We start from the raw sequence: 68,174 nt of genomic DNA on the forward strand, positions 1-68,174 counted from the left end.
AAAACCTTGCTGGAATCTGCAAACTGCCTCTACCACTGGGAACGGATTGCTGGATTGTCCCTGTGTAAGACAGGAAGATGCTGAACATTATCCTTGATGCCAGTGATGCGTTGTCCTGATCACTGCAAAAAAATTTCCACCAAAAAAAAGTGGTAAAAAAGTTTATCAGGGACAGGAATCACATGCTCTGTGAGTGGCCATTGCCTTACCCTGCACCCCAGTGCTGCTGCCTGCATCCTCCTGCCTGCTGCAGGGGGCTGACTGATACTTGCTAGTGTTTTCTGTTTACTTTAATTGTTGTCTGGTTTTAATATTGCATGAATCTACGCCCAATTCATCTGTTTTTCATTGTCTGCTGCTGTTTGTTTTGGGGCAGTGCCTGGAATACTGCTGGCAGATGAGAGCTGGACAAGTAGAAGGTATTTTTTCTTGCTCAGCAAAAGCTGAGAAGTGACCGAGCTGTGCCTCTGTCTGAGAACCTGAGCATCCATCTCCCTCCAGTTTCCAGGGTCCTGGTGCAGCACCCCCCAGGTTCTTACCCATGGGGAGGACTGTGCTGCCTTGGATCCACCAGGCAGATGGATTTGTGCTGTGCTCCCAGAGCTACCGAAGGCAAAGCTGTGTCAGGGCTGCTCCAGATGAATCCTCCTTCCCTGGGCAGAGTCCTGGGTGCCTCTCAGACAAGCCAAGGGGGTTAGATGGCACCAGACACTGGTCCAGAACCAGAGCCATGGTCCAGAGCCAGCCTGGAAGGATGTTCTGCTCTCACCATCACCATCCTCACAGAGCAGGGGATTAAGGGCAGGACAGCATCTGCCTGCCTGTCTTGTGAGTATTGTTTCACCTGGCTCCTCCAGCCCCATCCTGCCCTGATGGGTCTCAGAGGGACACCCCAACAGGGCTGTATTTGGAGCTCCATCCAAGTGCACTGGTGGCATTTCTGCTTTCTTCTGTGCCTCGTTTCTTCCATGAGGATGAGGAGCTGGAGGGAGCCAGAGCACAGCCCAGCAGAGGTGGACATGGCACATGGGGACACCACAGCAAAGGGCAGCTGGGCTTTGGAGCAGGACCTGTGCGGGGACCCTGCCTTTCCCAGAGGGTCCGGGGCAGCCCCAGCACTGCTTTGTGTGCCACAGCTGCATTACAAGCCAAATCTCCACCAACTTACTGCATGAGCCCAGCTGCAGACTGGAGAAGCCATTTCTCCCTGTGCAGCTCCGACGCTCTGGAGAGAAGCTCAGTATCTCCCTCTAACGATGCGCAGACAGCCGGCAGCCCTCCAGCTCTCGGGGGTGCTCGACACCCCAGACACACCGCAGCCCCCCCTCCACTCCCACTGCCCCCCCAGCACCCACTGCCAGGGCAAAAACAAACCCCGCGGGGGTGGAGATAGGCTTTGTCCTGTCTTTTCTTTCCTATTCGTAAAATTCAATAAATTCTTCCAGCTCTGTTGCTCATGAGTCTCTAGTGAGGTGAGAAGAGCCAATTTTGCTGCATATTTGAAAAGGTCAGTACGGGCAGAGTAGAAGATTCCAATTTCTGTGTCCTGGGGTGCTGTGGGCTGCACAGGAAAGCCCTGGAGCTGGGTCCCTGCAGATGGAGCCAGGGGGTCACAGACCCCGACCCCCAGGCAGAGAGGGGAGATGTCGGTCCTGTGGTCTGGATTGCTTTGCTGTGGGCACCAACCAGATTATGCCTTTCAGGAGAAAATTTGGATTTTTGGTACCTGGAGGCTTTGCCTTCAGACCAGCACCAAACCTCTGCTCTGAGGGTGACAGATGTGCGTGAGAAATTTCACTGGCAATGCTGGTGCTGTTGGGACCACTCAGGTGTGGGAGACAGAACCCCCCTGCTTGGATCTGAGTACCATTTGGAGAATCTGTTATCCAAACCGAAATGGTTTGAGAACCAGATTTTGTTTCTGAGACATTTACGTTACCTGAACCTTGTACAACCCCTCTGAGGACTCACCACAGCCAGAGCCTGGGGATGCTCCATGCATCCTGCATCCTGCACTGCCCCACCATATCCCTCCCTCATAGCAGAATCTATGACCCCAAATCTCCCCACTGTCCCCATTTATCCACAAGCCAGCAAAGATGAGAAGTTGCTTACTTCTCAATCGTTCTGTGGAGCTGGGGGGGAATTAAATGCTGGCAAACCCCCAGGCTGAGGCTCATTCCCACATGACTGTCATCAGGACCCCTGTCCCGCACTGAGGTGCTTTTCCCAGGGGACTGAGGGCTGCAGACATTTCCTGAGCATCCCTAGGAAGGGCTGGAGGGACCAAACTCATGGTGCAAGTTCAGACGTGGGAAGAGTTGGAAGAACAGTGAGTTAAAATAACAGTCTGTAATTTATTACCAGCAGTGGAGCAGGTGGGTGGGTGCCTGGCTGGGGGGCACTGTGACCTGCCTCCACATCTCAGTGCCCCAGGGACTTTGGGGGTGCTGGTGTTTTTGAACCCCCATGATCCACAGCCCTGCCCTCATCACTGCAGGTGGAACGTGGGGAGATGACAGCATCCACCCCACCCCCAAATCCTATTTTACACATGGGTGTTCCTTACCTGCCCACATGAGCAGTCTGTGGCTCTGGACAGGGCGGTTTAGTGGGTGGAGGGGTGTAACAGCAAGCACCTTCACCTTATTGATGGTGAAGGTCATCAGGAAGGCGCCTGGGTTTGGTGGCACCACCGCCAGACCCTGGGCAGGAGGTCAGGATGAGCACCTGGTGGAGCAGAGCTCTTCAGAGCTGCTGGGAGCACGGAGAGGAGCAGGGCTGGGTGTTGGGGCTGAGGGGGACCTGGCACCCAGTAATCCCCCAGCCTCACCCCAGGGCAGCACCCAGCACCACCTGGCAGCATCCACGTCTGCTCCCGCTGGCCCCTGCACGGGCTCCCCGCTCTGCCCGTGGATGAGGGACCAGCTCCTGGCACAGCTCCCTCCAGGCCACGGCACCCTCCCGGCGCATCCACCCTGCCTTTACTTCCAGATTTTCCAGCTCCGATGACTCAGCTCCATTTTTAACTCACCAAGTGGAGCCGGATGCTGGGGTCTTGGCCCCGCTTTGAATTTTTTTGGCTGGTTGGATCGTCTTATTTGCTACTGATAACGTCACCTCCTCGGACGCTGGAAGACAGCCCAGTCTGATGAGAAAACTAAAGCTCCCTAAATAAGCTCCGAGGCACGGATACAAGTTGCCGAGCGCTGGGATATTGCCCATGTGCAAATGCTTCAGTGTCCTGCACGTGGCTCTGAGCTGTCCCAGGAATCACTGCGTTCCATTTCTCCACAGTACTGAGCCGTGCCTGCTGCCATCTCCTTTTTTCCATCTCTTTCCCTGTGAACCATCAGGCTCAGGTGGGGGAAAGTTCATCATCTGTCCCAGCAGCTGCTTTGCTAATTTTCCTTCAGCCAGGAACCATGTCTGCTGGAAGAAACATTCCATCCCTGCACAGGAATGTATTCCTCTGAAAGAAAGAGAAGGAAGAAGCAGGAGAGGAGCCCTGGAGTGCCTGGGAAGCTGTCTCTTCGTATTCCAAGCGTGTGGCTCAGGTCTCGTCTCTGCGGGGCACAGCCCATCCCAGCGGAGCTCGGTTCACAGTGTTGGTGCAATCTGCCAAACAGATGGATCAGCTAGGAGACATTTCCAAAAGAAGCTGGAACAAGGTGGGAGAGGAAGGAATAAACAGCCTGCAGGGTGGCGCATCCCAGCTCACCCACCGCCAGCCCCGCAGAACCTCGTCCCTTCCACGCAAAACGGCGCCAACAGATTTTTTGGCCCTGCTCACCACAACTCATCCCTTCGCACCCACAGCCCAGCCCTGGAGCCTCCCCTGCCCGGCATCCCCTGCCCGCCCTACCTTGGCTGAGCAGCTGCAGGTTCCGGACCTCCTCGCGCACCTGGAGCTGCAGGACCTGCTGCAGGACCTCCTGCCGCTGCGCCTCCAGCGCGATCCCCATGCGCTGCAGCTTCTCCCCGTTCAGCCGCAGCAGCGCCCGGCCTGCAAACACCGAACGGCTCTGTGGGGGACCCCAGGGAAGGGCCACGCAAAGGGGAGCCCGTCAGCATGCAGGGATGGAAGGAATCCTGAAGTGCTCTTCCACTGCCTGGGCTCACGGGGATGGGGAAGGGCAGGGAGAGACAGGACAAGGGAGAAATGGCTTTGCACTGACAGAGGGCGGGGTTGGATGGGATATTGGTAAGAAATTCTTCCCTGTGAGGGTGGTGAGGCACTGGCACAGGTTGCCCAGAGAAACTGTGGCTGCCCCATCCCTGAAAGTGCCCAAGGCCAGGTTGGACGGGGCTTGGAGCGACGAAGGTGTCCCTGCCCACGGCAGGGGGTTTTGGAACAAAATGAGTTTTAAGGTCCCTTTCAACTCAAACCATTCTGTGGGGCTGTGATTCGTGGCCTCACTTTCAGAGAGTGCTGGGTGACAGCTCCATGTCCCCAGCCTCTGACAGGTACCGCCACCGCAGTCGTGTAACCCACCCTGCGGGCAGCAGCTTTCCATTTCTCCGCTCCACCTCCCACACGAGGAGATGCTTTTGCGAGCGCTGGGTCCCAACATGGGCTGGCCATCCCGGGGGAATGGGGGTGCCCATCACAACGCATTAGCACTCCAGTCCCCACCAAGCCACTCTCCTCCAGTCTGGGGGCTATTGGACAAGAGATTTAAAACCAGCTTTTGTCCTTGCTTCCCAGCGTACACTCACTAATGCTGCCTTTGTTGCCCGGGCAAGGGCTGGCTGAGCTCTTGCATTAGGGCTGTGCATCCCTCCCGGGCAGCTCTGGTGCTCCCCTCCCTGCCGCCGTCCCCTGGACCTGGCAGAGCTCTGCCCTCTTACACAGAGGTCAAAGCCACTGTCCCCAGGGAGCAAGGGGGGAGCAGGTCCGAGAAGTGGGTCACCTCCAAGGACTTGGTTGGGAGTTGGATTCAGAGCTGGACAAAGACATCTGCAGCTTGGACTCTTGCTGGGCAGAGCTTTTACTCTTCTGCAAAAATTTTCAGTATTTAAAAAACCAATAAAAATATTATTATAGTAATGTAGGTGAGAAGAAGAGACTTCCCTAACCTATAAATCAATTTATCCTCCTTTACAACAACTTCCAGCCCATCCTGGAGGTCACCCCAGTGGCAGATGCCTCCTGCCCAGCCCGGATCAGTGTCCCTGTGTCCCCTGCTCTCACACTGGCTGCATCTCATGGGCAGAAGGGACAGAAATGGGGAGTATATCCATCTTCTGAACCATGAACCTCCAAGCAGCCCTTTCCCAGGAGCACACTCTAAAGGCAATTAGTCCAGCTGAGAAGTGGAGGGCACACCATACCTGTGATGGCGTGGTGGGAGAAAGCCTCGACGTAGATGAGATAGTTGTGTGGGCAGTGTTTCTTCAGCCATTTGCACACATCCTGCTGGGTCCAGAGCACCACCGGCTTGACCAGGCTGCCCAGCGTGGGGCTGGTGTGGTAGATGCCATAGTGGTCACAGCCACGGCCCTGAGGGGAGTGTGAGGGAAGGGGGTTAGTGGGATTCAATCCTGTGAGGAGGAAAACGGAGGTCAGTCCACGGGGAGGGGGGAGAGGCTGGTTGGCTGCACAGGATTGGGGTGACACTGGCAGACTTTGGCTCTGCACCCTCTAGAGTCTCTGGGATCACCCTGAAATAGCAGCATCAGAGGAACCAGTCAGGGAGGTGATGGGAGGGAGGATGGGAGCTTGAGCTGAGGGTCCTACCCTCTACAGACTCCACACCTCACATTCCCCAACCCTCCTGCTGCAGACAAGAGACCCAGTCCAGCTCCCCTATGCATCTCCCAGCCCAACAGAGCATTGCACAGGCTCAGGAGATGTCCTGGGGGGTCCTCAGGGTCCCCTCCTCACCAGGCAGAGAATGGCTCTTGCTGGCAGCTCTCAGTGGGGATGGAGCCAGTGAGGTCCTGTGGGACAGCAGGAAATAATGCAAAGCCATGCTCAGCAGATGTTGATACCAGTGCAAATCCATCCCCACCAGAAATCCCCAGGAAAGCAGCCAGCAGCCAGCTGGTGCCCTGGAGCAGGAGGGACTCTCCCTTTCTCTCCATCTCAACCCCCTCCAGTCCTGAGCTGACTGGTCACAATGAGGTCCTGAAGCCTCTCAGGTGCTAAAGCCACTTCTGAACCCCACAGCCCATTCTTGGGGTGCTGCCCTGCCTGGAGACACCAGGGATAAAGCAGGGTCACAGTCCTCAGCACCCCAGCATGGCCATGCTCCACCTCACATAGACCTATGCCATGCACAGTAATGAGTGATACCCACAGGGAGACAAGGCTTGTCCGACAGCATCCCTAAATCCCACCTTCCCTCCCTTCCTCCAGCTGCCTGCTGCACTGGCCAATCTCCCTGTGAGTCACTCAGTCTCACCCTGAGCCACACAGTAGCTCCCTTTCCTCTCCCATGTCACAGCTACTCTGGCCTCGCGAGGTCATTGCAGCCTGGATTTGTCTTGTACGGAGCAACCCAATCGTCTTGAGCTGTAACTGCACGGCAAAACAGGCTTGATTCTCCCAGGCAATCCTCAAGGTTGCTGGAGAAATGGGGCTGGAGGATGCAGGAATCTCCTCTTCCCTGGTTTTAGCACCCAGGAAAGACTGGTGAGCTCTCTGCTGCTGGTGATGCTGAGGCTTCATCCTGGAGCAGCACCAGCAAACATCACTGTTCCAAAACATCTCCTTGTGCCCAGCTGTTGTGTCTATCCTGGGCTGGATCCTGGGCAAATGGGTGTGGAAAAGGGGTCTCTGCTACCCACTCATGCCCAGGACATAGCAGGGGCAGGGCAGGAGCAGCAGTGGATGCAGGGACACACCGGCACAGGAAAGGTTGACAGTGCGTATGCCAACATCGACCTCTGAGTGAGAACACTGGCTAATTAAGCATGTCTAATAGAGGAGCAGGGATAATTAGTGTAACAGGGACTCCAGACATCCCGCGGTTACTGAAGCTAATGACACGTTCCTGAGAGATGCTGGAGATGAGGCAGTGGAGGGCAGTGGAGGGCAGTGGAGGGTCTGGGATGTGTTCCCTGCCACTATGCCCAGGGATGCGTTTGGGCTTGGAAGGGGCTTTTCCTCAAGCAGAGCTCGCTGGGAACGTTCAAGCAAGAGGGAAGGAAGAAGGCAAAGTTGGGAGGCTGTACATTAATAACCAAGGAGTCCACCTCCAAAGCAGATGGAAAAATGCGATAGAAAAGGCACACGATTCGGTTTCCTAACCAAACCCTCACCTTTGGGGGAGACCCCGGCAGCTGCCCGGCTCTCCCAGACGCATCCCGGGAGTCTCCTGCCTGCGGGAGCAGCCCCAGCCCGCGCCGGCTGCGCGGCTCCTTCACACTCGGCTGAGCGCGCCGGAGAGCGTGCCGTGGGGAGGAGGAGGAGGAGGAGGAGGAGGCGATTTGCTCTGGATTCACTAACGAGTAATGATGAGAAGCGGAGGGGCTGGGGGGAATAACAACCAGCTTCCCGGGAGCTTACTGCGAGCTTCCCACAGCTATTATCCAACTAACCCTCTGAGGCATGGGGGGGAAGAGGTGACAAACAACTGGCAATTTCCCTGGGCACGCACACGGTTGCACGTGCTTCGCTCATCAGGCACAGCCCTGCGCCGGGGACCATCCCGGCATCCCTAAATCCTGCTCTGCCTGCTCGGGTTGCATCCTCCCCTCCCCATGGAGGGTCCCCAAGGGAGGCCCTGAACTCCCCAGAGAGGCAGGGAAGGTGTAAAGGATCATGGGTTCGTTTTCCAGCCGGTTGAGCTGCGCTGTCTCTCTGATAAACTCTCAGCCATGAATATCGAGCGCCGGTGTGGAGGAGAGCAGGCAGGAGGGCTGGGAGGCTGCTCTGGCGGGGAAGCAGGAGGTGGCTGAGGAAGCAGGGGAGGGGGGTTGGAAGCCATCCCTGGGATCTGCAAGGAGCAACTTGCATCACCTCCTCTCGCTCGGGCATTTTTCCTTGCTTATAGTAAATTTAAAACCTTTCTCTCCCTAAATCCTTCCGGTCGGCACACAGAGGTGGAGGAGGGAGAGCCATGATGAGCACAGATGGCAGCTGGAGTGCCCTGGTGCATCTGTGGGTGATGGGGACAGTGCCACCAGCACATGGGACACTGTGTCCACTGCAGGATCCCTGCTCCCCTCTGACCCCAAACCCACTGGGCCCATGCAATGAAAAAGCATCTCCATGCTGGGGGCTGGAAGCCGGGCAGTTGGATTTTCCCCATTTTCTGTTTAGCAGTCACTGGCTGGACGTGCTGCCTCTAAACAACACTCCCAGGGTGTTATGGAGGGGCTGGGAAGCACCAGGAGCCACATGCAGGGAAGATGCTCCTTCCGTGGCTGTGCAGCAGTGAATGGATGGAAACCTTTGGCTCACAGCCTCCTTAATACAATAAAGTTCCAAATTTTAGGAGGATAATGGCCCAAACATGGCTGGGAGACGTACACAAACACTCAGGCATTTTAAGGCATTATAAAGAATTGGGTTCTGGCACATTTACTGCAAAATTAAGTCCCAGCTACAGCTGTGGGGGGGAGGTGATGCACAGAGGAGAGGTGACACACAGAGGGGAGGTGACACACAGAGCTCACCCCAGCACAGCCCTCAGCCTGATGACCATGCTTAAATGATTACGTTTATATGTATTATTATAATCAAATGCCCTATAACCACAAGGGCTTTCAGCAAAAAGAGATCTGAAGGCCTGATCCTGCAGGGAAAGAGGAGATGCTCCTGCAGGGAGTCGCTGGGCCGGTGCACGTGAGGAGCTGAGCTGCCCTTGGCATGCCCGGGGCGGGATCCTGGCGGTACCTGCGAGCCCTCGGTGCCCGGCTGGCGCAGGAGTTTGACGGTGCGGCCGCCGTCGGGGCGCTGGCTCCGGCCGTCGTGCCAGGTGAGGCTGCTGCCCGGGTTCCGCTGCAGGCGGTAGCTGAGGTTTTCGGCCGACACCGTGTGCTCCAGGAGGCTGCGGCAGAAGCTGAAGTGGGCGGTGGCGGCGGCGGCGGCTGCGGAGGAAAGGGGGCTGAGACATGGCCATGGTGACCGTCCACCCCACGCTTAGGCACCCAAAAATGCCTCTTCTGCCCTGCAGGACCTTCTAAACTCAGGCTGTGGTCCTCTCCTCCAAAATCCCCCCGTTCCCGCCTTCTTTTCCCATTGCCAGGGACAAAACCCACCCACCCAGGAACCTGCCAGCTGGCACCAGGATCCAGCAGGCGCCCGACAAGATGTTTGCCCACACAAACCCCTCACAAGCCACGTTTGTTTTGACACCCGCCAGCCGAGCAGACGTGGGGCCTGCAGCTGATCCCAACACGTGGTTAGAACCTCCTGCTCATCACTGCCACTCTGTCGGGACAGGCACTGGGAGGGGGCTGCTTTCTGTGGACAGGCTGAGAGCAAACTGCCACCACTGAGGGAAGGGGAGCAGAGAAACCCACCCTGAGCAGCCCCATGGGGAAGGGGATGCAGGCTGGTCCCCCCAGCACAGAGCATGGGTGCTTGGGGAGCACCCGTGGGACTCCAGGGATGGTCAAAAACGTGCCAGCCCATCAATGATGACCACGAAGAGCCATTTACACACAACAAGTACTTTCTGTCCCTTATTCATGGAATATCCTGACTCAGAAGGGGTGCACAAGGATCCTCGAAGTCCAATTCCTTGTGTTTGAACAAGCTGGGGGGATTGGGGTTGCGATGAGGATGCAAAGCTTTCCTTTGGAGGGGGGTGAAGGGACCTGGCTGCTGTGGGAGGAGGGGTTAGTGGGTATTAGGGGCTCACGCTCAGTCTGCTCCGGATAAAAGCCAGACGGCTTGACATAAGCAGCTCTGATCCGCGGAAGCAAAGACCAGAGCATCCCCCAGCTCACCTGCTGCCACCACGGGGAGCTGGGCAAGTCACAAACCCCCTGCAAGAGCAGAGCAGCACCGGAAGGAGACCCACCCTCAGGATAACCCACCCTGGGAGAGCAAAAGGGCTGGAGAAACCCCGATGCAGCTCATTTCCCTAATTAGTGGGTTTTAAGAGGGAAGAGGTTTCAAAAGGACACACTTTCGAGCACACTTTCATGCAGGAGGAGAACAACCGGCCAAAAGAAGTCAAAATACAGCAAAAAAGAACTGTCCATGTGTCCCAGCATACCCAGACCACATCACACAATGTTGCTTCTCAAACACACCGGGTGACAGTTGTTGCCATGGGGAAACTGAGGCAGGGCTCCTGTCTGATGGCTGGGGAAGCGACTGCATGGAAAACACCCTGAAGCAAGATGCACAGAGAGGCTCGGTGGGGAACAGAGGCAGGACTGGTCTCTGTGTCTGTCCCAGGGGATGGGGATGTCTCTGATGGCTTCCAAAACCCCAGACACCCTGAACCTGGTGGGCAAGGTCTACACCAGGCTGTGCTCCCTCCAGCCAAGGGTGCCCAATTCTCCCTCCATGCCACTGGCTGTCCTGTCCCCAGCACCCTGAGCACCCAGACCTGACACAGCCATGCTGGGATACCCCCAAGCTGGAAACTGTCCCTCCCACCGGCTGTTGTGGCAAATATGGACACAGCGGGTCTGGAGGGACTGGTGCCAGAGCTTCTTTTGGCTATGCCGGGGCTTCCCCAGGACTCTCTGCAGGGAGCAGAGGAAAGGGGGCTCTGGCCATCAGCAGGACCCATATCCAAAGGGATCTATGGAGCATCTGCCTCCAGCAGCAGGACATGGACATCTCTGGTCCTCCAGCAAACACAGTTGGAGGTGAGAGAGAAGGAGTGGGAGCAGATGGGAGAGAGGGGTGAAAGACAAAGGGAACACAACAAGCCAAGCAAGAAGAAAGGCAGGGCTGGGAGCACTGCTGGCAGAGCTCCCCATTGGGGCAGGCAGTTGCTGTCCTGGAGCCCAGAGGCTCTGGCAGCTCCTCTGGGAGCTCCTCCACAGCCTCGTCCCCCCAGCCCAGCCCTCGAGTCCCAACTTTCCCATCGCCAGGCAGCATTTGGCATGGGTGAGGGTAAGGTGATGCCAAGCAGCGAGTGTTTTGGAGCACGAGAAGGAAGGGCACAGAGGAGCCCCTCAGCAGGGCAGCCCTGGGCTGGCTTTACACGGGGACATGCGAGGTGACATCCAACACAGGCTTTCCTCCCCTTCCCATGCCCTGCACAGGGAGTACCCACAGCATCCCCAAGAGCACTCAGCCACCCTCCATCCCCTCTGCTCCTCTGCCAAGCCGGAGGCTGTGCCCGCCGGCCAGGGATGCACATGCAACATCTCCCACCACACTCGTTGGCCCTGCAGCCCCCCCATCCATGCCCTGCATCCCCCCAGCCGTGCCCTGGAGACCCCTCACCTGGCTCGGGTGGTCCCTGCGAGCTGCGGATGGTGGAGACGCAGCAGAGGGATGGCCGGCCCTGCTGCATCTCGGCGGGAGGAGGGATGCGCGTGAGCGCTCGGCACCGCTGTCACGAGTGCGGCTCCATCCCTGCCTCCCCTCATACCTCGTCCACACCTGACTGACTCCCCCGATCGCCTCCCTCCCACTGCCACTGAGCGCTGGCTGCAGGCTCATCCCAGCTCTGGGCAGCCCCGAGCCGGTCTCGCGTGTGTGTGTGGGGGATGAATGACGCCCCCTCCCCACTGCCCCGTGGGCGTTTGATCCGGAGAGATGTTCAGTGCTTTCCTCGCGTGCTCCCGCCTAATCCCGCCGCAGGGCCAGCTGGCACTGGGATGGAGAGGAGGCCTGGGGGGCTGCTGCAAGAGACGCTTAACCCACCGGGCATCACAGTGCCCTGGGGCTGAGTGGAGTCGTAGCATGAGTATGGTAGCACTGGGGTCACCGGTGGCTTGGGGCATTCGGGGTGCAGGAGGGAAAGAAAAGGAGTAAAGTGAAGAGCAGCCTTCCGGGAAGGGGTTGCAGGGCTCAGCGTGGGCTGCACCTGCTCAGAGCCAAAGCCATCATGGTTATGGCCATGTTGGGGTCCAGGCAGAAGGGAGGTGCCCACAGAGGCAGTGTGGGTCAGAGAGCAAAGGCTGTGCTGAACCCTGAAATGGAGATGCAGGAGTCTCCAGCCTGGTTGGGTCCAAGCCAGAGTGGGGAGGGGACTGATCATCTCTAGTTCCCAAAGAGCCACTATGACCCCACTGTTCCAAGTCCCCACGAGCTGGTCCATGGTCCCTGCGCCACGTTTGCCAGCCCCTTGCAACAGACACCCCACTGCCTGTTTGCCGCCAGGGAATCACTGCCGGCTCGTTTCCATGGCTCTCTGATCCATTTTGGGCATCCCTCCAGCCTCGCAGAGAAGGATAGGGGAGGTTAGGTCCGGGTCACCACAAGGGGACCAGCAGCAGTGGGACAGGGTCAGCAGCAGTGGCAGGGACAGACGCTGCTCCCTCCCCTCGCCAGGCTGCTCCCGCTCCCATTCCCTCTCCAGACACTTTCATGGTTAGTGAAACGTGAGCGCTGGAGAGGCTCAGAGCAGCAGCCGCCGCTGCTGGGGAGAGGGAAGGGAAACCTCCTGGGGATGGAGACACCTCGGGGCAGGATTTGGCAGCAGGCACCGACAAAAGCATCTCCTGGTGACTTACACGGATGCTTCCTGCTCGCAGGTGGCCAGGAGCTGCCCAGGTGACAAGGTAGCAGGCAGCCAGGCTGCAGGAGCAGCAGGCAGGGGCACAGCGAGGGGAGTCCTGTGCCTGGACAGGCAGAGACTGCCTGAATCCTGCTCCCTCCCCTGCCACTGCTTCTCAGCGTGGCCTCAGGAACACGCCAGTGTCTTTGACACCACCACACCTGTGGGTGTCCCAGAGACCTGCCCTCCAGCTGGGGACATGTCTGCAGGCAGCTGTGGTGGGGGCAGCCAGGCTTGCTGGGGTCAGACAGGCTTCCCAGGATTAATGGGAGAAGCTTGAAACGAGCTTCATAAGGAATGAAATCCCTTCGTGGGTTTTCCTGGTTCCCCGTGTGTGTCAAACCCTAAGGGTGGGTCGTCACATTGTGTTTGGAGAGGAAGGGAGACACTTAGCACCAAATGCAGCCAGGGGTTTGCCAGGAGGGGGATTCTGGGAGCTGGTCATCACTCTTGTGTTCCTGCAGGCAGGGGAGGGGTGAATGGGACCAGAAATCCCTGAAAACTGCTAGGACGGGGAACCCACTCTGCTCACAGGGCAGCTTTGTGAAGGACTCATCTCGCTTTTAGAGGCATCTGCCCGAGCTATGAGCCTGGCTGGCATTGGCATTGCCCTTGCCCCCTCCGTCCCTTCCATGTGGCTTCACCTGGGTGCAGGGCAGAGCTGCTGCTTGCACTGGCAGAGTCCCCAGGGATGATCATCCCAGTGACACTCTGTGGAATCTCCCAAAACATCCCATCTTTGAAGCCATGCCTACAGGATGTCCTTATGGACCAGATCCTGCCCTGGGCCATTCCCTAAGAGCTGCTGGCCCAGAAGACTATGAAACCAGATTCAGAGAGGACTGAGACACCCTCCCACCCTTCCAGGTTCCCCTGCAGTGTATTTGGCTCAGGGCCTGGCTGGGAAGAGCATCACCCCAGTGCTTCCCTCTGAAGGTGAGAGGTGGTGAGAAGGGAGCCTGGTACAGGGACAGAGTTCAGGCTGGTGGCTGCTCAATGCTGGTGCCTCCTGAGGATGGAGGAGGAAGGGAACAAAAGGCAGGTGTCCTTTCCATCTTCCCAGTGCAGCACAGTGGGTGCCCTGGGCACACACTGGGGGAGTGGACAGGGTGTCTGGGGTGACTGTGCATGTCTTGGGAGATGTCTGTGCTCCTGAGCCCTACATGGGTACTGCCAGGAGGTCCCTGAGCACCCCAGAACAGAGGATCTCTGTAGGGTTGGGCATCCAGGAGAGTGTGGGGTGTGGGCAACAGGCAGGACCTCGGGTTGGCTCTGGGCAGGTTCTCCTGGCAGGAAGATGGTGTGGGAGCCCACAGGCACAGACAGCCCTGCCTGCAGTGAGCTCCCTTCCACCCTGACACGCTCTTCCCAGGGGTCTTGTCCGGCTCCAGCACCCCCAGGCCCACCTGCCCTGCCCTCACACCTGCATCCCTTCTCTTTAGCCAATTTTCCCAGCCCATTTCGCTGGTACCCACAATACGGGGGCTAGGGCATTGGTCCAGACCCTCCGGGAATGTTGAGGGCAGCGAAGGGGGATGTGGAGGGACTGACTGAGCCCCGGGATGGAGAGAGCAGCACTGGGGGGTTTGAGAGTGGGCAGACCCGCGGCACGGAGGGGGCAGCACAGGGGGCAGGGATGAAGAGCAGACCTCCCGGGATGATGGAGAGGGCAGCATCAGGGGATGGAGGGCGGGCAGCCCCCCGGATGGAGCGGGTAGCCCTCCAGCTCCGTGCCCGCCGCGTTCGGGGCTGGGGGAAGCTCGTCCCGCCGCACACCTGAGCCCCCTTCCCCCCCGCTTCCCGCACCCGGTACCTTCCATGTCCTTGGGCCGGCCGCAGCTCATCCTCCGGCAGCGGGGCCGCGCTCGGGCGGGGACGGAGCCCCGCGCCCCCCGCGCCGCCGCCGGCACCGGGCGCTCTCGCCCGCCCCGCCCCGCCCCGGTGTCCGCGCCGGGGGCGGCGCCGCGATCCGCCACCCCCGGGGGCTCCGCCCGCCGCCAGCCCCGCGATGCCGCCCTCCCCGAGCACCCCCGAGCATCCCCCGACCCCTGCCCGGGGCTGCGAGCATCACTCCCCCCCCCTCTCTCCAGCTAGGGAACGGGTCCCTGGGGACACCAAGGTGCAGCGGGCACCATGCACAGGTTTTTGGTCATGTTTGCGGTGGGCACAGAGCGGAAAACACCTGGTTGTTCCCTCTCTCCCGAATTTCTCTTCTCCCCCCGACCCTCAGCTCCCCGGGTGGGTGCCAGCGGGGCAGGCAGGGGAGGGTGCTCATCCCTGTGTACGCAGCGTGGGCTCTGGTGGGTGGCCTCAGCATGAGTGGGCACCCACTCAGCCTCCCTGGCGCTCGGCTTGCCAGCAAGGAGTAGAACAGCCTTGCCAGAACCCATCACTCCCCCAGGGTGACAACCCCACAGGTATTTTTGGAGGCGCCTGCCTTTAGCTGTCACAAATGACTCCCAGCCAGGGACCATCACCGCCAGCACTTGCAGCCACCAAGGCTCCGGGGTCTGGCTGTGCACCCTGGGGTTATCCCACACCGGGTGGGACACAGGCACTGCTGGGTGCCCAGGGCAGGGACAAGAAGATGCCTGTGCTGTGATGCTCCACCTTTGCAAGGGGTTCCCTGTCACAGACCCACTGCAGCACAGGGCAGCAACCTCAGCCTTGCTTAAAGATGAGGTTTAAGCACCTTGTGTGATGATCAGCTGCCGTGGACTGGGGCTGTGAGGATGCAGTGGGTGGCAGTGACCTTGCACGTGGCCTCCTGTGGCTGTTCATCACCCTGCTTGGATCCGGGCTGTGCAGCTGTGTGTGTGTGGGTGTGAAGCGCTTGCCAGAGTTAAATTCAGCTCCCCAAATCAATAGGAGCTTTCCAAAATTTTGGATGCTCAATCAGGAGCTGCTCTGGATGAGGCTCGATGCTGGCTCAGCTCCACACCGGGAGCCAGCCAGGGCTGCCACATTCAGAGAGCCAACTGTGCTGCCACTCACAGAGTGGGGACATTGAGTCACAAACCATTTGTGTAGTGGGGACACCAGGCCACAAACCCTCTGTGTAGCCTGCAATGAGTCTACTACTAAAATACCCCCTCAAGAATTCCCTGGGGGGAGTCGGCATTTCTCCTCCTCCTGCTGCAAGAGGGCAGGCAGGGCAGTACTGCTTGTTGCAGGACAGATAAGGAAAGAACATATTCCCTATCCCCCTGAAATTCCCATTTCTCCCTCAGTCTCTGTCCACACATGGAGCTTTTGAGCCATGGCAGAAATTTTCCAAGAGAAATATGGTTAAAGAGGGGCCTTGGCAGGAAAAGGCTGGTGCTGCTTGAAAAATGTGTGCAGATTACGCCAAGCTGTTATTAAAAATAAGTGCTGTGCTGTTCCCAGCCTTTGCTTTCACTGATTTTTCTGGTAGTAATTGCACTTCTCCAGGAAAGGTTTCATGTGTCCAGGGTAAGGAATTTGCTTCCTCCTCATCTGCAAATGGGTTCAGCGCCAGCCCAGCATCCCAAAGGTGCCTGGGGAAACTCAGGCTGCTCATCCCTCTGAAATTCCTAAGGATTTTCAGAAAAACCTTGAGCCTCGGGATGCATGGGGAGGGCTGGGGAGATGGTGTGGTCCCACACATCCCCATGCCTGCTCTGTGCTCCAGCTACCATCAGCTTTACAGCCTCCAGCATCACTCCTGGGTTATCATTCAACCTCTCCCATGGTGGAACATCTCTTAACCAGCCCCAGAAACTCTGTCTTGGGTTTCGGTCTGACTTTGGCTCTTTTAAAGCCTGACTGAGGAGTTTCCACCGTTAAACAGGAGTTAGTTAGCAGGGTGGGAAAGCCCTAAACCCAGGCCATAGCTTGGGAAGTTCAAAGCACGGGAGAGGAGTTCGTTTTCTCAACGCATTGATGGGGTGGGAAGGAGACAAGCTGGGGACAGTGGCACCAGCGAGCCCTGGACCAGCAGGCTGCCCCTCCACATGTGCATGGATCTGGGAGAGCACCAGTGTCGCCGTGGGTCCCTTCCCTCCCCACCGCCAGCCTCCGGAGAGGGTGCGAGGCTGGGATGATTCAGCACGTTCGTTTTCCAGAGAATAAAGGAAGTAATTAAACATCAGCTTTCCTCCCGCTGCGCCCCGCGAGGATGAGAGGGAGGAGATGAAAAGCCTTCAGACGGAAGTTATTTGTCCAAGGAGAAAAGTGGCTAATTTCTCTGGTGCTTTGCTCGTCTGCTCGCTAATGAAAACCGCTCGTCAGCAGGAAAAGGGAGCACCCGGCAAGGGGGGAGGAACCGGAATCTCGCACCCATCGGGGGCCACGCAGGTGGCCTCGGGACATCCTGCCTTGTCGGGGTGTCACCTCCACAAAGCCCCCACAGCACCCACCCACGTGCCTGGAATCTGTTAATTCCAGGGGGGTGTTGGGGACCACCCCCCTCTCCTCACAGCCCCACAGGAACTGACAATCCCAAGCCAAACACCACAGAACGGTTTTCCCAAATCCCCCCCTGTCCCCAAATTTTTTTTGTGCAAAGAAGTTAAAATGGGTTCATCAAGGCGCTTGCAGGGAGACAGAATCGAAAACAGCTTCGTGCTGAAGCCTCCTGCCTGGTGTGGGGTGATGGATGGCACTTATCTCAACTAGGCATGGAAACATTTAGTGTTCTGAAAATCTCTCCCTGAAAGGAATTTATTTTCTTGTTGATAATAAAGCACCAAACCTCAGTGCTGCAGGGTGGAGGGTGGTGCAGGTCACACCAGAGCTCTGGCTTATCGGGCCCAGGGAGTCCCTGTGCTCTCCTCTGGTCCCTGGACTGGCAGGGGACGCTCCTGCCGCTCATCTGCGCCTTCCCAAGGATGCTGATTTACTGGCAGAGGACATCCAAAGTATTGCTCCCTGTTTGCTGCTCCCTGGGACACAGAGGGGGGTTGAAACGATGGAAGCTCATCCATTTGGAGGTTTATACAGATATATTTCTAATTGGATTTTGGCACGTCATGGTTATTTTCAAGGCAGCCTGTAATTATTTGAGAGCGCAGCCTGATCACCTCCTTTCTCTCAGCACAGAGGGTTGTTTTTTTTTCACTTTAATATTGTTTCCCAAAATGAAATTGTGAATTTGCAGCTTAATCCAATGAGAGGACACACACACAATGGCACCGTCCTCAAGGACACGGCGGGATGCCCGGATCCACCTCTCCCAGGTTCCTAATCAATTCCCACCAAGGGTAGAAGATGTAAAAATAGTGTTTTAATTCTTTTTGGTAAAAAAGATTAAAAAATGTATTTTAAGAAGGTGTTCATGGGCACTGGATGAGGTGGAGAGGTTTTGCTGGTCCTGCAGGGATGCTGAGACGATGCTGCCCCGTGTCCAACAGCATCTCTGCAGGGCTTGGGGTGGTCAAATGCTGCTTTCTGACATTTTCTCTCCCAACTGAAACCTGATGAAATTCCCATTAATTTGAGGTTTTTATTTTAACATGTGTTGCAATTTTTTTTGGGGGGGGAGGGGGGGCCCAAAATAATTTCATCCAGCTCCATCTGCTCTCCATCAGGAAACTGAAGCTCAAGCAGGTTGGATCCTGCCATCCTCACCAGGGTTCCCCCCCCCAAGGCCGGGCATCGCCACCACCCCAGCGCTGTGGTTGTTATTCCATGCCCAGAACGGGCACAAATGAAAACCATTATCCCAGCAGAGTTTGCCAGCATCTCCCAGCTAATGACCGTACCACGGCCCTGCTGCATCTGAGCACCCTCAAGCTCTTATTTCCTCCAAGCCCGATTTCAGGGCTCGGGGCTGCATTCAGTCGCCAACGAATCCGATTTATTATTTACATTGCAAGGTACAGCCTGGCGTGAATTGATTTGCCGTGCTCTGATTGCCACTGCACGCTGCTCTGGGATCTGGGAGCTGGTTGCTCGTTCAGGCAGGATGCAAAACCAGGGATTCAGAAGTTCGGGAGTGCCAGGGTTCAAACTGCCTGGGTGTCCCAGTGGTCTGTGTTGTGCTCCCACCTTTGGTTGCGTCTCTCAGGGGGTGCTGGTCCTGTTGGGGGTGATGGGATGGGTTAGCTCGTGTCCCCCCCACCAAGGGGTGTCACCCTGGTGCTGTGGTGATCGGGTGGTTGCAACATCTCACCTCTCATTTAAGCAGCTGGGTCTGGGGAATAAGAGAGGGCAAAGTGACACGGGCAGCACAGAGCAAATAGTGAGAGCAGAAATGATGGGGAGTAACAGAATTAGGAAACAATTGGGAGCCCTGGTGTTTCGAGGGATGTTTAGCAGGCCATCACCTGCACCTTCACCTTCATTATCAGCTTCACCTTCACCTTTGTCTTTATCTTCACCTTTGCCATTACCCTCATGCTTCACTCTTCACTCTGCTCATGTTTGGAGCTTGCAATGCCTTGGATGGCAGAAATGACCGAAAATCCCCCAAACCTGAGCCCGTTGCTCCAAGGCCATGGAGATCAGAGGCAGCAGGGGCTCAGGCAGCTTTGTCAACAGTTTATCATTGGAGATGGACCCAGACCAGCAGGCTGGAGGACAGGACCATGGACATGTTGCCCTGGGCCTGGGGAAGCTCCACACATGCCTCATCCAGCTGCCCAAATCACTGGCTGCTCTGGGAGACGTTGATCCATCTCCCAGAGTTCTAGACACTTTGGACTTTCCTGGATGAAAAGACAATTTTAAGGAATACCATTTGGGCAGCATCATTAGCATGCCACTGGCAAGACACCCGTGCCCTTGAGCTCTCTCCCACATTCTTCCCAGCAAGCCCCGGCTGGAGCCAGCTCCTCTCCCTCAGTTGCCGAGGCTGTGAGCTCAGCAGTGAAGCCCTTTAGGAGCCTCTGTTAATTGTCTCTGGGATCTCAGGTGGCTCTGGGGGGAGATGCTCAGAGGCACCTCGCTCCCTCCCAGCTGCCGTGGGAGCTCAGCACCTGCTGCCACCGGCTCTGGTGCAGATCCTGCCGTGCACCGGAGCTCGTCTTGGGGTGTGGAGGGGAGCAGACGCTGCAGATGCATCCTCGGGGTGCCTCTGTATCGTGCCATGGGACTAATTAAAATTTCAGGATATATATTTACCTAATACGGAGTTGATTTGTAAAGTAGGACATCCTGCCTTCAGAGGATTTCACGGCATCGGGTGATAATCAAGTGAGAACAGACTCCAGAAGTGTTAATTTAGGAGCTGAGACGGTAGGGATTGAAAAACGAGCCCCTGTTTTAGTCTTCTCTCGCACTTCCATGTCTGAAATCCAAGTAATCATCCCATTTGGGAGTGCAAAGCAGCAGCATCAGCCCCCATCAAGCACCATGCTGGCTGGGGGTGCAAGTGTGACTGGGGCTGTGGTGGCTCAGTTTGGGCTCTTTAACCTCCCAGGGCTCAGCAGAGCAGCTCACACTGCTCCTGGTGCCTCTGGGATGTCCTGCCTCTGTGCGTGGCACTGGCACACAGGCAGGGGCTGGGTTTCTGCTCAGGGCTTGCAGGCAGGAGTTTTACCACAGAGATATTCATAGAATCCTGGCATAGATTGGGCTGGAAGTGACTTTTACAATCTATTCCATCTCATTCCAACCTCCCTGTTATGAACAGGGACATCTTCCACCAGACCAGGTTGCTCGAAGCCCCATCCAGCCTGACCCTGAACACTTGCAAGGATGGGGCAGGGCCCATCTCCCTGGGCAACCTGTGCTGGTGTTTTACCACCCTCATGGTGAAAAAGCCTTCCTTATATTTGATCTAAATCTCCCCTCTTTTATCTTAAAGCCGTTTTCCCCTCTCCTATCCTGACAGGCAGGCACTGGGAAACAGTGCCTGGGATGAGCCCCGCCGCTGATCCCGCCCTGCGGGTGCATTCTTGCTGCGCTATGTGATGTTTAAAAGCATGAATTCCCAGCCTCGGGAGAGCCCAGGGGTTTGTTTTCCCGTAGTCCCGGGAGAAGCCGCTGCCGCCTCCACTTTCCCCGGGGACACAGAGGGGGCTTTGTGCGAGCGCGGGGCCGCGGTGACCCCTCCACGGCCACGGGCTGGGCAGCTCCTGGCTGGGCTTCGGGCTGGATCCTGAGCTGCCCGTCCCCGGCAGGATCCGCCTCGGTGAGCTCGTCCTTGCGCTCCATCCAAGTGATTATTTTTCACTCTCAAGCCTTTGTGAGCGATTACCCGCGTGGCCGTGCCGACGTGCCCAGCATCCCCTCCCACCCCGCTGTTCTTAGAGAGACAGACAGAAACCGAGCTTGGGAAGTCCCAGGCCAGAATTGGGATGACTCTGCATCCAGGAGAGGGGACCGACCTGCTGTCGGTGGTCCCATCCTTCTGGGGTTTTATTCCCCATCCCAAAAATGCTGTTGAGGGTGGTAGGAAGTGCTGTGCTGACGTGCAGACTCGGCAGCAGATCCCTGAAGGTGGTGCAGCATATTCGCACTATTAACAAGCGCTGTTACCCCCTTCACCTCCCCGATTTTGTTGTACTAGGGAAAAAAACATCTCCTCCCCGCTTCCCATGCCATTTTAAGGTGTTTTGGGAGGGCAGAGCAATGCCAACGTTGGCAGCAGGCACACTGCTCACACCCCACTCCTTCCCACCAGGAATGGCCACCTCCTGATCCTGATGGTCCAAGAGGAGCTCAGGGCATTCTCCCCACCTCGCTTCCCTCCCCACCACCCCACAGTTGCATTAATCAGAATAATTACTGATTAAGAACCTCGCTGTGCTTTTGCCCCTGTTCCTGCAGCAGCCCCGTGCCAGGGCTTGGGGAGCAAAGGGAAACCCCAGGAGAAACCCATGGGGCGCCCAAAGAGCAGAGCTGGGCTGGTGAGGATGCTCAAGGGCCAGATCCCGAGCTGCTCATCCCTCCCATGCTCCAACACAGTGGGAAGATCCACCCACTGATGGTGGAAGAGCTCCCAGTGCCTCCAGTGCAGAGGCTCAGTGGGATGTGCAGCCAGTGCTCTCCCCTGCACTCACCATACCAAACACGGGAGGACCCATGCCCAGAGATGATTAAATTATGGTTGATTTTACTCAACCTGGAAGTTATTCTGAGTTTTCTCCTCGGTTAGAGAGTGCGTGTGCTGTGAATGCTGGTCACCCGTGGGACAGAGGAAACCTCCCTGCGTCTGGGAAGGCTAGTTGTCATTGTGTGGAGAGATTTACAGCCCTAAATCCAGCCCCACGCTGGGCTCACCCTGCTGCCAATCCCTCACCTCAGCTCTGCCTTGCAGGAGACAGCCCCAAAAGTGAAATTCCTGATTCCAGGAGATTGGGCACTTCCCTGCTCTCCCCATCCTCCCATGGGTCGGGGAGGTCCCTGGTGGGCTCCCATTTGTCCTCCATCCTCTGGAAAGATGGGATGACCCAATTTGCCCTGACAACCTCCCAAATTTCCCCCATCCAGCCCACAGGGAAGACCTGCTGGTGCTCCATAGCACAGGATGTGCTGGAGCAGGGATGCAGCTCCTCAGGGTATGGAGAGGAGGCTGGGCTTGCTGGGACAGGCTGGGGGGTCGAGGGGCCCCAAACCTCTCCCTGGTGCTGAGGATGTTCCCGTGGGCTCTGCCCTCACTCCAGGGTGCCCATCCAGGACTGCTGGGATGCTGCAGCCTCCCTCCCGCTCTGCCAGCCCAAGTGTTTGGCAAAAGGGATTTTGTATTTATTTATTTATTTATTTATTCCCTCTCCAGCAAAACCCAAAAATAGATTGATGGGAAGCGGCTGGGGGCTGGGATGCCATTAGCATGCAAAATGGGGCTATTTATCTTCCCCGCAGCTGGTTTCTGCTCCCAGACCTGGCAGGGATTGGCAGTGGGAGGAAGGGCTGGTGCTGGGAGGGGTTGTGGGACACTTCCCAAAACAGCCCCTTTGCAGCTTCTCACTGCCCTTGCCCCTGTGATCTGTGACCCTGAGCCTCTCCTGAGCCTTCTGGCTCTCTGTCATGGGCATGGTTTCAGGGTCACCTGGAGACTTTCTGGGTGGCAGGTAATTAATCCTGGCACCGGCTGTGGGTGGGCAGGAGAAACCTGCCCAATGATCCAGCTGGAGAAACCGAGGCAGGAGCTCCTGGGACAGGCTCAGGTTCCTTGGGAAGATGGATGAGCAGAGGTGGCCAATCCATGCACCCCAAGGGTGCATCCATGCTCCCTGTCCCCTTGGGACGCCCTGCTCCCTTGGCACTGCCAACCCTGCTGTCACCACACAGCAAAGATGGGGGTGAGATACCCCAGGCTGGTGAAGGAATGAGCAGAAAACCTGCTCCTGCTCCCAGAGATAATTTGTCTTGGGAATTGTTGGTGGGAGGGAAGCAGAAGGAGGGGGGAAGCGAAGCTCACAAGTTCCATGATAGAAGAGCTTTAGCACCCCCACCCTCAGCCCCATCACACCCATCACCTTCATCACCTTCATCCACACCGTCCTCATGCCCACCTTGCCCCACCATCCCCATCATTCCCATCCCGCAGCACTCCCGTTATTCCCACCGTCCTCACCCAGGCTCGGGACCTCCAGGGCGCCAGGGGGCGCGCTGCTCCCCGGTGGGAGCCCCGCCCTCTCCCTCCGCCGCTGCCGCTTCCGCCTCCGCCGCCGCCTCCCGGTCGCTTCTCCCGGCCCCGCTCCGCTCTCTCCTCGCCACTCCCGGCACCGGCACCGGCACCATGAACAAGAAGAAGAAGCCGTTTCTGGGCATGCCCGCGCCCCTGGGCTATGTGCCGGGGCTGGGCCGCGGGTGAGGCGCCGCTCGGGCCCGATCTGGGCCTTCCCCGACGCGTTCCCTCCCCGCCCGCCTGGGTGTCCCTCTCCCGTCCCCGTCCCCTCTTTAGCCGGGCGGGTTTGTGTTTAGAAGCGAGCCAGGCCCCGGCTGCTCCAGGCACCGCTGCGGGAAGGGTTTGTGCCCTTCCCCACTCTGTGCCCGTGGGACCTTCTGGCACACCGTCAAACTGGGGGCATCCGTGCAGGGGGCAGTGAGGGGGTTCGATGGGGGCCGGGGCGTCCTTTGGTGGGGGTGAGTTGTGTTTGTTCCCCCCGACTTTGTTTGTGCCTTCACCCGGGGAGATCCTGCCGGCTGTGCCCGGGAGCTGCTGCCAGGCGAGGTGTGGGGTTTCAGAGGAGCCCCAGTGGGCCCATCCCTGCGCCCAGACCCCCGGGCCGGGTGCCTGGCAGCCTGCAGGGCCAGCTGCTCGCTGTGTCTCACGCACCTCGGCTGGGCGCGGGATGGCAGAGCAGTGAGCCGGGTGGTTGCAGTGCCCTCGTGGATCAAGTTGTCCCTATAAAAGGTTGCCCAGAGAAGCTGTGCCTGCCCCATCCCTGGAAGTGTGCAAGGCTGGGTTGAACGGTGCTGGGAGCAACCTGCTCTAGTGGAAAGTGTCCCTGCCCATGGCAGGGGGTGAGCTTTGAGGTCCTTTCCCACCCGAGCCACTCCATGATCCTCAGGACATTTTCCTCCCCCAGACTTTACACTGTGGCCGATGCCCTTCTCACGAAAGCTCCGTGTTGTCCCTCGCCTGTTCCGAGCCGGGGCTGGGACAGGCTGGGGTCGCAGTGAGCTGAGCAGCCGCTGGTTTGTGTCCCCCTCCCAGAGCCACGGGATTCACCACCCGCTCCGACATCGGCCCTGCCCGCGATGCCAACGACCCCGTGGACGACCGGCACGCCCCGCCCGGCAAGAGGACGGTGGGGGACCAGATGAAGAAGAACCAGACGGCCGATGACGACGACGAGGACCTGAACGACACCAACTACGACGAGGTGACGAGCTCTGCACTGCCCTGCCCGTGTTTTTTCCCCTGAGCTCCAAGGCCAGAATTTCCTGTGGTTTGCAGGAAGCATTTCCTTTTTTCCTTATGGATTTATTGAGGCCTCAGTGTGCACAGTGGTGTGGGGCTTACAGGGTTTTGTTATGGCCTTGGTCCACATATTGTGGTCTAATTATCTATACAGAGAGATAATTTTCTATATAATTTATAGAATTAGATATATATATAAAATACATAACATATAATATATAAATATGTAATATAAAATATATAACATATGTAAATATATAATACATAATACTTAATATATAATATGAAATATCTATAGTATACTATATATTATATTTTCTATATAATTTATATTTATTTAATCTATACAGACTTTAGTTATCTGTACAGATAGATAATTTCCTGTATAATTTATAGAATTATATATACTATATATGTAAAATATATAACATAATATATAAATATGTATATAAAAATATATAAAATATATAACATAATAAATATATAATATGTAATGCTTAATATATAATATAAAATATCTATAAATAGAATATATAAATATATGCTATATCATAATAGATTAGAATATATGCAATATCTATAATATATGCAATATCTATAATATAATATATATTGTGTTTTCTATATAATTTATATTTATTTAATTGATTTAATCTAAACAGATTTTAATTATACAGGTAAATAATTTCCTATATAATTTATAGAATTATATATTTTATCTATAAAATATATATAGATATATAAAATATTATCTATAAAGTATATGTAATATTTTCTATATAATTTATGTTTTTATAATCTAATCTATAGATATTTTAATTATCTATACAGATATGTAATTTTCTATATAATTGATAGAATTATGTATTTTAATAGGAAAAATATATAAATATGTATTGTACCTATTATATATTACATTAAATTTCTGTATAATTTACATTTATTTTATTAACCTAATTACATTGACAGATTTTAATTAGCTATACAGAGCCCTGAGAATCTTGGGAAAAGACCCATAAATAAAAATTAGTTTAGGTATTTCAGGTGATGTATTTTTTCTTTTTATTCTCCACAAATGAAATCTAAGCTTTTATGCCTTGACAATGTTGGACTTTGCTAATCTTGGAGGTCCATTTCAACCTAAATGGTTCTGTGACTTGTGTTTGTCCTTATGTGGCCTGTGTAGCCTTCTTATGTTTAGATCCCTCTGTGGTTAGTTGAGTGTTGTGGTATTCTTTCTGTTTGCTTCTGCTGGTTGAAAAAGAAAAAGTGGTTAATGGAAGAAAATGGCTTTTCTATCCTGGGATCTCATTTATTGCTTAATAGAAACAATTTTGAAAGAGAAGCTGTTTTGAAAGAGTAGCGATTTTGAAAGAGAAGCAATTTTGAAGCAGTTTTGCTTCAAATGGTGTGGGAGAATAAACACTTGGGGTGGTAGAAGAAAGCTGCTTTTATTTAGGGCTGTGTTAGTCTGATGCAATGCTGTCAGAAATAGCCTGCTTGTGCAGTCTCAGTGCTCTGGATGACTGGTGGGCAGTAGCAGGAACAGAACAGGAGCTTTAAACTGCTTTTTTTTCCTGCTTTTTTTCTCTGTCTCTCTCCAAATTCACAGTTCAATGGCTACGCTGGGAGCCTGTTCTCAAGTGGTCCCTATGAAAAAGATGATGAGGAAGCAGATGCTATTTATGCAGCTTTGGATAAGAGGATGGATGAACGCAGGAAAGAGAGAAGGTAGGATAAGCTGCAGCACTGGGATGGGGTGTTTTCTGGTTAATTAAGGCTACTTTGCACCAGTTGCTTTGAGAGTTGAGGATGTGGTTGAGTGACTTCACTGTAGTTAATTAAGAGTTCTCTATAGTTCATTAAGGTGGTGTGGGGAGATGCTGAGTGACTGGTTTTGGCACGTCACAAGCTGCACAATGCACTGGAAATTGTTAAAAGAGGCAGGTAATGCCTTGTAAACCGTGGGTGTTATGTGTAAAACTCACTGCCTGGTCTATAGGTAAGAAGAGATGAAAGACTGAAGGTCTCTTGATTGGAGATGTCTGTTTTTACACTTTATTATTGTCTTATTTGATAAGGCATCTGTCCTCATGTTGATAATCACAACTTGGAAGAAATGCCCTTTTTAATACTCTAACTCTGATCAAACACATTTTTCTGTATAAGCAACACTGATTAAAGACTTGCCAAGTGTCACTTTGAGCATAACCTCAGCTCTCCTTTCCCTAAGGGAACAACGAGAAAAAGAGGAAATAGAGAAATACCGTATGGAGCGACCCAAAATTCAGCAGCAATTCTCAGACTTGAAAGTAAGGACAAAAAATGTCTGAAATGTGACTTTTTGTGAGATATGAGAGGTGCCTGTGTGTTCTTTTGTGTGGGTGTTTCTGTGCTCAGATCCTGTGTGTTGGCTAACAAGCACTTTGTTATTCTCCAGAGTAGAATTAATTTGTGTTGGAATTCATCCTGTTCTTGTGGATACACAGGGTGGTGAAATTCCTACATATTTTGATACTGGACTTTTGTTTTGTGCTTTATTGAAGGTGTTACACTTCTGTTTTTGGGGGACTAATAACTTATTGGCATTGGAGGAGTCACTGAGCAGGATCTCCTGCCTCTAAATCTTCTTTTAAATAAAATGTATTGTTTAAGCTGTTGTCTGATGATTAGTAATAAACCATTCAGTGCTGCAGGCATTAGGATTAATCTGAGTGCTTGCAGCACTGAATTTAATAACAAAATTGATTTGGAATCTCGGTCTGGACTAAACCCAAATTCTAATTAAAGGCATCTAATTCTTTTGTACATTGGATTAGAAAAAAAATCTGACCTTTAAGTCTTTAATTGATCTTGAATTATTTCAAGAAAATAAATCTATTAAGGAGTTAGAACAGTCAAAAAGAAAATTTCTGCAGCAAATACTGACGACAACTCCTGTTTGAACAGAGGAAATTAGCAGAGGTTACAGAAGAGGAGTGGCTGAGTATTCCAGAGGTTGGAGACGCCAGGAACAAGCGTCAGAGGAATCCCCGTTATGAGAAGCTGACTCCTGTCCCCGACAGCTTCTTTGCAAAGCATTTACAGTCAGGGGAGAATCACACTACTGTGGACCCACGTCAGACAGTGAGTACACAGCAAACCTGGGGGAGCCATGGTCAAATTTAAAGTTAGAAATGAGGGTTAAATGGGGATTTTGAAAAAAAAAAAGGTACTTGACCAAAAAAACTTGGTGTGGTTTGTGAGTCTGTCAAAGGAACTCTGGATGTTAAACTCCTGTGCTTGCTGGAGCCTTTCAGTGCACACTCATTGCTAGAGAAAATGTGAGGATAGGCAGGGAGAGCCTGGTTTTTGGGCTAAAAATGAAATGTTTAAAAGAAAGTGTTCATTGTCTTTTCCTCTGGCTGTAGAATGGTGATAGGGAGTTTTGGTGAGCATAACCAGCATCCATTTCTGTTACATCAACATCTTGCAAAAATGGAACACAAAATAAAAGTTTGGGATATTCTTGTTTAAATGTGCCAGGTTTAGATGCCTGTGCTTGAATTTTTCAATTTCTTGCTGCTTATTTCACTGACTTGACTGAACTTGAGTAATTACCTACAGATTTGCAAATTCTGTATGAGAAATGTTTTGTGATCCAGGGAAGCCATTTCAGAAGTTCATGTGGGAGTTTGGCATCTGTGTCCTGCAGCTGGCTGGGGAAGAACAGATCAGCCAATAACCTGAATTATTTCTGAAATCTAAAGGATGTTTTAGGAGTGAATTTCTCACTCTTGTTTTTAGCAATTTGGAGGGTTGAATACTCCATATCCAGGGGGTCTGAATACTCCATACCCAGGAGGAATGACACCAGGCTTAATGACACCTGGCACAGGCGAACTGGATATGAGGAAGATTGGCCAAGCCAGAAACACCTTGATGGACATGAGGCTAAGCCAGGTAAGGATGGGGGGAAGGTAGGATCTGGTATAGCTGGGATTGATGTTGTGCTGCTATTTAAACCCTGGTTTTAGACAAATCTTTAATTCTCTTGGGTTTTAGAAGACCCAAGAACACCTGAAATAACCTTGTATGCCTCCTCCCCAAATCTCGTGCAATCAACACGAGTAGAATTTCCTTAGAAATAACAATTTGTCCCTGGAATTCTTGGTCATTATGGGAGAACAGACTGCCTGGTTATACCAGAGGTGGACTTAAGGCAAACACCACAGGTGGTGTTACCAAGGAAGCATCTCCTCCATCCCATATAGGGATGCAGGACAAGCTCCTGAAAAATATTACTCTTAAATTGCTGACTTCTGCTCTTTTTCATTGATTTCCCCATCTAAATGTGGTTTATACTTAAAAAAAAAGGGCTTTCCAGTGGTTAGTGTTGTGGGGCTGTGAGTGGTCATTTCGGCAGCTCTGACTTGACTTTCCCAGGTGTCGGACTCTGTGAGTGGCCAGACTGTAGTGGATCCAAAAGGATATTTGACAGACTTGAATTCGATGATTCCCACGCACGGAGGAGATATCAAGTAAGTTTAAGAAGGATTAACAGATTTATCCTCTTAGTGGTGGCAGTGATCCTACTTGTAGATGGGAATCCATCTGAGCGGGCGCTTTCAGCTGGCATTTCATTTGTAAGAGATGCCAGGTGAGTTTTTGAGGATGAATTCTTTTAACGTGAGATCTGGTATAGTCTCTCGGCTGAGGTGTTTGCTGTCTGACCTGGATGCATCAATTGTGGGGATCGTTTCCATTCTATCCCTATTTCCATGCCAGAGTGATGGCAGTGTGTGGCTGCCTGCCAGCCAGGAAATAACCTGGTTAATTGTACCTGTGTGCTGCTAATTTAGGCTTGATTGACAACCTGTGAAAACCTCCTTAACCTGAAGTTTGACACTTGTTCCATAAAGAATTGCCATTTAAGTTGCAAGTGATATGTGCAGACATTGATACTAATTCTTGACTTACATCAACACTTGGGCTCATCAGCTTCCGACTGCAAGTGCCCAGCTGTAATTCCCAAAAATCTTGCTTAAGTCCTTAACCGGTTTTCACTGATCTCTCTGTGTTAATGTGTGCCTGTAAGCTTGTTTTGGTAGAAGGCAATTTGTGTCACCAGTGTGGAAACATTTGAGGTCACAGTTGCTGTGCATTATGAGCGTGGCTGTGAAGAACTGGCTGGAAAGCCACTTACTGGTTCAGGAGAACTGTTTGATATTGTGCTGAAGGTTTTCCTGCCTGTCTTTCCTCCTCCTTTAGTGATATCAAGAAAGCCCGTTTGCTGCTGAAATCTGTCCGAGAGACCAATCCTCACCACCCACCAGCCTGGATAGCATCAGCCCGGCTGGAGGAGGTCACTGGCAAACTCCAGGTGGCTCGAAACCTCATCATGAAAGGAACAGAGATGTGCCCCAAGGTCAGAATCGCTTCGCTTCCCTGCTGTTCCTGGCAGGATAGTAGGAAAAGGTTGTGGTTAATGAGCAGCAGACCCTCTGTTAAGCTCGATTCAGGCTGTGTCTGATACAGCTTTGCTGTCTGCAGTATTACAAAACACCTCTTTAGCCAGAAGCTCTGATTTTATGTTCTTGTTTTGATGTAAAGGAAGGTTGGTTGTTTTTCCTGACAGAGTGAAGATGTTTGGTTAGAAGCTGCTCGGCTTCAGCCCGGGGATACGGCCAAGGCTGTTGTGGCCCAGGCTGTCCGCCACCTTCCCCAGTCTGTCCGGATCTACATCAGAGCAGCAGAGCTGGAGACGGATATCCGTGCCAAGAAACGTGTCCTTAGGAAAGGTGAGAGCTCCTGCGGGGTCAGGGAATGAAGCCTGAACACTGCACTGTGTGTATTGCAGTATAAGTTGTTCAAGATGTGTCCATAAGTTTAAGTGCTTTGCTTGCTTCCTTGGGGGAAATACAGTTGCTGATGTGTGCCCTAATGGTGGAACTTGCTGCTATTGGGTTGGAGTAGAGGATTGTAAAACATCCTTCAGCAGAAAGCTGTTGTTACTGAACAGTTCCAAAATGACGTTTCACGCGCCAAAACCAGTTCCAGCTTGATTCAAAGTTAGACAAGTAGATGAAAGCAATTAAAAAACGATGCTCTAGGGAATAAAAGGGTGTTTTAGCTGTCACCTTGTGATACTGTTTGGAAAAGATTCTGGACTTTGAGTTCCATCTTGCTTGTCGCCTGTTAGAGACCACAGTGGTTCGTGGTGGAGGAACTTTGGAGTCCTTGGGGTTCTTGCATCACCGAGCCTGGTGGGCTGGGGGCTTTGTTCTGTGTTCCTGACTAACAGCCTTTCTCTGTGGTGCTTACCTAAAACCTTACATCTTCTCTTGCATTGCACTGGGAGGTTTTCCACTTTCATGGAATTCTTTAACAGCAGTTTGTGTTGTCCTGAACCCGCATCTTCCTCATGGGTTTATAGCATGGATTCTTCAATTACTTAAAGTAGCTGTGCCTGTATCAATAGGGATTAGATCCTTCATGACTATTGAATTGTATCAATTGCATTTAATCTAGACAGGGAAAAGGGTCTGGATTTAGTGCATTTATGAAATCATTGTGAAGCAGTCTACAGTGTTGAATGACTTAATTTCAAAGGAATCAGTTGCCTCCTACCTCTTAGTATTGCATATAAAATTGGACACCTCTGGTGAAATGACATCTTACTACCATGTGGACTAAAGGCACTTCAAGGTTCCTGGGTTTGAAGTTGTAAGAGTTCAGATATTGAGAGTTCAGTATCGTCTTGAATTTCCATTGGCTCAGCAGTGCAACGTGCTGTGAAGTGCCACTCCTCTGACACTGTGTGTCCTTCTCAGGAACAGTCATAGGTCCTGAACAGAAAAACACTTTTACAGGAGCAGAAATAGACCTGTGAGTCCAGCTGAGGTATGGGAGAATCTTGTGTGAGAGCAGTGACTTGCCCACTGAGTACCAAGCTTTGCTTCAGACATGGTATTTGCAAGGAGAAAAACATCTTGCTTCAGTTTTTGGAGCCACCTACTTAATCTCTGCTAAAAGCTGTTAGTGGAATAGAACAGGATTTATCATTCTCTTCCCTGTTTCTGCCTATTAACAGCTTCACAGTGCTCCTCTGCTGCCTAGGGAACATCAGTAACACGGTGCTTGGAGCTGTTTGTATATCCAGCCTTAAATAAGTGGCAGTATAACCCATTATTTCTTCTAAAATAAAAAAGCCTGACTGCCAGATAATGTCACTGAAGTGTGACCTTTCATAACATGTTTCTCCTTTCTACTGGCTGTGTGCATTCCTACCATCCAGCAGAACCTCTGGAGTTTTTAAAGCCTCAAATCTGACTGGGGAGCCCACAAGCTGAGTGGGTAAAATGCATCTGGAGGTCTAAAAATCGAATGCTGTATTTATGAAAACATGTTCTGTCCTGCAGAGTGATGCTTTCAGCTCTTGGAAGCCGACATTATTCACTTAACTTCTTCAGGAAAATCTCCTGCTGCTGCAGACTCTGAGACAAATGGTTAATGCCCGAATCCTCGGTGCACACTGCCTGTAAATCTGTTTGTGTAGAGCTGGGATGTGCTCTGAGCTGAGGCTCAGCACTGTTCCTCTGCTTTTGCAGCAATGCTTCAAGGAACAGCCTGGCCTAGAAGCCCAGCTAGTTTCAAAGTAGGTTTAGATGCCTTTTCCCACCCGTTTTTGTGTCCCTGTGCTCGTGCTTTACTGAAGACGGATGTGCTCAGTGCTCTGTTGCTATGGCACGCTTGTGTACAGTCACCATGGAAGCAGGGAAACTAATGCTGCAATGCAGCTGATACCAGTGGTCTGGGGTGCAAATTGTGATATGACAAAAGGCTAAAAAACATTTGGTTTCTCAATTTCTCTTTAAAAGATGAGGGTGGAAAGGGATGGGCTGAGTGAAGTTGTTGTTTGAAGTTTAATGTCTCAGACAGCACGTGCAGGACAGGCTGCAGAGAATGCAGTTCCACCAGCAGTAGCTAACTCTTGGACAAGATTAAGGAAGCCTCAAAGAATCCTAATTAGATGGAGTCAATATTGGATTACCACTCTGTACTCATGGCTTAGGGTGTTAGAGTCAGCGATACCTCTAAGTTTTTGTGCATCCCTGTTTTATTTTTGCAGCAGGACAACTTTTTGGGAACCTGAGCTGGGGTCCATTAAGCTGCCAGGAGATGCTTACAGAAAAACTAAATTGTGAAGGGACAATTTCGACATCTAAGAAATGAGGCTGTGTTGTTACTTAGTGTTGAAGATGCTCCTTTTTTATAAAGGCAGACCCAGCATATTAAGCTGCCTGATTTTGAAGATCCTCATATGCTCATTTGCTGGGGCTGGAGGCTTTGTTCAGCCAGGTGTTTTACTGAGGAGGATGCAATTACAGCTTGTGCAGCGAAAAAGCCCTTGGCTTTCCAAAACCTGTTCCCAATTAAAATGATTAAGTGTTTTATTTTCTGATTTTTAAATTCTCATTGTGGAAGCGAGAGCCAATATAAGCAAAGTTCCTTCCCTTCTCTCTTTCAGGAAATCTCATCTGTAATAGGACAAATCCTTTAGTATATCATCTTTAAAAAACACAGCTCTCTGTGATAAACTGCTTTATCATGACTGACATAATTGTTTTGCCTCTCTAGCCCTTGAGCATGTTCCAAATTCGGTGCGTTTGTGGAAAGCAGCCGTGGAGCTGGAGGAGCCTGAGGATGCCAGGATCATGCTGAGCCGGGCTGTGGAGTGCTGTCCAACCAGTGTTGAAGTGAGTTTAAAAAAAAGTGAAATAAAGAACCCCCTGCACACCACTTGGGGCTGGCAGTAGAGCTTTGCAAACAAAAGGCAGGGTGAGGTGCAGTGCTTCTCCACACGCACAAGGTTTTCTACCGCACGCTTCATGCCACAGCAGGAAGGATGTGATGAGTAGTGGACTGTGCTTTTTTCCCCAGAGTTAATTGTCTGGTGGTCATTACATGCCTCATTTTCCTGTGTAATTGTTAGGTTAGTCATGGCAGTGCACAGCTGTGCCTGCTGTAGGCACTGAGCCACTTTCTCAGTCGTGTGTGGTGCCTCGACAGTTGCGAAAACACGCGAACACGTAGCCTGGGGAATCCAAGAGTTGCTCGTTTCTGAAACGCTGAACCAGGGTGTTAAATTCATCTGTTTGAGAGGTGATGTGAACAGAAAATAGGAGTGCAGCAGCCCAGCAGATGGAGATGATATCTAGAGGTGATCAGGACCTGAGCTTCAAGAGCAGCAGCAGCCTGTTTCTCTTATCCCCCCTTGGTATTCCGCAGCCTGCTTGTAGCACTTGAGGACTGTTGCCAACCAGTAGCAAACAGCGTGAAGCCGCTTATCTCTGTGGGCTGACGCTGCCATACGGCAGCCTTGTCATCTCCTTGTTCTCCTCTCAAGTGCATCTTTTGTTGCTCTGCAGCTGTGGCTCGCGCTGGCAAGGCTGGAGACATATGAGAACGCTCGTAAAGTCCTTAACAAAGCCCGGGAGAATATTCCGACGGATCGTCACATCTGGATTACTGCTGCCAAACTGGAGGAAGCCAATGGAAACACCCAGATGGTGGAGAAAATCATTGACAGAGCCATCACGTCTCTCAGGGCTAATGGTGTGGAAATCAACAGAGAGCAGTGGATACAGGTACGTGCTTGGTCTCGAAGACCCCAGGTGAACTCTTCAGTTCTGTTTTGGAGGCTGCTGGTGGTGGGTATTGTGAGGCAGAGTAATTTTGCACCTGGCTTATCAGTGGAGTTCCCTGTGAAGGTACAAGAGATGAGACCAAGAAGCTGTGTAGGGTCAAGGCCATAAGTGATACCCTGGAGTAACACCATATGTGTTTTGTTGAGAAATATCTGGTTTACTTCTGTCTTGGAAGATAAGCAGCTCCAAGTTGAAGCAGCTGCTGCCTTAAGTAGGACAGAGGCTTAAAGCCTCCAGTAAAGGATTTAGGTATCTTTTGCATATGTCTCTTTTGGCTTAAAAGGTATTTGTTTGCCTCAGAAGTCTTTGTCACATAGTACTGTGAGAAGTCAATACAAATACTGCATTTGCAGCGTGTAGGAAATACTCTCCTAGTCCTGTACTGAACCTCTTTTCTCCTGAATATGTCCTTAAGTCTTTAAAGCAGTTTTCTACTAAGATCACTTACAATGGGTCAAGGCAGCAAAATCTTCTTGGCACACTACTTAAGAGCATTGATATTAATATTAAATGGATATCCTTGTTAACACCTAAAAGAATTCTGGCTTTCTTTGCAGCAGTAAAACAAAGGTTAATTTCAATTTCTCTTTAAAAAACCCACCAGCACATGGTCTTCTCGAGTTCCTTCCCAGTACTACAACTGTTCCATTTCTGTTATCTGATCAGAGATCTTTCCAACAAGTTTAAGCAAGACATGCTTGGCTTTCTGAAAGCTTTGTGTGTCAGGAAACTTCACTTTCTCATACATGCTCTGTTGAGAGAGCCTTTGCACCTTTGAATTAACACTGGTTGGGGGGTATTCATTTAAATTCACTTACTGCTTAGCCCATACTGAAACTTAACAATTATCTCAAAGCTGCAAGAAGGTCGGTAGTTTTGATGTTAAAATACTTCCTTGTGAAGTTTTTGCACTTTTTTTATTGGCCAGGTCCCTGCCTGGCTCAGCCCAGGGTAGTGGAGCTGTAAGAAGAGACTTTTTGGGCTGGAAGGGTCACACATTATCCCACTTACTCCTTTTCAGTGGATGCGGTTGATGTGCTCTGTTCCTTAACCAACTTCTGAGTGACTCTGTGTGCAACTCCAGCACCTTCCTCGTGGGTGCAGGTTCTTACCTAATGTCCAGATGTGTTTGAGTAATAAGATGTTTGTGCTGTGGCCCCAACCCGTGATGTCTCCGTGTTTGCGCATGATGAGTCGCCCCTGCAAAGTTTAACTTCTTGTGCTGAGCTCTCAAAACCAGCAGGGGTTTTACTCTTGTTTCTAGGATGCTGAGGAGTGTGATAAAGCTGGAAGTGTGGCCACGTGCCAGGCGATCATGCGAGCTGTGATCGGGATTGGGATTGAGGAAGAAGATCGGAAGCACACCTGGATGGAAGATGCAGACAGTGTATGTCCAGCTGTGATGCTGGGTTTTGTTGGGTTTGTCTGCTTTGTTGTGGGGTTTGTGTTTTTTAATCAGAGGAAATTGAACTGGAGCCTGGGAAATGGCTTTGTCAGTGAAAGTGGTTGTGATTCCTACACCACCTACCTGCCTTTGGCCACTTGGTACCTCAAGAAGTTATTAAACTATAGAGCTTTATGCAGATTTGAATTTTTACTAACCAAAAAGCTGACATTGGGATAGATTGTTTACTGGTTTTGGTGTGGGTTTCTTTTGTGTGTGTCTGACGTCAGCAGAGATTGAGGTCTGACTAAAGGAGCTGGGAGTTGAGTTTTAGGCCTAAACATTGTAGCTCAAGAGTTAATGTAAGACTGGGAGTGGGTAAAACTTTTACCAGGCTTTCTTTGCTTTAGGGGAATAGTTTGAACATGTGCTAAAAACTAAAGCATATTTCAGCATGAGAAATGTCCAACTTCACTGGCCTTGAATTGGGCTCTGAGCAGTGGGGGGCACATTCTGTGGTGCTTAGGGCTTTGCCTGTGAAATAACAAAATGAAGTGCAAACATGAGAGCCTTTCCAATGCCTTACTAATGTTTCAAGCTGGCCTGTGTGTGTCAGTCCCACTGAAAGGCCAGGGATACTTTTTCTGTGTAGAGGGATGCTTGGAAATTCCTTCTCTGCTTCCTTTTAAAAAGCTGATAGTAAGTGTTCTCCATAATGCCCCAATTCATGGATTACACCGAGTTAGTGAGTTCTGTGTTGAATTATGCATGTGTAATTCCTTCTTGCTCTCGATTCCACTGCACCCCTAAGCTGACTTGGTTCTGACTTAGTTCTGATACGTTTTCCCTTAGTGTGTTGCTCATAATGCCCTGGAGTGTGCCCGAGCAATTTATGCTTATGCCTTGCAAGTTTTCCCGAGCAAGAAGAGCGTGTGGCTGCGAGCAGCTTACTTTGAGAAGAACCATGGAACCAGGTACGTGTGCTGCGTAATCCCTGCGTGGAGGGGTTCATCCCTGTGACAGGGAGAGAGGCTGGGGAGGAAGGGAGGCGACAAGATGATCCCTGAAGTGCTTTCTTGCACGAATTAGTGCAGCTGGTGGAAACTTGCTGATGTTGTTTGCAGGTCTGACCTTCTTTGTTATTGTTGTGCTCGGAACATCATTAGGTTTTATGAAGTCATAAAATGGTTTTTGGCAATAGGGATTACTTGGTAAAAATAACTCTGAATAGGCTAGGTAGGAACAGTCATCTCTGAGAAGGCTTTTCTAGAAAAGTATGGGGATACAAATCACCTAAAATGTGTTTTATTTAATTTTCATAGATAAACTACTTCATTGCTGAAGTTGTCCAAGCATCTCTGGCATTTTCTGTTAAACATACTGTGAATGTGTATCACATCCTGAATTAAGATTGGTGTTGTACTGTCACAGCTCAGGCTCTTTTCAAAGTTTATTCATAAAGCTTTACGTGTCAGAAGCTTTCTGCCCAAAGTTTAGAACAAAGCAAACAATCTCTGCAGTAGGCCATATATATATATACCTGTGGAATCATCCTTATTAAAGCCAACAAGGCTGTAGTGTGGAAGTGACTGCAGATGCTGAATTCTGCCTGTTCAAGCCTTTTTTTAATTGGGAACAAACACACCTTTGCTTTTGATGTTGTTCTCCCGTGTTTCCCAGTGGTGGCTGGCTTTTAAGCCCCGTGTTCTACCTGGAAAGTATATTTTTCCAGAAGAGAAAAAAATAAATTCAGTAAGATCAGGCCAGCTTCATCTAATAATTCTGGAAAACTTCCTGTCTCGGTTTCTGCTAAGGTTTGTTAAACAAAAAGAGAAAGGAGCAGTTCGTGTGCGGGCTCTTTCCACAGGGTCTGTCTGACAAAGGTGCCTGGACAATGAGCTGTTTGTGGAGTGCTGATTTCAGAACCCTTGTGAAAAAAGACCCCACCCTTTCCTTGTTATGAAACAACTTATCAAGGTTTACAGCGCTGGACTTTGCAACAATATTTATAGCATTGAGTGATAGTGAAATTGGTGTGCGAGATCTCGCCTTTGGCAGTACCTCGAGGGATTGTAACTTGCTCTTTCTTGTCCCAGGGAATCCTTGGAGGCTCTTTTGCAGAGAGCTGTTGCTCACTGTCCCAAAGCAGAAGTGCTGTGGCTCATGGGAGCCAAATCCAAGTGGCTGGCGGGAGATGTGCCAGCAGCCAGAAGCATTTTGGCCCTGGCTTTCCAGGTGGGTCTGTTAGATGTGTCAGCTGGTGTTAAGTGTGACAGGTAAAGAACACAGAGGAGGCTTTTTCTGTCAACACCTGATTTCTGCTGCCTTTCAAAATGGTGGAGACTTCCACTGTTCTTTGTTTATGTGACAAAATGTTCTCCTGTAAAATAACAGCAAGCTGGAAGACTGTGTTCTTCCTCTTTTAGTAGTACCACACCAGGTTCTGAGCTGGAACAGGTTGCCCAGAGAAGTTGTGGCTGCTCCACTCCTGGAGATGTTGGAGGCCAGGTTGGATGGGGGGTCTGAGCAGCCTGACCTGGTGAGTGGCATCCCTGCCCATGGCAGAGGGGTTGGAATGAGATGATCTTCAAGGTCTCTTTCAACCCACACCATTCTATGATTATATGAGTTTGCAAACCATCAGTTTTACTGCCATGGCTCCACTATGGTAGTAAAACTGACTTCTGTGCTGGTCACAGATCAGAATCCCCTTGTCTTGGGTCACTTCAGGGAAAGGGTTGGGGTCTGCCCTAATTAATGAGGTCACTGTATTACTTATGGTTTAGACCAAACCCACTAATCCAATGCAAAATGAAGGGAATTGTCTGCTCAGTGCTGTAAGAAAGATGGGCAGAGCAGTTCTAATACTGGGAATTAGGCTTAGAAACTGTGATAGCAAAAAAAAAAATGACAGGTCCTGAGATGGAAGGTAAAAGATATTTAGTTCCTGAATTTGTTCTTGGTGCTCTTTGTTACCATCCTGAAAAGTTCTTGACATGGATGCCACTGAAGTGACTTTTATTGGAGGAGCTTTCACAGACCTCAGTGGGGAATTCATGCTGCATTTTTTTTGCTCGGGGTAATAAACTGAGGGTCTCATTGTGGCAGACCCTGTGATGTTTTCAGTATTTTAACTGGAAGTTCAGAAGATCAAGCATTAATTCTTTTCAACAACTGAGAAACATCCAGCTTCCAAACTGGCATATATCTTTGTGTTGCCCATCTGTTTTGGAGAATTTCTATAAACTTCAAAGGTCAAAGAAGACTGGGAGGAGCTTGAACTGAAAACAAAACCAAAAAAAAAAAAAATCCTACTGCGGATTGACAAAGCTCTGATTTCAATTTTAATCTGGATCAAACGAAGGATTAAATCTGCTGTTGATTCACTGTGTGCATTTGTCTGTCATTTTGTGTTCTTGCAGGCCAACCCCAACAGCGAGGAGATCTGGCTCGCTGCCGTCAAGCTCGAGTCGGAGAACAATGAGTATGAAAGAGCGAGGAGGCTGCTGGCAAAAGCTCGCAGCAGTGCCCCCACAGCAAGGGTGAGGACATGGGGAGGGTGGAGAGGCTCAGGCCACTTGGCCACGGGGGATTTGGGACGGAAGGAGGAGTTCCTTCAGCTCCGTGGCCTTAGGGATTGACCATGTGGCTCCCTGCCGGTGCCTTTCGGGCCCTGTGGCCACTTCACTGAGGGCTTCTCCAGTGGATTGCAACACACGGTCGTGGCATGATGGGGGGGAAAAAAGCCTAGGATAAAGTGAAGGGTTTCAATTTGTTTTTTACACAAATGGCAAAAGTCAGGAAATTCCCAGTTTACAGCTGTTTGTATAATGATTGTGTTGCATAAAAGCACTCTTGGGGAGAAAAAAGAGAGAGAAAATACTTTCACAGAAGACTCACTTATGCTGTACTAAAGACAGCTCTGGGGTGGTTTGGTGTTTAAACCTACACTGTTGTGTTTATCTCCAGTTACCTCTGGTATGATAAACTTTGTCGATTTTCAGCTCTTCATACAAAAGCATTTTAACTTGTCAGAGTAAAAGAAAAATTAGTTTGATCACTGTACTCTGTTCCTCTCCCTCAGTTAGTGCTTCATCCTAGATTTTTTCAACTGTCCTCTTTCTCTCTTGTCACTGTTATTTCACCCTGATATTTTTATTTTACTTCAAACTGTAGCTAATCAATGACATTCTAATGGATGTATGAAAGTGGGAACCCGCTGCTTTGACAGACTAATGGTTTTTCAGTAGCTGCTGGTGGTAAACAGCTCTGGTTTGCTCCCAGGTCTTCATGAAGTCTGTGAAGTTGGAATGGGTGCTTGGGAACATTGCTGCAGCCCAGGAGCTGTGTGAGGAAGCCCTGAAGCACTATGAGGACTTCCCCAAACTGTGGATGATGAAAGGACAAATTGAGGAACAAAAAGAGCTGGTAGAGAAAGCACGGGAGGCTTATAATCAAGGGGTAAGATGGATGTTACTGCAGGTTTGCTTTGTGCTTCTGGTGTGGAGAGATGTCTGTCTTTGAATCAAAATGGAGAGCCAAAGAGATGATTTTTTTCTGTCACTGGTTCAAAAATTTAAAAAAATAAATACAAATTAGGACCCTGAATTAAACAGCAAGAATTTCTCTTATCCATTATCCACGTGCAAAATTCACTTTCTTGCTTGAGAGAGTTTGCTGTATGCCTGAGTCCTCGTAGGTAGGAAAAAAGGCATTGCACAGTAATTCTCTAAGACCTGTAAAGGCTAAAAGCAGAACTCCTAAAAGAAAATCCTCCTCACCTGCTCTTTGATACACACAGTGAAAGGAGGTGACCTACAGAGCACTCCTGTCTCTTTTAAATGGTAATTGGTGTCCTTGGGTATGAATGCTCAAAGTCAGACAACCATCAAAGTAATTTGGACACAGGTTTCTGCCAGAGTCGGTATTTTAATGACTTCCTGCACACTCTGCTGTGGTTTGGGGATGTGTGAGAGCCCTCTGTCTCCAGAAAGAGCACAGATTTAAGGGAGATGTGTTCTTTCTCTTGCTGCTGGAATAGCTCGGTCAGGCTTAATGTTGACCCAATTCTTTTGGGCACAGGATAAACTTGACTTCTGTGCTGTAAGACTAATTGGAGAAATTTGAGTGACAACTTTGTCTCTCTTCTTCTAAACTCTCCAGGAGGATGTAGGGAGGGAATTTCTTTGCTATAAGGGTGATAATATTCTTTTCACATCTACCTATTGCTGTACTATTTTTTTTTTAACAGTTGAAGAAATGCCCCCATTCCATACCCCTGTGGCTCCTGCTGTCCAGGCTGGAGGAGAAAGTTGGGCAGTTGACAAGAGCAAGAGCCATCTTGGAAAAGTCTCGCCTGAAGAATCCAAAAAATCCAGATCTCTGGTGAGTTGTGTGGAGATTAACTGAATTTGGGCTAAAAATTTAATGCATTCTCCAGGCCAGCTATTTCACATCTGCTCAGCCATTTGAGCCTGGAACTTGTGACCATGCCCATCCCAGAGTTTCTTCTGGACTAACAACTTCCCTGAGCGGACATTTCACCAGGCAGAAATGCTTTGGTGATCTTGGCTGTTGTGCAGCTACTCTGAGGATTTGGGGGTTAGTTTTTTTTCTTTGGTGATTGTTGTAGTGCACAAAGCTTGCAAACCCAGGGCTATTTCTTTTCTGTTACAGTCCCCTTCTCAGATTGTTTTTGATCTGAGCCATTATAGAATAAAAGTCCCGTTTATTTTTAGATGGGAGAGGAATGGGAAGATGTCAGTCACCTACACATATTCGGAATGTGGGCAGATGTTTGCAGTTTCCAGTGACTCACAGTTTGTTTCTCCCTAGTGAATATGTTGTCGTAAATCTCATCAGAGTCTCTTCCCTCCCTTCAGGTTGGAGTCTGTGCGATTGGAGTACCGAGCTGGGCTGAAGAACATTGCAAACACTCTGATGGCCAAGGCGTTGCAAGAGTGCCCCAATTCAGGTGAGCTGGGTCTCATTTCTACCTTGCACGTGGTTGTTTTGCCCAGTTGATAGAGGCACATCTTTTCCTGAGATGTCCTTTCTGGCCAGGTCTCAAAATATGGTGTTTCAGAGAGAGGCGTCAGCTGCCTTTCTGCAAAGGAAATGTTGAGGGTTTTTGTAAATAGTCACAATTGCTCTGTGCTGTCTCACACCAGAGAGCTCACAGGTTGTGTTGTTCCATTTTTTCTGCAGTGTCCAGTGTATTATTACATCTGTGGTCCACAGTTTGTCCCCAGGTCTCCTGTGAAAGCATCTTTGGATACAGGCTGGTTTTCCTCTGAGGCTAGTAGAAGTCTGCCAAGGTTTAAAATTAAAGAAACACTTAAGTGTTTGTAGTTAGGAACTTCAGTGGAAAAGGAATGGTGTTTTCCCTGTCTCCTGGGAGTATAGCTGGCCTAAGGAGATTCCCAGTTGCCAGTTTGCCTGTGCTGGTTGCACCACTGTGAGTTTAATGACTTGTGGTGGCAGCAAATTTCAGTCATAGTCGTAATTAGGGGGTCATTTACCATAAACGTGCAGTCCTGGGTTTTGCTTGTTTTAGCTCATGTAAGAAAGGGCTAATAGGTCATATAATGTAAGTCAGCTGGTTCTAACCAGCAATGGAAACATTTGCCTTTTGGGATTGGAGGAGAAAGTGCCTAATGTTTCCCTGTTTTGGGGGGGAATTGCAGGAAGACTTTATTATTTAAATGTGTTGACATCTTTTGGGGAGAAGATGTCACATAACTACAAATTGTAGTAACTTACTGCCAGGCAAGTCAGCTTAGCTTGCCTTCAGGCTGGGTTTTGAAAGGTATTTCATTGGTGGCTGCCTAATCCCAGTGAAATAATTGGGAATTAAGTGACTTTTATGACATGATAAACTCATTGCAAGCTGCTGTCCATGCGAGTGGGTCACCAAAGCACTACCCAAATCCCGCTTTGTTTTGTGAATGACCTAATGCTTAATGAGTGTTTGCCACCACAGGCTCTTTTACAGATCTTGCCTGTTGCTATGGAAATGGGCAGCAGGATCTCAGTTTTTGTTTAGAAAAAAATCACTTCCAACTTTATCTTAAACCTCAACAAACCAGAATCGAAACCTGCAGGAGTTGGCTCGTTGGCCACCTGCAGACATGTAAACCAGAGGTTTGTGTCCATTGATTCCTCATGGCTTATGGCTGATGTGGGCAGGCTGTGCAAAGACTAAAATTGAAATGTAATGGGTGTTTGTGATCCTCTGTATAAAGAGCAAGAAGAGGAGAGTTCCCCTCCAGTCTGTCACTGCACTCAAAGCTCATGTGTGTTCCCGTGGTGCTGTTTATGGGAAGCAAGAACACTTTGAAAGAGTCCTGGCAGACACCAGGTCTCAGGCTTTGCTTTGAAGTGATCAGGTGTGGCTGGCTGACATGAGAAACTGCAGATTTCATGCTCCCCTGAGCATATTTCCTTCCTTGCTTTTGGCAGTGACAGGAGCTAGGGATTAAACCCAGCTTTCCTGGACATACTCTGTCCTTCATCAGTGTGTGCAGAGCCAGCATCAGTAAGACTGTGGTGCTGTCCAGCATCCCTGAAACTGCTCCCAAACTGTACTTTGCACCTTTTGGGACTTCTACCACCTCAGTTTCCTGTTCAGACAGATGGATACCTTTCCCTTTGGAAATGCAGGTTTGCCCTTCCCATTCCAGAGTTTGTAGAGTCTCACACTTTTCACTCAGTGAAAAGCCTGAGCTCTGGGTTGGGCAGCGCTGGAGCTGCAGGAATTATGGCACAGAGGCCTTCAGAGCTGAAGGTCCAGCATTGTGCACACAGGAGCTAAAAATTCAGGGTACTGAATGACGTGTCCATGTGCAAAGAGGGATCTGGGGTGAGGTTGGGGGTGGATAACCAAAGGGGTGGGGGCTATAGTGCTGCTTGTGTTAAGAGAGAGCACTGGCTGATGGCAAGGTGGGAAGGGTTAATCTCTAACTCTAAACAATCTTCCTCCTTGCCTTGATTAAGGAATCCTGTGGTCAGAGGCGATTTTCCTTGAAGCGCGACCGCAACGGAAGACCAAGAGTGTGGATGCTCTCAAGAAGTGTGAACATGACCCACATGTCCTGTTGGCTGTGGCCAAGTGAGTTCCTGTGCTTTTTGCAGTAAAAATATCCGTGTCTGGTGTGTGGCTGCATCCAGGATGAAACACTGCACTCCAGCACAGCCATGTGATCCTGGCTGCAGCAGCTCTAATAAGTCCCAAAGCAAGGAGCAGCTCTCGAGCTGTCTCCTGGTAACTGTGCAAATCCCTCCCTTGATTCCAAGTGGGGGATGTCAGCCCTGCCCTCGGGCTCTTCTGGTGGGTCTGGGACTGGCACAGGCAACAATACACCCACACAGAGCCCTTTGCCAGTGCAGGGTATTGGCACCCTGCAGACTGCTTTCTTTCTGTCCCTTGAAAGGGATTTCACTGTGCTGTCAGGTGAACTAGGCTTAATTAAGTGGTTTAGGGTGGGATTGAAGTATTTGTGAAAATAAGGACATTTTTTTTTTTTGCTGGTTATTTTTCAAGTTTTATGTGGCTGACTGTGTATTTTTCATCTTTTCTCTCTATCCTAGATTCTGTCAGGTGGTTTTTTTTTTATTATTCTGAGCTAGATTCTATGCTGCTCCTGAATTTCTATCATGTCAGTGTTCTTCAGTTGTGGCCCTTCCCAGAATTCAAACCACCAGCCATTCTGTAGTTTGCTTCTCTGAAACGAGAAAATGATCTACTAGGATTTGTCTTCTTGTCCAGATTGAGTTGTGAGGCTTCCAGTGATGAAAACCCACTATCAGAATTGACTCTTGCCATATCCTTCCTGCTCTGATGTGTGAACAGCTCTACAGCAGCTGTGATGGGAACAAACTTAACTTTTCTCCCTCTGTGGAAAGCGGAAGAGGTTAATGCAGGAGGCATTTTGCTCAAAGTTGCCCAATTCTTTCACAACTCTACTTTATAAGCCAAAGAAAACTGTAGGATACACTCCAGTGACTGCAACACTGGGTTCTGCCAGATCCTGACAGCTGACTTGCTCAGCTTTAGCAGCAAGTGAGAAAAATGTTAACTTTTGCTTTATGGAAACTGCTCCCAGGCCCCTTCTGGTGCAACCTCAGGCAGTTTAACAGCTAATCCCAACATAAACAGCTTCCACCTCCCATCACGACTTGCCTGTAGGTGCAGAGTGTCACACATCTGTGAAAAACTTTTGGTAAATATATTGCTGAAAATGGCCACTACTTGCAGGTGTTCAGCCTCTGCTATCATCGTTCGTGCTCTTTTAAATCACAGTTTGTTTAACATGGAACAATCAAGAGTATTATGGGGCTTAAAAACAATCACATAAGCTGTATAATTTTATGACTGGCTAAGCTCTTTATGAGCGCTGGCTGATTTGATAAAGACCTTATAGCTCAAATGAACTCTTTAATGCAAAGGAGTGAAACCAGGAGATTCAGCTGGTTCCGATACTGGGGAGAAATTTTAGTGTTCAGCCAGTGCCTGGATGAAATGGCAGCAGTGGGGCAGGTGCCAGGCTGGGGTTTTGAGTGCAGAAGCTCCGCGCTCGTCTTTCCTTGGAAAGTGGGGCTGGCAAGGCAGGTCTGCTCCGCTGGATGGAGCAGCCTGTGTGGGTGTGAGCGTGTGACCACACAGCAGGCAATTACCAGCTTTCAGAAGTTATTTAATTGTTAGATGCTAAAACTGACTTGAAATGCTAAAAAATTGGAGGAGTGGGAATACATATAGGCATGAAATCCTGTCTTTTTCCACACCAAATCTGGAACAGCAGAATTAAAGCTGTTGAGTTAGGAGTTAGGAAAGGTTGAGCTCAGTAATGCTTCCCCTCTCAGGAGAGTCTATCTCTGCCTGGGGCTAAGTTATCCTCTAAGTTATCTTGTCTCACTGCTGGGCAGTGAACAGGAAGTGCTGGTTGTTTTTTTCAGCCCTCTCATCACTTCTCAGTGGCAGGATGGTCCACAGATGCCTAAAAATCTGCTGTTTCCTCCTGGAGAGAGTGAAAAATTGGAATACCTGTAGAGCCTTTAGGTTGGAGTTCTTGTGGGTTGGCACCTCCCTCTAAAGTGAGGCTATTTGTCAGCTCCCTTTTGCTTTTCCCAACAGGCTTTTCTGGAGTGAGCGTAAAATAACCAAGGCCAGAGAGTGGTTCCACCGGACAGTGAAGATCGACTCGGACCTGGGGGATGCCTGGGCGTTCTTTTACAAATTTGAGCTCCAGCACGGCACAGAGGTGAGTGTGTGCCTGGGAACAGGCAAGGCAGCAGCAATCCCTGGCTGATGTGGGTTGCCCAGCCCTGGTATTGCCGTGGTGCTGGGCTGAACACGCTGCTGCTGCTGCTGCTGCTGCCTGCATGGTCACAGGTGAGGCTGGCTGTCACGCCTGGTCACGAATGAGCATGAACAGGCCTGTGTGGTGGCTGTAGCTGAGCTGTCTTTCAGACTGCTTTGCTCTCCACAGTCATGCTGAAATCAATCTTCCTCCTGTAAGACACAACCTCGCTCGGAGGAGATTGTGCCAGAATTGCGATGCTGGGTTTGTGGAACTGTTGCTGTTTCTCCCAAGTGTCAAGTGCAGGTTGCGTGTGAGCACAGCCAGAGGAACAGCCTGTTCTGATCTCTTACGGCAGTTTTTACTGCCTGATATTCCTGAAACGATGGGGGTGTTTATTTCTGATTCAGAGAGACCTCTCACTTGACAGAGCTCCTGCAGGCAGTAACGCACAGGAAGTTTCTGCTGCAATTTCTCTGCCGTAGCCAAAACTTGCTGAGCTGTAACCTGGCCAGCTTGTTCAGCCAGGCAGGAGAGTTGCTGCTGCTGAATTTTGACGGGGGCTTCCATATTGCCTGTGAAAATAACAAACCCCAAACCCCACTGTAAGCTTTGGAGGAGTATTTGAATCGGGGGAGAGGGGTGGGCTGTTAAATTTTGGGTTCTTTGCTAGAACAAACCAGGACAAACCTGGTTTCTCTTCGCCGTAGGAACAACAAGAAGAGGTGAGGAAGCGCTGTGAGAACGCCTGAACCTCGCCACGGAGAGCTCTGGTGTGATGTCTCCAAGGACATAGAGAACTGGCAGAAGAAGATTGGAGAGATTCTCGTGCTTGTGGCAGCCAAGCTTAAAAATACCTTCTAGAGTGTGCTGGCCCCAGCTGCCTCAGTGGTCTCTGCAGGACTTCCCTGCTTGTGGTGCGTTGGGTCCTCGCAGCAGCACAGATTTTGGAGAACAGGAGACGGGTGATGACACGAAGGAGCTTTCTCCCAGAAGGAACAGCTCTCCTTCTTTCCCCAGCATGGCCGTCAGCTTCTGCAGCACATCAGAGCGTTGTTGCTGGTGTCACATAAGAGACACAAGCAGTCTTGTGAGCCTCTGTTGGCGATTCCATGTTGATTCCCCATTTCCCCCCTGCAAACACAAGCTTTAATTAGCGCTTGTGTGGATTCTGGTATGTTGCAGTCCCTCTGCTCTCAGCCATGGCATGTGTTCCCTGTCCCCCTTTAGTGTTTGGCCCATCTGAGGCTGGTTCCTTGTCAGCAGATCTGGATTGTTGCTGTTGGAATACACTGAGTGTTCTTGAAGGAGATGAGTGGAGTTTGGGGACCAGCCCAGCAGCACCAGGAAAGGTCTGGGCTGGTTCCTCTTCTTAGCTGGTTTAGCTTTGTCTCCTCTGCTGACAAGCTGCCACACAGCTCTGAGATGTTCCTCCAAACTCAGCAGCTGGAGCATTTTGTCATATTCAAAAGCATATTTTTAGACAACTTTTCCTCAATTTTTAAATGTAAATGGCAAACCTTATTCTTTTAGGTGTCTGAGTTCATTAAGCACAGTGGTGTTTTAAAGTAACAAGGCAAAATCCAGCAATCCTTGGAAGCCCTTTGAAAGAAGAACCTTTATTTAGAGTCGTTGGGAGACTGTGAGCTGTTACACAGCTGTGACTGCCTGTGATTGGGGGGTGTCTCTCTTCAAGTGCAGGTGGAAAAAAGTGAACTCATTAGAGGGAAAGCTTTATGTTAGGGACCCTTTATACACTGTCTTCAATTTTCTACACTTGTGATCTGTACTATTTCTACCCCAAACCCCTGACTTTCTTGTGATCATAGAACAAGAAGCTGTACTGTCTTACATGTGAGGATGTAGCAGCAGTATCTGGGTCTGTGGATGTGTGTTGTCCCATGTATTTAGTTGGAGGAGAAACTCCCTTATTACTTGTTGGAAAAATATGTATAAAATACAGCTTGTTTTTTTTGTTTCCTTCTGTTCTCTTTGAGCGTGGTCTCGCCCTTTGACTCTGACTGGGAAGAGTGGGTCTGATAGCAGAAACCTTTGGACTTATCAGGCTCCCACCACTCTGGGAAGGTGTCTGCCAGTGGTGGCTGCACCAGGCTGGGCCACAGCCTTTTGCCAAAACGGAGATGCCCGTCTCTTAACGCTGCAGCAGAAACGGTTGGTCTGGAAGCAAAACCCTGTTTTTCTTTGGGTCCATAACGGAAACTCTTGTGCTTTCTTTGGAATAGCTGGGGAAAGGGTGTAGATCACGGATGTCCTGTGGAACTGTAGTTCTCCAAAGGTGAGTGAGAGGCGGTGGGAGTTGAGAGACTCTTGCTCAGGGATTTTGTGCCATCACTGACGTCCTTCTGGTGAGTGGGCTTGTTGAGAGTGAAGGAGAGTTTGAGAAGAGATATGGAGATGATGTGAGAAGGAGAGGGTAGACCCTGTGCCACCTCCTTGCAGCACCAGGCTCCTTTGGCCACCTGCTCCTCTTACCTGCAGCTTCCCTTTCTCTTGGGTTACTTTCCTTAGCTTCGGGATTATTTTTTTTTAGGTAAACATAATCAAGATCATCAATCTTAGAGCCTTTTAATGTTTGTAGATGTCTTGTTGGTTTTTAAGTGGATTATGGCACCCATGAATTTTAGCTATTATAAAGAGCTCAATAAAGAAGTTATATGGGTTCTGTCCCAGTGGAATGCTGCTGTGTGTGGTGGGTCCCACTTCCCAGGAAGGAACGTTCCTGGCAAGCTGAGCAGAGCTGGGTTATTCACCATTTGTTCTGTCTCTTACTCAGACACCCGTGTTCCACACCTCAGAGGAGCTTTGTTGGTGTCGGTTCATTTTTTACCAAAACCAATCGAAATTGAGTCAGGGCAGTTTCTGTGCCTGGGCTGGGCGTGAAGTGCAAAATACCGAGGGGAAGGAGGAGAGGGGCTTTGTCTGGAAGCAGGGGGACACTGCTCGTGTTTGTTATTTTAGGGGAATCGCCCTGGACAGTCACTTCTGCTGTAGGTGGGTGCGGTTGTGAGTGTTCACCCGCTGCCGACTGTGACTCCAGAGTGAAACGATCACCCCAACGCCAACAGAAATCGAAACTGTGGTGGTTTGCGGCAAAAGGCGCAGCCTCAGCCCTGCCCGGGGTAGGGACACGTGTGGGTCGGGATCCCCGGGTGGGTGCGAGCGGGGCGTGCTGGCTCTGCCGGCCCCTCGGGGGCAGAGGGACCCTCTCCCCCCCTGCCCGGCTGCCCAGCCGGGAGCAGGACCCGACCCCGCAGCCCGGGCACGACCCCGCTCCCCTCTGCGCTCCGCCGGTGCCCGGGGGGGCCGCGGCGATGCCTCCCCCGCGGGGGCCGGGGCTGGGCCGGCGGCGGTGCCGTGTCCCGTCCCCTCCCACCGTGGAGCCAAGTTCAAACCGCGGTCCCGGCGGAGCGGGACGCGGGGCCGGGCCGCGCTCCCCGGGGCCGCCGCAGGGGCCGCGCCCGCGGGGCTCCATGGTGAGTGAGCCGGGACCCCCCTTCCCCCTGGGACCTTCCTCCTCCTCCTCCGGACACCCTTCCCGAGGCACCACCGCTGCACCGGAGCCCCCCGCACCGCCGGGATGGGGTCGGCTCGGCCGGGGTGGGACCTGTCGGGAGGTGGCTGCTTTCTCCTGGGATGGGGCTTGGACCGAGTGGGAAAGAGGCCGGTCCGGCCGGGAAGAGGCTCGGACTGGTCGGGATGGGGCCAGACCAGCTAGGAAAGGGGTTGGATCAGATCGGAACGGGGCTGGCCTGGGTCAAGATGGGGCTTGGATCCGGCTGGGAGGGTCGCGATGGGACAGAGCTGGGAGTCGATGAGGAAGGGGCTCTGATCCTGCTGAGAAGGCTCGCCCAGCTGGGACCAGGCTGCTGTGCCTGGGATGAGGCTTGGACTTGGCTGGGGTGGATCTTGTACCTGTCTGGGATGGGGCTTGGATGAGGCTGGTCCCGAGGGGGGACATGGAGGGTCTGTCCCTGCCCCAAGCTGTGGCAGGTGCTGGGGGTCTGGGTGGTGGCTCTGGGTAGGAGGGTGTTGGGGACAGGGTCCATCTGGCTGGAAGGACCTGGAGACCGTGGTGGGATTCCCGGGCTGGCTGCAGGCATTGCCCCTCACTACCCCACTGACTGGGACTGGCATGAGTGCCACCAGGAGCTGCTCTATCGATAATGGTGATTTCCCTTATCTCCTCGTGTTTGCTGGAGGATTAGAGTGAGGAAGAGATTAGCTGTGCCTGCCCTGCACCCGTGCTTCCCCAGGCTGTTCCTTCCCTGCCAGTTTCCCCCAGGAAGGGATGTGCCACCTGCCTGTAACTTGTTGCTGTGTGATGGGGGCAAAGGGAGAAGGAATAACCTTAAATCAGCTGCTGAACTTCTCCTCCTCCATTCTAAAGGGTGGGAAGCAAGAAGCAGGATTTGCAAGTTTGATCTCTCCCTGCATCCCTCACTTGTCACTGCTGCTTCCCTGCTCTCTGTGGGGGGTGGGAAACACCTACAGAACCCTCTGAGCTTCTGCCCCAGGTACTCCGTGTGCTGCTCTGACTGTGCTGAGGTCTGAGCCAGGCTTGGCTGCCTGGGAATACTGGGAACAGTGTGCTTTCTCCTGGAATTGAGTCCCAGTTGCTTAATAAGCCACTTCAGGGAAGTCATTCCTAGTTAAATGGTAAAATTGCATGACCTTGTCTTCCCAGTGGAGGAGGCTTCCGGAGAGCAACCCTTAGACTTTGGACGGGGTGTCCTCATGGAAGCAGCGCTCTCCTTTGGTGTCCTTGGGGATTATACCCTTGGCTCTCTGCTGAATCACCTCTGGAGCGAGATCTCTTAGTGGGTTTGCGGGGAACAAAACCAGCAGCGCAAGGATGCTCTTCCCTACCCTTCCTGGCCCCTGGATGGAGCCCAGCAGGGCTCTGCTGGAAGTTGTGTGCTGGTTAAGGAAGCTGAAGAGCCCAGTGGGATTTGTACCGGTTGCACGTGGATTTGCTCATCCCCTCCCACGCGCTTGTGCTCTGGGGTGACGGCTGTGTCTGTGGGTTTCCCAGGTTTGCACTGTGTTGGGTTTTGCCTTGTGTTAAGCTCCAATCACTCCTGCTGAGCTCTGGGAGGGTGGGAAAAACGTTTCTCACCCTTTTGGAGCCAGGTCCAGCCTGGCATCAAGCTGGGAGCATGGAGCGGACGCAGCTTTTACAAACCCTCCAGGTTTCCACCACAGGCCAGGATGGATGGAGGCTGCCTGAGTTTGGAATTCAGTGAGGGAAATTCTTCCTTCTGGCTTCTCGGAGCAGAAGATGAAGCTGAGAGCCAGAGGTGGCTGGGGGAGGGCAGTGACCCTCTGAGCTGTGCCCTGGGGCAGCAGGTGCTGGCTGCAGGCAGAGCTGCGGCCCCTTCCTCCTTGCTCATACTTTGGCTGCAGTGCAGGACTTGCATATTTGGAAGGAGCTGAGCTACTTTCTGCCTGCCCAGACCTGACAGCCACGGGAGGGGGTGTGTGTGTGTGTGTGGTGTGTTTGGAGAGGGTTGTGCATAGGGGGGGCTTTTCCTGGAAATGTGAAATGATAGAAATGCCAGGACGGGGCCCCAGTGCTGTGCCATCGCTCAGTGATGCAGAGACATGGGGAATTGTCAGGCTTCTTTCCTGGCAGAGATTTTGGGCTCCCCATCCTCACCCCTGCTGCGGGGCTGCTCAGATATCCCTGGTCTTGGTCACTTGAGCTTGTGCTGGCTTTTTTTCAAAGGCTTGGGACTCATCTCTGAGGGTCCATCCCCACCCTCCCCGTGCCCCTCCACCAGCTCAGGTATCAGCGCTTGGGGTTCCCCTGGCTCAGCAGTAGCCAGGATGTGCTGGCAAGGGCAGGTGCTTGTGCTGCTTCTGTTTGGCTCTTGGTGAGGGCACCTGGGCCTGGGGTGAGTGAGAGCTGTGGGCGAGATGGAAAAATGTCGTAATAATTCCATCCGTGCAGCAGAGGTGTGGGAACGTCCTTCCGAGGTTGTTTGATTCCATTTGGGTCCAGGTGTCGTTGTTGCTGGTGGGGACCAGGCTGCTCCTGCCTCCAGTTCCTGTCTGAGGAGCAGGATACATCCCTCTCTGCTCCTCTTGGGTTTTGGTGGTTGAGGTTCTGACCTTGAAATGCCACAAGCTGGGGACCTACTGGAACCCTGTTGGGACAGAGAGCTCAGGGATGGCAGAGAGAGCTCTGTGTGTGCCATGGGCAGTGCTGCTGAGCTGGGCTGAAGGTGGAGTAGTTTCCCAAGGGCTTTGCTCCAAGCTGAGATGGCTTATCTGGGAAGAGACAGTGGAGGCTCCTCCAGCACATCCTGCATCTTGGGGGACAGGTCTGAGGGGGCTTGTGACTAGGAGATGAAGGCAGAGCCCGGAGCATCCCTTTGTCCCTGTCTGACTCTGAGCCCTTCCCTGGCAGATTTTCCCCCGGGCTCTCTCCTCTGCTGTTCTGCTGCTCCTGCTCGTGGCCGTGCTGAGCAGAGGCAGGAGGTGCAGCATCGCCAAAATCCTCCAGCAGTACCATGCCGTCATCTTCCATGAGATCCAGAACCTGGTGAGCTGAGGGATTGTGTCTTCCTTGGGGCCCTGGCTCTGGGGAATGCTGCTGAGCTGGATGCAGCCCTGCTGCGGGAATGTGGGGAGGGATGAGCTTGGAAGCTTAACATGGAGCTGGCTGCTTTGCCAGCAGTACTGGGGAGAGTGTTGTGTTTAAATGGGTGATTCTTGCCCCAGGTGGGAGGCACCGATCCTGGGTGGTGCTGGATCTTCTTGATTTTTTTTTTTTTTTCTCCAGAAAAACCTGAGTGGGTCGGTGCACAGGAGCGGGAGGGCTGGGCCGGCTTGTCGCTCGGACAAGGTGAGCACTGAGGGAGCCGGGGCTGGGGCGTGGCGTGGGCTGAGCCCCCAGGGAGCCACAGAACCCTCCCTTCCTGCCCGGGGCCACGTGCCTCTCTCCTCTCCAGGACCAGAAGATCCTGCTGTCCATCTACAACATCAGCATGTCCCTGAGGGAGGCGGGGGCCGGCGCCCTGCACAGCCATGAGGAGCTGGCGGTCTGGAAGGTGGCCAGGAACACCGACTTCGTGCTCCGGGAGAACTGCAGGAAAATCAGCAAGGTGGGAACCCTCTCCTTCCCAGGCACCCCAGTGAGGCCCAGTTCCCCAGGGCTGTGGGAGGAGCCTACCCCATCGAGTGCTCTCATGCTGCCCATGAGGAGGCTCCAAGGCCCTGCCCGCAGCATCCCAGGAGCTGGGGGATTCTGATGGCACGTCCATCCCAGTGAGCTTTAGACTGGCCAGGGAGGCAAGTCCACCTGTGGCAGTGTGGGACTGGCTGATAGGGTTTTGTCACCAGCTCTCAAGTGGGTTTTTCCAACTGTGCCATGATGATGTGGCTGATGGGGAACACAAGACCCTGTCCTGTTGGGATACTCACTCAGTGGGTGCATTCACTCAGTTCCTCTCTTGCTCCTGGGTGCTCATAGGCAAGAACTGGGGTTTATCTTTAAAGGGCTGGGTTCCCCTGGCATCCCTGGGGCTCTGGAGGGGAAACCCCATCCAGGAGGATCCCTATGGCAGTGCCAGCAACTCATTAACCAGCAGGGAAACCCCAGGGCAATGAGGTGCCAGCTCCTGTCTCCCAGCTCTGCCTGGCCCTGGGACAGTGCTGGGGCTGTCCTCCCTGCCACTGCTGGGGACATCAGACCCCACGTGTGGTGGCTTTTGTCCCCTGACTAACGCCTGAGTGACGGTGTGGGGGGGGTGGGTTTCTGCTCCCTCCCTCGGCAGCACCGCCCGCAGACCCCGTTGCGCACCAGCCCGGCACAGCCCCGGCGAGGGGGACCCGGCCGCAGGAGGAAGCAGCTGCGGGAGATCGGGAGGAAGGCGGCGAGGCTGGCCACCTGCTGGGAGAAGCTCTACGCCCTGCACGCCCCCCACCAGGCACCCCGGCGCTCGTAGGGACGCCCTCGCCACGCACGGGAGGGACGCGCTGCCCCCGCACCCGGGGCTGCCAGCGGCTCCTTTGGGAACCTGGGACAGACTCAGCCCTGAGGGCAGCGGCGTTGCCACCGGCAGATGCCCAAGCTGAATTCATCCTCCTGTCCCAAGCGGTGCCCAGGGACTGGCTCTGTCGCCCGAGGTTGGGGCTGGCAGGTTGGTTTGCTGTGGGATGGCTGCGGAGGGACCCTGCAACACCAGAAACACTGGGAAGAAGGGGAAGCACTAAATACAGAAGGTGAGGTGTGGATTCTGCAACGCTCCTGGGCCTGCAGCACCTGCTGCTCTCCTGGGGACAATGGTTGCATTTTGGGGCAGAAAGAGGACATGTGAGACCATGGCTCTGAGGGCTCTGCTGGAAGTGGGACTACAGTGCACCCACAAGGCTCTGAGTGTGGATGGGCTGCGGAGGGGGACATGTGTCCCTGTGGCACTGCTGGGACACACAGAGCAGCTGGGCACCTGCAGTGGACAGGGAAGCTGGAGTGCATCACTGGACACCTCAGGAAACCTGGGTAGTGCCAGTGTCCTTGCTTATACAGCAAAATCCTAGGCAGGTGCTGGGGTTCAAGGCCAAGGCTCAGCCATTGGGACAGGCAGCACTGTGGGGGGACCTGGCTGCTCAGCTCTGCAGGTGCAGGGAGGGGATGGTGGGGTGTGAGGTTTGGTGAGCTGAGGACCATCCTCCCTTGTCACCATGCTCTGCCAGCACCCCGTTCATGGTCCCTGCTGCCCTGTTGGGTGGCAAACAGCCTCTGGGAAGCCAGAAATAAAACCTCTCCTTCCCTAGAAGCACTTAGGGTTCTTTATCTGGTCATCCAGGGTCTCCTGTGCTGTGGATGGAGCTGACAGGGTGCAGGGTCTGGGCACAGGGCTATGGCTGTGCATGTCCAGGCAGGAGCCTGCAGCAGGGGTGGCGCCGTGGTGACATCCTGCCTCTGCCCTCTGTGCCTGCATCCCTGGTCCATGGGCTTCTGCTGGTGTGTGGGTGATGGAGGACAGGAGCTGCTTTCCTGGGAGGCCATTTCTCCTCTGGAGCAGCGGCTGGGAGGGCCCACAGTGAAACCCTGCCTCTGTTTCCCCCTGCCTCTCTCCCTGAGTGGGGCCAGCCCTGCTCTGGAGGACACGAGATGGCAGCAGTGGGCTGTGTGTGCTGAGCAGAGCCAGGCGCTGCCCACGCCGTGTGTCCCCATGGCTACGCCAGCACTGACCGTTCTTGTCCCACCAGAGCCTCGGTCACCATCCCCGGTCCAGGCAGGGCTTTGGCCAAGGGGGGAGCAATGGGGTGCTGCTGGTGAGTGGGACACCCACCCATGTGCCTTGGAGGGAATAGAGGGGCACGTTTCTCTGGGGGTGTCTGGGTGGGGTTCAAACATCTGGCTGGGGAGAGGGATTTAGGGAGGGGAGGGCAGGGGATGCTCAGGGGTCCTTACCCACCCTCTCCCTCTGGGAGCTGGGCTAGGAGGAGCTGGAGGGGCTGCAGTGCTGGGGTGGGTGATAGAGAGCCCTCCCCATCCCAGGAACACTGGAGTTGCTGGGGTATAGTGGGGTGCAGGCAGGACCCCTTGATTTGATGGGGCAGGACAGGGACTGCGATTTGGGGGTGAGAGCAGGGGGCTGCAACTTCTGAATGGTGCTTTGTGGGGTCCTTCCACGGCACATGGGCCCTGGGGGATGCCATCTGCCCAGCCTGGGGCAGGCTGGCACCAGGGACCATCCAGGGAGCTGCAGTTCAGCACATCCCAATGCCAGAGACCTCCCAGTGCCACGCTCCTCCCTGGCTGGTCCCATCATGCCTGGGCTCCTTCCTCCCAGTTCCGTCCTCCTTCCCTGGGAGTGAACACTGCCCTTTCTGCTGCCTCCACGGGAGGTTTTGCACTGGCTTAGATTCTGGATTCCTTTCTTATTCCCCCTCCATTATCCCAACCACCCTCCCTCCACATCCCCCTACTCTCCCAAAAAAACCCCTATTGATGCTTGGTATCCCATGTATGGGACTGGGGGCCCCACCGGGACCCCGTAGCTCAAGTACCAAGAGGATCCGGTCGGTGGCTTTGGACAGGGTGACTCACAGCCTTTTTCTTTATCAAGGCTGGAGCAAAGTCCCCCCTCCAGTGACCTGTCAGCACCTTCCCAGATAAACCAGAGCAATAACTGCCTCTGTTCACTACCCTTCCCTCCCAGGCAGCTGCTGCTGAACTGGGAACCCGGTGCGGCAGCGGGAATGAGTGCATGGAAAGGAAGGAAAGAGTGAAGGAAGAAGCAACAGGGAGGGAGGGGAAAAAGCGAGGTCGAAGCGATGGTGGAATCACAGCAAAAACAGCCGGAAAAAGGAAACAGGCCCTGAAAAGTCAAATAAAAATAGCAGCGAGGCGAACCCAAGTGTGCAGCACATGGGAGTGAGCGCATTTCCTTCGAGGGCAGCACCGCACGCTCCCGGCTGCTCCGGGGGGGCCGCTCTGATGTGGCTCCAGCTGCCGCCACGGCCCCCCCACCCCCCTGTGCTGTGCCAGCCCCTTGGCAGCCGCTCGGCGCCCGGCCAGCCCCCTTCTCGCCCGTGGTCCCTGTGCGCCTTTTGTGAACCCACCCGCCCCGGGGGCTGCAGGGGTGTAGGAAAGGTGCACACGAGTGTTAGAGCTGAGGGGACTCACAGGGCTGAGGGGGACTCGCTGGCTGTGCCCACGCCCTCTCCTCGTGCCCTGTGCCTCGCCAGCTGCATCCGAGCCCTATGTGAGCAGCGCAATCTCGGCTCCCTCCCCTCCCTGCCTGTTTTGCAATCACGGCAGGGTCCCGCTGGGAGATGGGGGTTGGGGGAAGGGGAGGCTGTGGGGACAGGGATGGGGACAAGGATGGGGGCTGGTACTTCTTGCCAGCACCAGTGGGTTGCATCCCAAGCCAGCTTTGGGCTGAGCTCGGAGGCAGCAGCAGAACCCAGCGGGCTGGGGCACTGTTCTGTGGGACAGCGCTGGTGGATCATAGTGGGGTACCATGCCCAGGGACCATGGTTTGGGACCACGTGGGGGTACAGTGGCCAGGCACTAAGCTGGGGGACCACACTGGGGTACCATGTCCAGGGACTGTGCCTGGGGAGCTCTGCCAGGGCTCCACACAGGGACACCACGCCTGGGGACCACGCAGAGGGACAGTGGCTGCTGAAGTTCCACAGAGGCACATTTTGCCCCCTCACAGCACCACTGTCCCACCGAAGTGCAGCTGTTCCCAAGCCATCTCAGCTGGTGTCCGGGGGCCCTTGCCCACATGTGCCCCCTGCTTCAGTCCTCACCCCCTGGCACCAGGGCTGGGGGCCCATCCCCTGGCAGCCCCGGCGCTGGGGGCACTGGCACACGCAGGCTGTGTCTGACTGAGCAGAGCAGCGTTTTGTTCTCTCCCATCTCCCTGCAGCATTGTGAAGCTGCTGAAAGGCCAGATTTACAGTGTGATAAACGCTGGAGGCTCTGCGGAATATCTGACTGCTCCATCCTTTGGAGAGCGGCTGGTTCGGAGGAGCGGGGAGCGCCGGGCAGCACACCCAGCGGCAGAACAGCGGGTCCTGGGGGGCAGGGATGGCCGGGAGTGGGGCAGATGGAGCAGTGCCATGACCCAGGTGGGTCCCAGCACTCCCAGCCGTAGGTCACCGGGCGCCCGAACCCCTCCGGGCAGCGGGAAAGCGCTGACCCCCCATCATCTCTTGGGCCTGTTGCTGGTTTTGAAGCATCTGCCGACCAGATTGTGCCGCGGCGTGCCGGGGTGCCCGTGCCAGGACATGCCAGCCGGGAGGCGGGGTGCGCCCAGGCCCGGCTCCGGGTGTGCTCCCTCCCCGCACCCCCATTGCCCGCTCCCCTGCTGGGTGCCGCGGGCTGCTCGGCGGGAGCCTGCGTCCTCTTCCTCGCTGGGAAGGGCTGGGAGATGCTGGAAAGCGGCTCTGCCTGCTCCGCTGCATCGGACAGCAAGAGGTTTGCAGCCTGGGGGCTGCGTGTGCGTGTGTGTGTGCGTGCTGGGATGCCCGTGCATGTGTGTACATGTCTGTGTATGTATATGCGTGTGCACGTGTGTCTGGGCACACGCATGTGGTTATGTGTGCACACACGTACGTGTGTGTGCAGTGGTGTGCCCACACGTGTGTGTGTGGGGGGGGTGGGTGGGTGCATGTGGTTCCACGTGTGTGCATGCATGTGCATGGGTGGGTGCATGTGATCCCTCTCCACAGCTGCTTCCCGACAGGGTGGCTGCAGCCCCTGGTGCCGCTGACCCCGTGACCCCTCTTCCCCGTGCTGGAGCCGGAGCCGGCACTGGAGCCAGCAGGCCTCGGCATGGGGGCAGCCAGCGGGACCGGGATGCCGGGCTCAGCGGGAGCACCAGCTCTCATGGAGACTGGATGCTGCCGATCCAGCACCGATGGTATCACCGCTCCCCGGGCGGGTTCTGGCTCCAGCAGCTCTTGGCACCCAGCGGGAGCCGGGCAGTGGTTGAGGGGCCTGGCCGGTCCCCGCTCTGAGTCGCGATGGCTCCCAACACCATGGTGGGGCACATCCATACCAAGCTGCCAAGAAGCTGGGGGCCTGCTGGGGCTTGGCTGGGAGCTGGGGGGACCGAGCTGCCTCCCGCCCCCATGGCCCCTGGCCCCACCGCTCAGCCCGCAGCATCCTGCGCCGGGGCCCATTGTTCGGCCGCGCCGGGCTGCGGGGCAGGATTTCTTTGTCAGAGCTCGGCAATATTTTATTCTAACAATTAACCAAACACGCCCGGCCCCCCAAGCCTGTTTGTGATTATTGGAGGGCGAATTCCCCCGCCTCGCTCCCTCTTGGTGTTGGCTCCGCCTGGGGCTGCACCGGGCGGAGGGGATCCAGCCCCTCTCCCACCCGCTCAGGGTTGGGGACCCCCAACCGTGCCGACAGCCCCCCTACCCTGCAGACAGTGCTGGGGGCCTTGGTGGCCTCGACCCCCTTGTGAGCCCATGAGCATGGCCTGCATTGTCTCAGCAGCAGCGGGGTCCATGGGGGCGCAGGGGCAGCGGTGATTCATGGCAGGGGGGATGTGAATCACAGCCCTCGCTCTCTGGGCAGGATGCGGCCCCGCGCTCCCAGCTTGCCTCATGCCAGCCATGGACTGCAGGCTTTGTCCTCCGCAGGGTGGAAGAGGCTCACTGCCTGTGGTGGGATGGGATGGGGCCACTGCTCTTCCCAGGATGCTGGCGCAGCTTTCCCAGCTCCAGCTTTGGCGTGGGATGAGGGTGCTGTGGGCTGCGGGTGCCTCCTGCATCCTGGCTCTCTCGCTGTGCTTGGGCTGTGTCCTCATCACAACATCAGTGGTAAAGAAAGCTTGTGCCTCTCTCTACAAACTCTCCTGGAGAGTGAATTTCCCAGGACAAGTTATCAAATCGCTGTAAAATCCTTTGCTTGGGGTCAGCTCATCCCACCTCTCTGCATCCCACTGCTGCAGTTCCACCCTCCAGGCATGGGATGCTGAGTTCCTGGCATGGAGCTGTGGCCTGAGCTGGAAACCCTCTCCAGGTGTTGCCCGCTGTGGGCAGGGGAGTCCAGAGCGAGAGCTGGAGCTGAGGGTCAGGGTGGGCACTGCGGGTGATGCCACCTGCTGAGAGCAAAGCAGCCGGTGCCAGTGCCCTGCAGCAGGACTGTCTGGATTAGTTGTAGGTTTTTAGCCATCCCAGGGGAGACACCCTGAGCAGGTTGTTTCTCTGCCTGCTGCTTGGGACGGATGGAGCTGGGGGGTGACTGGAGAAGAGAAGGGGGTTCACAGCTGCAGGGTGGGAGGATGGAGGAGGGACCAGTGCTGTGATGCTGACCCAGCTGATCCAGGAAGCTGGAACCAGGCATGGGGCAGCAGCAAGGACAGGCAACATCTCCTGGCTGCTGATCCTGGCTGGTGATATTCCATGGCTCTCCCGGCAGCTGCATGCTCACCAGTGCCTAAACCCGCTCCTTCAGAGCCAGGGCTCCTTCCTCAGTCGTGCTGCCCGGCCCCACGCTCTCATCCTGACCCTGGAACTTAAAATACAATGAGTCCTCGAAGCAGAGCCGCTCGGGCGGCCGGGCCAGGCAGGGCAGCCGGAGCGCGGCACCGGTGAACAGCCCCGCGACAAGTGAGACCCCGATGGCCACCGCCAGCCCCGCTGCCTGGCACAGCGCCTGCCTGCTCACCCCACCATCCCCCCGCTGTTCTCCCACCACCTCGCTGGCATTGCCCCCAGCGGGGGACAACTGGGAGAAGTGGGACCCAGGGGTGTCCTTGGGTGCCACCAGGATGGCCACGGCGCTGGCTGCGCCGCCGAGGATGCCGGGCAGGCCGTGGAGGTTGTGGATGCCGCACTGGTCCTGGAGCCCAAGCTTCCTACCCAGGAGTGGGGTGAGGAACCTGAAGCCGAGGACACACGCTGTGGCTGAGAGGCTGCCCAGGGCAAGAGCGGCCACTGGCGGCATGGCCATGTCGGCCACCGCACCTATGGCCACCCCGCCGGCCAGGCTGCCGTTCTGCAGGTGGCCAGGGCTGAGCTTGCCATCCCTCTCCAGCAGGCTGGAGGCCACCACGGTGGTTACAGCACTGGCACTCATGGCCAGGAGGGTGTTCAGGATGGCACGGTGCTGGGCATGGCCCGCTTGGCAGAGGACAGCCACGAAGCTGGGCCAGAAAACCCAGAGGATGAGCATCCCCACCAGGGACATGAGGTCGGAGCGGGGCGTTGGGGTCTCCTTGGGGTGCAGTGGCTTCTGCCCTGCCCAGAACAGAGCCTTGGACACGCCGAGGCCGAAATAGCAGGAGAAGACGTGGATTGTGATGGTGCCACCCACGTCCAGGACACCCAGACAGCTGACAATGACCCACTCACTGGCGAGGTAGACGGGGACCTCACAGGTGGCCATGACGAGCAGCTGGCAGGGGCTGGTCCTCCCCAGGATGGCCCCCACAGAGATGAGCACCGTCACGGCGGCGAACTCAGCGATGAGGAGTTTGTGGAGATCCAGGTGGATCTGGCCGTGGTGGAAGTGGTGGATCAAGCCCTGCAGCACTAGCGCCCATTGCATGGAGAAGTTGAGCAGGAGGAAGTTGTGGGTGAGGGCACTGAACCCATAGCGGGGCAGGAAGGTCAGCAGGAGCCCCAGCCCCACCACCAGCATCACCTGGATGTCCTGGAAGAAGGGAAAGGTGCTGTAGACCTGGTTGGCCACCAAGTTGGCATCCTCCACCTGCGCTGAGGGCTCATCATAGGTGACGAAGAGGGCAAAAAAAAGGAGCAGGGCGCCCTGGAAAAGCCCCAGGAAGAGGGGCAGGAGGCAACGGGGCCGGGTGAAGGGCAGTGTGGCCATCCTAGAGTGGACAGGAGGGGATGGAGACCAGCAGGATGCTGTCATGGGGCAGCAGCCCGGCAGTGCTCACAGGGTGAGCTCTGCTTGCTCCTACATCGGGGGTTTTATGACCATGGTTAATTTTTAACTGAAGATCTAAGTTTATGTGTCAGAAGAGGAGGGTTTTGTTCCTCCCTTCTTTAAATACAGCACCCATAAATTAGCCACATACTCCTGTTTGGCCACCATAAAAGTGGACACTATGATTTTTCGAAGGAAAACCATAAAACCCTGCCATGGGGCAGAGAAGGGAAAAGAATGATTGGTGAGGAGCTGACCAGGGACGGGGGTACCATGGCCCTCACCCCATTTAACCTCTCCCCTTCCAGGAGTGGGGACCTCACTGCAAAACCCCAGAGTGACGCTGGCAGCTCACAAAACCCCAGATCCCAGTCCAGCTCTGCCACAGCCCACTCCAGGTTGGCTCTGGCACTGCCACCACCCCCTTCCGCGGAATGATGCACGTTTGGATCATTCCAAACGAACACTTGGATTTTGGGAAGTGCCACGAAGCTCCAAAATCAGGGCTGAAAAGATCATTTTCTCACAGGTTTGCATTGGCTTAAATGGCTGGAAATTCATTAACAATTAGCGCGCGAGAAAAACAAAGCCCAGAGCAGCCAAGCAGCTACCCCGAAGTTTCTGGGTTGCTGCTTAGTGTGACATTTTGCCAGTGAATGTCTGGAAAAAAAAAAAAAATTAAAGAAAAAATATATGAGAACCACAAGAACAAAAGGCAGAAGGGTTGGTAAATATTTGTTCCAGAGAGGAGATATTTTTGTGCTGTCCCTGATCTCAACACCCCTGCCGCGGGCGCTGGCTCCGCGCCGCTCTTCGTCATTGTTACTGGAGGATGAGGCAGGCGAGGGCGCAAAATGGGAAACAATTGTTGAATAATCTGCGCGAGGCTCCTCTGCCAAACCCTTCCCGGCCATTTTTCAACCCAGAGATGCTGGAAATGGGGGCAATGCATAGGAGGAGGAGGTGCTTTGAAGGCAGCGCCTTTGGCGGGTGAGGAGGGGTTGTGTTGCACCCAACAGAGGGGTGGTGGGAGCAGTGAGGGTTTTGGGATGGGAGACGGGGTGCTTTGTCCACCCCTGGTATGTCCCTGCTGCATGGCTGGTGATGCTAAGGGCAATGGATGCTCCTGTGGGGATCTCTCACCCAAGGAAATGTGGGGCTGGGGTGCCCACAGTGCCATATGGCTCTCTCCAGTGTCCTCAGGGTGGCTGGCGATGGGATGGGATGGGGTGGGATGGGTGAGTTGGCAGGATGCTCCCACTGCTCCTGCTTCTGCCCACACATGGACACAGCCCAACCCACCTCCTGTGGCTGCTGCTGGCTCTCACCTCCCTCCACCAGGCATTGTGGATGAGGGATAAGGGGATGCAAGCAGAGCCCTCCCCAGCCCTTGCTGGTATAAAAAAGGCAAAGAAAGTGATTTCAACACCTGACTCCTCACCTGTGACCCTTCATGTGCCAGCACATCCAGGGGGTTTTCAAGGGGACAGCCTGGTGCAGTGAAACCTCTTTGGTTGACAGTGGGTGAGACACAACCCCAGGGGGATGCTTGGAGCAGGTCGTGCTCCTGAGATGGAGGAGCTGGGCTGCTCTTACAGAGCTGAGGAAGTGTTTTGGCTCTGGCACCAGAGAACAGGGTGCTTGCTGGCACAGTGGGTGCTGCCTGGTCACCCCTCCTTCTGCCCACAGCATCTCAGCCTGCCCCTTCCTGCTTTGGTTTGGGGTTTTTTTAAGGTGAGGTTAAATAAAATGCTAAAAGGAAAAGCTATGGAAAGGGTCTTTTAAGAAACAGAGTGGAAGACTTCAAGGTTATGGCACAGTGCCTCCTGAGAGGGGGAGGAGGAGGAAGATGCTGGAGGGATGAGCCCTTGAGCATCCCAGTGCTGCCAGATCTGCTGGAGAGGACAAGAAACACATTAGGAGCTTTGAGATGTAAATGCCCTGGATTGTCTCTGGCAAAGGGTGGAGGTGCAGGGCACTGGAAGGTCAGGATGCCTCCACTGGCCTCTGTGTGCTGGGTCAGCAGATTCCAGGAGGCCACATGGGGAAGTGGCAGCTCAGGTCTGGGCTCAGTGTTTGGTGATGGGGTGTTTGGGGGTGACACAGCTCTTATCTTGGTCAGTGGGGATAGGCAGTTGCAGGCTCAGTGGAATGTCCTTGGACACATGCTCTTTTTCCACCTTGATACATTGCTCTGGAAGCACCTGGGAGTTTGAGATGTTTCTCTGGGCTCCCAGAGGGGAGAAGCCCATGGAGGAGGTTCCCAGTGAGCCACAGCCTTTCACATCCCTACCAGCATCACCCTTGGCTCTGCTGCATCCACAGGGGCAAACACCACCAGGTTCCTTTGAGATGTTAGGTACCACCATCCTCTTCCCTTGGGAAAAGGGACATCCCGTAAGCATTTCCATTACCACTCCCCAAACCAGATGAGATGCAAAAAGCAGAGATACCCAAGTGCTCCCAGGAGCACAGACCCCACCGCAGAGTGGGGGAAACCCCACCGAGACACAGATTAAAAAATAACCTTTATGGCACTCATAAAAGAAGGTCGAAATTCCAAGAGGTCTCTGGGAAGGTGAAAGTCCCCCCCTGGCCCTGGGGCACCCTTGAAGGCAGCGAATGATTAACCCTGTGGTGCAGGGTGTGCCTTCAGGATGCCACGGTCCCCACGGGGAGAAGGTCCGATCCCTTTGGTAACATTTTCCAGGCACAACGAGTTTTCTTTCGGCACTGAAGGAGAAGGGATGGAGGAAGCATCTGGCGAGGGCCTGGGCAGCAGGGAGGGAGGGGAGCATTGAATTCCACCCCCCACATCCCCCTTTCACTGGGGGGGCAGTTGTTTTATGGCAGGAGGACTGGGGAACCATTTTAGCAGGATCCACGCTGGGACTGCTGGAGGAGTTCCCTGCTGAGGGCTGGATACAAAGAAAAGCTGAATTAACCGAGGGTCATATAAGGCAACAGGATCTGACAGATCCGAGCCAATATATGCTGGCAGCAGCCAGTCCATGGCACTGTGAGAAACACTCCTGCAAATTTAACAAATCCCCATGGTCTAGAAAGTCATGTACAAGAAATTACTAATGAAGGGATCTAGTCATATCTGGATTTCCAGACGTTGGTCACGCTCCCACCGCGTTCTGCAGGCCATATAAGTACATGGATCTCAATCCCGGGTGCTGGAGACCGAGAGGATTGTTACGATCATCTTGTCTGACCTCCTGCGTCAGTCGAGGGCTCCCGGCGAGGAGGGGATGCCGGGCGGTGGCGGCCGGATCCTGCGGCCCTGCCGGGCTGGGGATGGAGGGAGAAGCCTGAAGGGGTGAGAGGCTTGGGAATGCTGCCGTGGCAATGGAGTGGCTGGATGCTCCCACCCTGTGGTGATGCACTGGTACCCAGATGGGTGCTGGGGACTCTCTGCTGGGCAGGAGGGAGCAGGAGCTGCAGCTGGAGGAGCAGCAGGGCAGCATTGTGCGACGGGAAGGGGCCTCTGATGGCACCCCCAGCCGTGGCATCGTCTTCAACCCACTGCTCCCTCCAACCTGGAGCACCCCAAAATTCTCCATTCTCTAAAGATCCTGCCAGCTTGCTCCTGCAGAGCTGCAGCTCCGTTCCATCCCTTCTGTAGGTCCTCCATAACCACCCGCCTGCCGAGCCGGGAGCGAGCACGGCGAGTGTTTTAAGAGCTCCGGACCAGCTTTGACCCCGCCAGCCCCGGTGCCGGCTGTCATGCGGTGGGCAGAGGGCCAGATCCAACCCCCCCGCCCCTTCCCCAGCCCCTCACAGCCAGGTCCTACCGAGGGGGGGGAGCAGGGGGGGGGACACAAAGGCGAGCAGACGTCACCCCGGCATCACGCGGTCCGAGTGGCCTTCTCCATCTTGTTAGCACATTGTGTAACACAACATGTGGAGGCGCTGGGACCGCACACGCATGCAACTCCCCGACAGCCCAACCCGGGGTTGGAAGGGGGGGGTGGAAAAGAGGGAGGCAAAAAAAAAAAAAAAAAAAGAAAAAAAAAAGAAAAACCCGAGAAAAAGAAAGAAAAAAAAAAAAAGGAAGCAATTTAAGCTTTGAATCTTTCTCTTTAAAATGTTCTCATGGCTTCATTAGAATTTGCAGCCACAGAGGCTTTGAAGAGCGTGGTATAAGGAGTGAAACATCTGGAAAAATTAGGATTAATGAAAACATAATTCCCAAGACTAAAGGAAAGATTAATCCTGCGTTACCACTTGTGTGTTCCACAGCTTTTCCCCAGCTCGTAACGCTGAACTTATTAAATCGCCCTGAGCTGAGTTTTCCTTTTCTCTCTCCCTCCCCTATGGAGCCCAATGGAAGTGGCTGATGCCAAATGTGAGGATAACCAACTGTGCTGGGCAGAGCCAGTGACAGCACATCCAGCCTTGTGCCCAGGTGGGCACCCACTGCCCACCAGACCTGTGGGTGGGAGTCTCTGGGTGGGGGTGAGGGTCTGGCAGGTTTCTGGGGGGTCTGTGCTGGGGCAGTGGGTGCTGCACCCTGGCAGGGCTGCACCTGCTCCTGCCTGGGGTCCTGAGCAGGATGGGGACCCACTGGCACTTGGGATGGGGGATGCTGGGGAATTAAAAGATAAATTAATGAACCCCCTGCTCTTCTGTGGGATGCTTGGCCAGGGTGAGAACAAAGGTGCTCTGAGGTGCTCGTGTCACTGGGTGGCATTCCTGAAAGTGTGAGGGTGATGTGCCCTGGTTATGTGCCATTCCATGTCGTGCCGTACCACGCTGTGCCATGCTGGGCCATGACATTCCATACCGTGCCATGCCGTGCTATTCCATGCCATGCTGTGCCATGCCACATGCCATGCCCGTGCTGGCACCACCCTCTGCTCCAGGATCTGGGCTGTAAGCAGGGTGCTGGGACCTGCCAGCCCTGTGCCAACCAGCAGCCCTGGTGCTGGAGGGTACTTGGGGGGTCACATTGACTGTGCCAGCCCCTGCTTGAGTCCCCTGGGGACGGTTGGTCTGGGGTCTTGGGCTGCTCCGAGTGGAACTCAGCTGTGCTGAAGGACCCTCTTGGGAAGATGCTCCTGGATGACAGACCCTTTGTCCCCATAAAATCCTGCAGCATTTCCTCTCTGTTTGGGACAGTGATGCCACCAGCAATACCCTATGGGTGCCATTGCTGGTTTGGGGGTTGCATCAGATGTTTGTCCCTGCAGCTTCCTCACCGTGGATGCAAATTTGAACAGAGGGGTGGGGCTGAGGCTGGAGTGTGTCTCTCCATGAACCAAGCAGCAATTTAGCCTATGGAAGTGTGGTGCTTCTTGGGAGGAAAGAAAACAAGGAAAGCTCACTCCATTACATCTTTATCCATCCCACACTGGGCACAGGGAGGCTGGGCAGGGCCAGCTCCACACCTAGGCTGGGTCTGCTCACCAGCCCACCACAGCAATCCCAGCAGCCAGAGCCAGCAAAGTGGCTGCAGATGCCCACAAGGACTGGGAAAGAATGAAGGAACCGCATGAGGTGAGGACAGGAAGCAGTGCCCGCTCTGCGAGTCTCTGCAGGGATTTGGGTGGGCTCTTGCCTGTTGGGTGCTCTCCACAACATCAGGGTGAGGGAACCAGACGTTTTCTGCATCCCCCCTTACCTGCTGCCCCCGATGAACCCAGGACTGCAGCTGGATGGGGCCAGAGGCGTGTTTGACCCATGCATGAGGAAAGAGGGCTTATTTGCCCCAGGAATGGGGGAAAAGGGCTGTGTTTGCCCCACACATGGAGTGAGGGAGGAGGCAGCGAGCCCTGGCCACTCCCCAAGAAGGGGAGGCTCCCAAGAGACTCAACGGGACCCCCCCTGCTCCCTCCTTCCCACGCTGCTGTCCCGCTCAGCTCCCTCCTGTTTTCCAGAGAGGAAACCGGCAACCTTGCTATTTTTTTCCTTTCTTTTTTTTTTTTTTTCTATTTTGCTTTTTCTCCCGGTGTGAGCGGCGGGGCCCAGCTGGGGGGCAGCGGTGCCGGGTGCCGGCGGGCGCCAGGTGCCGACGGGGCGGCTCAGGAGGTGCCCACCCCGGCCGCGGGGGGACAAAGCCGGCGACAGCCCGCGGCGCTCGCGGCCGCATTGTGTGAGCGAGGACGAGATGGATGAAGGTCACATCCTGCCACTCTTCCGATGCCCGGCACCAGGAAAAAGCTGTGCTTTGTAAATATAAAAATAAACAACAAACTCTTCCCCCCATTTACCACCTTTCCCCCCGCCCCACAGAAAACAACAACAGCCCCCGCGGCGTCGCAGCCACCTGCTCGGGGAAGTGATTTTTCATACAGGCAGGAAACGGGGGTCTAATTAAATCTGGGGTCAAGAACATAAAGGGAGAACGAAGTTTATTTAGGAGTCCTCGAGTGGGGAGGGAGGGGGATGCTCAGCAAGGCTGTGGGTCTGTGTGCCTTCGTGGGACAGCATTTTAGGGGGGCTAAGGGGGGCCTGGGGGTGTTTTAGCCACAGGGTGGGTGGCAGGGCATCCTGCCAGCGGGTCCAGCGTGCCATAGGAGACAGTGGTGGCAGTTAGGTCCTCACTAGGGCAGGGATGCTCCGGGGGACTCCCTGCTGTCCCCATCCCCCTGCGGGTAGAGAAAGGAGCCCGGGGAGCGTCACGCTCGGACCTACAAGAGTGTCCCCAAGCCTTCAGCGAGATCATATGAGGTTCCTGTTTCACAAGACGGAGGATGGCATTTCCATTGTGCTCGCCGGGGATATGTTGCAACGGGGCAGCCGCTTCCATCCTTTGTCCTCCTCCCCGCAGAGGAGGAGTCTCAACCTCTGCCAGGGTGACCCGTCACACCCTGGTCCCCCCCAGCCACCAAATTTGGCTCCTCTGGCCGCGGCAGCCCTCCTCGGCGGGTCCTGTCAACGGGCATCGCCCCACCACGAGCATTCTCCGGCTCCAAAGGTGCCTCCTTGCAGCCACCGAGCTGGGTGCCCTCGGTTGGGGGGTCCCCGCTGCCTTAGGGACACTC

At 53.4% G+C, this 68,174-nt stretch overlaps 4 protein-coding genes across 7 annotated transcripts; 2 read left to right on the plus strand and 2 right to left on the minus strand.

Moving 5' to 3' along the window:
* Window positions 1-2,337: 2,337 nt before the first annotated feature.
* SAMD10 (sterile alpha motif domain containing 10) lies at window positions 2,338-14,566 on the minus strand. 4 transcript variants are annotated; one of them, XM_050313998.1, is made up of 5 exons: window positions 14,458-14,566; window positions 8,846-9,039; window positions 5,335-5,503; window positions 3,866-4,006; window positions 2,338-3,618 (listed from the first exon to the last, which is right to left on the minus strand). In XM_050313998.1, exons 1-5 carry the CDS (start codon window positions 14,486-14,488, stop codon window positions 3,554-3,556), a joined length of 600 nt encoding a protein of 199 aa, XP_050169955.1. In that variant the 5' UTR covers window positions 14,489-14,566; the 3' UTR covers window positions 2,338-3,553. The 4 variants fall into 4 exon arrangements, with proteins under 4 accessions (XP_050169955.1, XP_050169957.1, XP_050169953.1 ...); XM_050314000.1 differs by having other exon boundaries at window positions 2,338-3,661; XM_050313996.1 differs by lacking the exon at window positions 14,458-14,566 and adding an exon at window positions 11,366-11,512.
* Window positions 14,567-23,215: 8,649 nt separating this feature from the next.
* PRPF6 (pre-mRNA processing factor 6) lies at window positions 23,216-47,771 on the plus strand. Its single transcript, XM_050314136.1, has 21 exons — window positions 23,216-23,363; window positions 24,214-24,382; window positions 26,033-26,151; window positions 26,654-26,732; window positions 27,370-27,546; window positions 28,207-28,362; window positions 28,846-28,940; window positions 29,671-29,827; window positions 30,038-30,200; window positions 33,040-33,158; window positions 33,831-34,049; window positions 35,374-35,496; window positions 36,346-36,467; window positions 37,590-37,728; window positions 38,916-39,035; window positions 39,778-39,954; window positions 40,745-40,878; window positions 41,376-41,467; window positions 43,489-43,603; window positions 45,626-45,752; window positions 46,502-47,771. Exons 1-21 carry the CDS (start codon window positions 23,293-23,295, stop codon window positions 46,541-46,543), a joined length of 2,715 nt encoding a protein of 904 aa, XP_050170093.1. The 5' UTR covers window positions 23,216-23,292; the 3' UTR covers window positions 46,544-47,771.
* Window positions 47,772-49,123: 1,352 nt separating this feature from the next.
* On the plus strand, window positions 49,124-54,592 carry CUNH20orf204 (chromosome unknown C20orf204 homolog). Its single transcript, XM_050314034.1, has 5 exons — window positions 49,124-49,285; window positions 52,222-52,356; window positions 52,597-52,659; window positions 52,766-52,918; window positions 53,591-54,592. Exons 1-5 carry the CDS (start codon window positions 49,124-49,126, stop codon window positions 53,759-53,761), a joined length of 684 nt encoding a protein of 227 aa, XP_050169991.1. The 3' UTR covers window positions 53,762-54,592.
* Window positions 54,593-59,596: 5,004 nt separating this feature from the next.
* LOC126639332 (ammonium transporter Rh type B-like) lies at window positions 59,597-61,122 on the minus strand. Its single transcript, XM_050314035.1, has one exon. The coding sequence runs from the start codon at window positions 61,120-61,122 to the stop codon at window positions 59,728-59,730; it is 1,395 nt and encodes a 464-aa protein (XP_050169992.1). The 3' UTR covers window positions 59,597-59,727.
* Window positions 61,123-68,174: the final 7,052 nt, after the last annotated feature.

Source organism: Myiozetetes cayanensis, unplaced genomic scaffold (genome assembly GCF_022539395.1).
Source record: "Myiozetetes cayanensis isolate MyiCay16 unplaced genomic scaffold, myiCay2020 scf19, whole genome shotgun sequence".
In the NCBI taxonomy this organism is placed as follows: Eukaryota; Metazoa; Chordata; class Aves; order Passeriformes; family Tyrannidae; genus Myiozetetes; species Myiozetetes cayanensis.

Excerpts from the sequence above, each read along its gene's own strand:
- SAMD10 (XM_050313996.1), bottom strand. The coding sequence starts at position 11,435 with ATGCAGCAGGGCCGGCCATCCCTCTGCTGCGTCTCCACCATCCGCAGC. Across the intron at positions 5,504-8,845 it reads CGGGCACCGAGGGCTCGCAG|GGCCGTGGCTGTGACCACTA; the intron begins GTACCGCCAGGA and ends CACTCCCCTCAG. Across the intron at positions 3,619-3,865 it reads CCTGCAGCTGCTCAGCCAAG|ATTGCACCAACACTGTGAAC; the intron begins GTAGGGCGGGCA and ends TCTGTTTGGCAG.
- PRPF6 (XM_050314136.1), top strand. The coding sequence starts at position 23,293 with ATGAACAAGAAGAAGAAGCCGTTTCTGGGCATGCCCGCGCCCCTGGGC. Across the intron at positions 26,733-27,369 it reads AGCAATTCTCAGACTTGAAA|AGGAAATTAGCAGAGGTTAC; the intron begins GTAAGGACAAAA and ends CTGTTTGAACAG. Across the intron at positions 30,201-33,039 it reads GAAACGTGTCCTTAGGAAAG|CCCTTGAGCATGTTCCAAAT; the intron begins GTGAGAGCTCCT and ends TTGCCTCTCTAG.
- CUNH20orf204 (XM_050314034.1), top strand. The coding sequence starts at position 49,124 with ATGCCTCCCCCGCGGGGGCCGGGGCTGGGCCGGCGGCGGTGCCGTGTC. Across the intron at positions 49,286-52,221 it reads CGCGCCCGCGGGGCTCCATG|ATTTTCCCCCGGGCTCTCTC; the intron begins GTGAGTGAGCCG and ends CTTCCCTGGCAG. Across the intron at positions 52,919-53,590 it reads ACTGCAGGAAAATCAGCAAG|CACCGCCCGCAGACCCCGTT; the intron begins GTGGGAACCCTC and ends CTCCCTCGGCAG.
- LOC126639332 (XM_050314035.1), bottom strand. The coding sequence starts at position 61,122 with ATGGCCACACTGCCCTTCACCCGGCCCCGTTGCCTCCTGCCCCTCTTC.